The sequence below is a fragment of the Mauremys reevesii genome, linkage group 1 (genome assembly GCF_016161935.1).
Source record: "Mauremys reevesii isolate NIE-2019 linkage group 1, ASM1616193v1, whole genome shotgun sequence".
Taxonomy (NCBI): Eukaryota; Metazoa; Chordata; order Testudines; family Geoemydidae; genus Mauremys; species Mauremys reevesii.
The window spans coordinates 313,655,664-313,727,752 of record NC_052623.1 but is presented as its reverse complement, the minus strand read 5'-3'; the positions used below and the strand labels follow the sequence as shown (position 1 = coordinate 313,727,752).

At 43.0% G+C, this 72,089-nt stretch overlaps 1 protein-coding gene across 1 annotated transcript; it reads right to left on the bottom strand.

The window, feature by feature from the left end:
• Positions 1-24,472: 24,472 nt before the first annotated feature.
• On the bottom strand, positions 24,473-66,714 carry TES (testin LIM domain protein). Its single transcript, XM_039520179.1, has 7 exons — positions 66,360-66,714; positions 48,030-48,115; positions 33,600-33,852; positions 31,950-32,285; positions 28,600-28,815; positions 27,910-28,068; positions 24,473-25,938 (listed from the first exon to the last, which is right to left on the bottom strand). Exons 1-7 carry the CDS (start codon positions 66,384-66,386, stop codon positions 25,747-25,749), a joined length of 1,269 nt encoding a protein of 422 aa, XP_039376113.1. The 5' UTR covers positions 66,387-66,714; the 3' UTR covers positions 24,473-25,746.
• Positions 66,715-72,089: the final 5,375 nt, after the last annotated feature.

The following is a 72,089-nucleotide window of genomic DNA, read 5'->3' as shown; positions in this document are numbered from 1 at the left end:
TTTAGATCACCATTTGAGGTATTCAGTCTTTTAAAAAAAGAAAACTCTTTTTCCTGAGTACCACAGTAAGTGATTAAGTAACTGAGAGACATGATGCATGCAGAGACATTCTTATGCAAGGACATACTGTATACCGCATAGGCTAAATTTGAAAATGCATGCCTAGGTTGCACCTTCAGAGCGCGTTCCAGGTTTCAGATTATGGTTAAGGTCCCATCTACACTAAGTGCTCTGTGTTATAGCCAAGCAAGAAGACAACTGTATTATCTAATGACTTGGTTTTAACTGTAGTGCGGACAGATGCTAGATATGGGTCACTATTTATGCTTTTCTAGCCCACACTTTTCCATCAAGCTACCACGTAAGAAACTGCCTAGGCCTCATCCCATGCTGCACAGAACACAAACCCATAGTCCCTTCTACACCTTTTTCTATCCATCTAGACATTTTAGATCAGTGCGGGCAAACTTTTTGGCCTGAGGGCCACATTGGGTTTCCAAAATTGTAGGGAGGGCCGGTTAGGGAAGGCTGTGCCTCTCCAAACAGCCAGGCATGGCCCAGCCCCCAGCCCCTGTCCAACCCGCCCTGCTTCTTGCCCTCTGACGGCCCCCCCGGGATCGCTGCCCCATCCACTTCTCCCTGTCCCCTGACCATTCCTGGACCCCCACCCCCACCCCAACTGCCCCCTGTTGTCCCATCCAACCCCTCCTCCCATTCCTGACTGCCCCCCTGGGACTCCTGCCCCATCCAACCACCCCTTCTCCCTGACTGCCCACCGCCACCTCATCCAACTGACTTGCTGACTGACTCCCGGGACCCCTGCCTCCATTCAATCCCCCTGTTCCCACCTCTAACCGCCCCGCCCTCTATCCACACTCCTGCCCCCTGACCACCACCCTGAACTCTCTTGCCCTCCATCCACCCCCACACCCCGCTCCCTGCCCCCTTACCATGCTGCCTGGAGCACCAGTGCCTGGCGGCGCTACAGCCATGCTGCCCAGCTGGAGTCAGCCATGCCACTGAGCAGCAGAGAGCACCAGGTCAGGCCAGGGTCTGCAGTTGTGCTGCCTGGCAGGAGCTTGCAGCCCCGCTGCCCAGAGCATTGCGCTGGTGGCTCAGTGAGCTGAGGCTGTGGGGGAGAGGGAACAGCAGGGGAGGGGCTTGGGGCTAGCCTCCCGGGCCAGGAGCTCAGGGGCTGGGCAGGACGGTCCCGCAGGCCGCAGTTTGCCCACCTCTGTTTTAGGTGCTTTATATGGCCCTCATTACCGTAGTATCTGAGCACTCCACACTCTGTAATGTATTTGTCCTCATCGCACCCCAATGAGGTAGGAAAGTATTATCATTTACAGGGGAACTGAGGCACAGAGAGATTTAACCTCCAGCCCTGCAAACACTTACCCATATGTATACGGTCAGGGCCTAAGCACCTTTCCTAAGGTCTTTTTGTAACAGCTGTTCTAAACTACAAAGTTAGGTCAGCTAAACTACATCGCTCAAAAAAGTACAATGTAATTAAGCCAACCTAAGCCTTGATGTAGATGCTGTTACTTCCACTGACCTAGGTATGCCCTCTTGGAGAATTGCATTTACTACAGAGACATAAGAATTCCTCCAGTCACTGTAGTAAGTGTCTGCACTTCTGTAGTGCAGACGTGCTGCTGTAGTGGTTCTAGTGTAGACATACCCTGAAGTCTGTGGCAGAGCCAGGAATTGAACCCAGTTCTTCAGAGTGATGGGAGACTATCTGCCAGGTGCTAGTGGAGCTGTCCCGAAATCCCATTTTTCTTGTGCAGTGCATTGTACATAGTGCTATATCAGGGATTGGCAACCTTTGGCATGTAGCCAGTCGGAAATCTGCTGGTGGGCCGGGACGGTTTGTTTACCTGCAGCTTCCACCGGTTCGGCCAATTACAGCTTCCACTGGCCACGGTTCTCTGTTCCAGGCCAATGAGGGCTACAGGAACCAGCGCGGGATGAGGGATGTGCTGGCCGCCACTTCCTGCAGCCACCATTGGCCTGGAACGGTGAACCATGGCCAGTGGGAGCTGCGATCGGCCGAACCCGCGGACACTATAGGTAAACAAACTGTCCCAGCCTGCCAGTGGATTTCCCTGACAGGCCGCATGCCAAAGGTTGCCGATCCCTATGCTATATCTTAAAACCCATCCAGTAATTGAATCTTGGCAGCTCCCTGGCTAAGTAGTATGATTCATCATGAGCATATTACAGAGCTACTCTGTGTGCTTCACTAACTGCCAGTTAGCACCTGTGACCTCTCTACCTGGGTGGCCACTCTGAACATGTTTCCACAGTTGCAATCCATTGAGCCATTCAAGTTGGAGCTCCCTTGGTGTGCAGAGAAAGAGGGGTTGTTGGCAGGATTGTCCCTAAAACAGCTTCTCAACTTTGAAACTTGCTTTTCCTCACTTACTCCAAAACAGTTCAAATCTGGTGACCATTAAGGCACGCTGCAAAGCCCACCTATTCTCCCTGGCTTTGGGAGAGGGGAGAGAAATCTGATGTTGAGCACTGGCGGGAAGAGGGATTTTTCATTGCCTCTTTTTGGCTGTGCTGTTTTTGTTCAAGTTGGAGAGGAGAGGGTGAAATGGATGGCATTGTACATTAAAATAATATTTGTATTTGCAAATATTGCCAAGGGCACATAGGGCCATGAAGAAATACTGTTATCTTTTGTAGATATTAGAATAAATTAATCAAATGTATTATAGGAGGCTTGTAGTCATTTTGATTTTGTCATTCAGAAGAGTTTTGTATTCTTCCACTTAGGAGAAAACATGGGGCCAGATTCTCAGCTGGTGTAGTTCCACTGAAGTCAATGGCACTATGCCAATTTATAGCAGCTAAGGATCTGACCCATAGGCTATTGGGATTCTACTCATATGCCAAGTAGCTGCTGCAGCTGCAAAGAAGTTCCCAATGATTCTCCCTTCCCAGTATGTGTCAGCTTTACAACCAAACCAAGGCTGCGTGCTTTCACCCATATCTGGCTATGCTATCCCTGAATCACTTTTCTGGAATGCAGCATATGGAAGCTGGTGCTGTCAGAGAAAAGGCCAAGTGCTTCATTAGCAAGGGAAGACTGAACCACACTGGAAAATCTTTTCCCACAATATACACTTGATGGTACTCAGAATCTAAGATAGAAACCAGTTTTAGATCCTACAAATAAAAACCACCTGTATATTATCAGCATTGTTCACCATCAGTGTGGAACATATTCATTTGGGTAGAGAGCCTGCAAACACTCCAGTGATATTCTGAACCCACTTCCTAGGCAAACAGGTAAAGACCCAGATCCTCAAAGGTTAGGCTCCTAACTTCCATTGATTTGAAATCAGTGGAAGTTACAAGCTTTCAGGATTTGAGCTTAGGCCCCAGTCATGCATTGAGCTTTATGTGGGCTGATCCCTGCACCTATGGGTATGTCTACATAGCAATTAGACACCCCTGGCTGGCCCGTGCCAGATGTCTTCAGATCGTGGGGCTTGGGCTGTGGGTCTGTTTAATTGCAGTGTAGACTTCTGAGCTCAGGCTGCAGCCTGGGCTCTAGGACCCTGCAAGTGGGAGGGTCCCAGAGCTTGGGGTGCAGCTCAAGCCCAGAAGTCTACATTGCAATTCAACAGTCCCACACCCCAAGCCCCACAAGCTGAAGTCAGCTGGCATGAGCTAGCCGCAGGTGTCTAATTACAGTGTAGACGTACCCTGTGTGGACTGACCCTCCCCCACAGTCCATGAGGGTCCATAGGCCTGCCCATGCTAAGCCAGTTGCAGAATTGATAGCTTTACTTTTCGTCAACATGAGATGTAGTATCTGAGTGCATACCTCAATCTCAGCTCCCATGATTTTTATGGAACACTTGAAATTTCATTACCAAGCCCTGAAATTAAAATTAATATCAATTTGGTAGTTGATCTCACAAGAATAATTAAGATGTCTAAAGGCAAAAAGTGCTATTAAGATTCCATGTAAGACCTGCAAAGTTGAGTCAGAATGGTCTTCATAGAAAGCACAAGCTAGAAGGTAGCTTTATCACCATCTATGATGTTTCCACGTCAATTAAAAGAAGAGCCGTAACTCATATGTATCTTTAGATGGACAAATAAGATGAAGGGCAATGGTGAATCAACCCCTTTTTCAGAGAACACACCCAAACTGAGCACCAATGGCTTTTGACATGACACGACTATCTTATGTTTAATAGTCTGTTCAACTCAGTTTAGTCTCTTTGGAGTCTCTTTGTGATGTAGCGTTGCTTGCTTTTTCCCCCTTGTAATGTATTTACATTAAATTGTTATTATTAGTGTAAGAAAACCAGTAAAATTTGATAACACAGTAAGTATATGTTCCTTCTAAAAGAAAATAGGGTCTAGATGAACAGAGCTATCCTTTCCTGAATGTAATAAAAGGATTATTTATGTTAGGTTTCTTTTTATCTGAACCAATTTCCACACACTGGTCATTTGTTTGGGTAAAATACTGATCCTGTTTGGAGCAAGAAACTCCATGACACACCTTAGATCTTAAAAAAGAATGGGACATTATTAATGTGTAAATTAGAGTAGTGCCCACAGTCTTGCAGCAGGATTGGGAGTACGTTGGTTTAAGTGCTGTAAAACACGACACTGGCCCTATCTTGAAGGATTTACTGTCCAAGACACAGATCTGGTATAAGTTTTGATCCTGCTGTTAATAGGCAATATCTGCCAATATTTCTGGACTACTCCTTCCCTCCTCTCCAGCCATCCATCAGAGGGGAAGAACATTTATATGCTTATTTGCACAGGAACAAGAATGTGCTTACGGCAATGTAGTGATGCCCCGATTCTAGTAACTAACCAAAGATGTGGGGTTTGATAATGTATGTACCGAGTGTTTATGAAAAATAAAGATTCTATAACTCCTTTTTCTAAACCTTGGTTTCACAGTGGTCCATTTACTTCTATAGTGTATAATCAGGAGTATTACATCTATACTTGTACTTTGATCATATTTCATAAATATCTGTTTTTTTCCCATTCTGCCTACTAAAAAGTATGAAATTTAAGAAGGACTAAAACAAAGTTGCTAAATATGTGAATCCCAATGATTTCTGAAACATAGTTCCACATTGTGAAATAATCATCTCAATTTTTAGTTTACATGAAAATTAAAAAAAAAACCTCTCAAACATGGGGGAATGCAAATCAATAGCTGTCTTCAGACCCATTTACTCAAATGAGGCCTGGTCTACACTAAGAAGGGAGGTCGAACTAGGGTACGCAAATTCAGCTATGTGAATAGCGTAGCTGAATTCGAAGTACCCTAGTTCGATCTACTCACCCGTCCAGACGCAGCGGGGTCGAACTCCGCAGCTCCCCCATCGACTCCGCCACCGCCGTTTGCAGTGGTGAAGTACCGGAGTCGACCGCAGTGCTTCTGGAGTTCGAACTATCGTGTCTAGATCAGACGCGATAGTTCGAACTCCGAGAAGTCGAACTCACCGCGTCAACCCGGAAGGTAAGTGAGGAGTTACTCACCTAAATAATTCCATTGATTTCAATGAGTTCTTCCTCAGTGAGATTCAGAGGGACACAATCTGATCCAGTTATTTGGATTGACCTTCAGTGTATAACTACATTTTTAATATATCGTAACAGCATAGAGAAAAAGGCATAACAAATGAAAAAAAACAACCACCCTCTTCTCTTTTTCTTCTCAGCCTAGCCTGATGGTGCAAGTGTCTCCTGTGGTGTAGCTTCTGCTTGTATCTCTGATCCTCTTTGACTACCTAGTTTAAAAAATCTGAACCCACATGTTTTCTTTCTTACCCCCATTAGTCTACTTAAAAGCTTTAAAGCCCCTAAGCAATTTAAACGCTTTACACCGGTTTTAGGAGCCTAAAATATATCGGTAAGGCCAAACTTTAAACTGTAATCCTCACTCCTTCCTCCTAGAGGTATAAAGGAAGGGCTAATATCGGTATATACATAGTGAATAGGGGTTAGGTCGGTGGTATATCGCTCGGGCGGTATGGGCCACAGATCGGCACCACTGCTGGCACGACAGCAATCTCCGGATGCAGTGGGATGCAGTGGCCAGACAGCCCCGAAGACTTTTGAATTTTTCCTAGGTAGCCAGGAAAAGCTGGAAGTGCCTTGATCATTAGTGGTGGTGGTCAAAATAAAAAAAAAAAAAAAAAAGAGCTCCAGCAAAAGCGATGCGGGCGTGAAGGCTCAGCGGGAGGCATGATCAATCAGTCATTAAAAAAAAAAATCAAATCAATCAAAATCAATCAAAGCCATCTTTTTCAAATGCGAGCAGCTGCGTGGCCAAGGGCGGAAAACTGGCGAGCAATCGAATGGCAAATGAAAGAATGGGGAAAAGAGGACTCATCACTTCCTGGAGTCTCTGAAAGCTGCTTTCAGCAGTTCTCTTCAAATCATTCTTAAAAGCAAAAGCTCCAATGCAAATCAAGGGTCTATGGGGTGGGCTAGGCCCCCCCCCACCCCCCACCCCCCCCCACCCCACCCCACCCCTTTGACATGAAACCTTGAATCTTTACTCAATTACTTTTATGACATGATGATGATGCAGCACTAGAATGCTGCAGATGCTCCATTCATGCTCCCCCGCCATGGGTGGCTGATGGTGCAATCCATGGTGTCATCATCTGATCATCATCATCACATCATCACATCATCAGTGGGGCAGTGCAAAGGCCTGGTAACAGTGCGTAGCATCATCCAGGCATTTCATCCTTTTTTTTGGTAGTTGGTGGTGCTTGATGATGCTGGTATATGTCATCACATCATCATCACATCATCCCATCATCGATCATCAGCCTTCAGCCTTGTCCCCCAAAGACCCTTTCAAATGCCTGAAAGGCCTGATGCTGGGCTCCTCTCTAATGTCCTCTCTCCTCCTCCTCTTACACTTACTAGACTACTGACTGCTGCCTCTCAACTCCTCTCACTTTTTCACATTCTCATATTTCTTTATTACTTCATTCTTTATTGCTTCATCACACAAGTGGGGGGAGGGGAAGGCTGGGAAGAATGGAATGAACAGATGGGAATGGCAGGGAGGGCCCCTTGCAATAGCACCCAGCTCATAATCTATGCTGACACAGAGCATCTGTGCTCTCTGGTTCTCAGCAGTGCTCTCTTCTGGTGATACTTTCTTTTTCTCTTTCAGCAGACTGATTTTCTTTCTGAGGATGATTCTATTTTTTAGATGAGGTCAGGGAGGATTCAATTTTACTTTTTTTTTTCCCTGGCTAGCAGCAGGCAGCTATGACAGCAGCAAGCAGCAAACAACAAAAAAAAATGGAACAGTGCAAGCCATCACCAATTTATGTATGTATATGGGTAGTATATGGTACACAATGATAACCATCTCTGCTATCATGCAAAAAAAAGCAGCATGCATGCAGCTGTGCCTGCTGAATAGCTGTCTGTCTGCATCTAGTACACATACGGTGACAGTCACAAAACACTACACAGGCTCCCATGACCATGCCATGCTATGGCATCCATCCAGCAATCCCAAAAAAAAAAAAATGAAATGCTTTGTCTGCCTGTTTGCTTCCAGCGGAAGGGAGTGACTGATTGACACCACCCCACCACCACCATTGACATTTTTTTTTTCATCAGCACTGGGATCTCAACCCAAAAGGGGGGGGGGGAGGGGCGGGGAACTATGGGATACTACGGGGAGATAGCTACAGTGCAACGCTCAGAAATCAACGCTAGCCTCGACCCCCATGGACACACACCGATTTAATGTGTTTAGTGTGGCCGCGCGCACTCGATTTTATAAAATCTGTTTTACAAAACTGGTTTATGCAAATTCGGAATAGTCCCGTAGTGTAGACGTACCCTTAATCTGTCTCTATCTAATGTTACTTAAGTGCATTCAAAAATATCTAGTTTATATGCTATATTTTGTAAGAAAGCTGCTATAGACTATTTTATTTTATTGTTATTAAATGTATTAATAAATATGTACAATAATGCAGTAAGGGTGAAATTTAACTTTTTTCCAGAATCCATACATTATTCAATGTGTAACCCCCTCTCTCACGGTGCATGCCCTCCTGCATCTCATCCCCACTAGTATCTGTTCTCACAAAAGAAAATAATTAGTAAATATATACACATGATTTTTAGGATTTGTTTTTTATTAAAAATAACTGAAGGATCTACTCTTTGGCAAATACCAAATACATAGTTATCCAAAGTATTTGGTGGCTGCTTTTTAGAAGCCCTTTGCAAACCCCTACCTTCAGCTACAATAGGATCTGGTCTAAAATCCTATTAGGTTATTAATTAATTATATGGAGATGTACCACAATAGACTACACTTCTGGATAAAGGATCCAGCCCTGGAACTGATAGCATGCAGGTGCAGCAGTCTGCCAGAATGCTTTCAACTGCAGGATCGTGGCATAGATGTGTTATTTTTTGTTTATACAGATGTTACTGAAATTCTGTGTAAAATAAATAAGCGAGAGAAGAAAAGCATTAATTCTTTTCTGACAACTTTGGAAACCTGAGCAAGTTATGAAAATATTCCTCTTCTTGCCTTCCTTTACTGTAAAAATAAAAAAGGAAGGGGAAGTTAAGAGATAAGTAGCATTTATTTACTATTGCCATTTACTTTCTGGAACTCTGACTAACTCTTGTACTTTGAAATAGAGAAATGAAGACCTTTAAATTGATATATGTTATCTATAATTATAATAGTAGTTTTAACTGATCATTTTTAATAGTTTAAGTTTAAACTCTAAGTGACATACATGAAAAAAATTGAACCACTTTGTACTCTGCAGAATTTTACAGAAGAATAAAGACTCGGGGTGCAATCCTGCAAGGTGCTAAGCATTCTGGCCCCAATCCAGCAAAGACTTGAGCACACACATAACTTGAAACATGAGAGAAGTTCCATAGATGTCAACAGGACTGCAAGATCAAGCACTAAATCTTGAAAGATGCCTAGCACCTGCAAACCCTATTGAAATGGTTGCTTTTACTAATAGCTTTGACATTTCTAGGCCAAAATTGTATAGCTCTGTGTACTTCTTGTCCATGTCACTTTCCATAGTGATGGGAATTGAAGGAGTAACCCAAGTGCTTGTACCTCTTGGGATTTGACCCTGAACTAATGAATGGCTGAATATTAAACAACCAAATAGTATTTTCAGTTAGGTTTTGATTAAAATCTACAGAGACAAGAACATTTAGAGCAGAGACATAATCTCCACCATTAGTTCACCTGATGTTCACCAGTAGCACTGATGCATATTTGTCTTATGAGCTAGGATAAAGTACAAGTGGGCAAAAATAGATATTTGAACAGTGTGGAGAAGAACACCCACACCCACCCACCCCATTCCACTATTCTGTGAGGGCGCTGTAAGTCCTCCCACCGGATCGGGCGCTAAATAGCACAAAATTATCTGTCACCAGGTATTTTCCATACATTTGATTTTAGCATGTGTCGACTTACAATCACAGTCTCACCCCCAAGGCTTTTTGTTACATAGCAATCTGGATAAGTGTTATGCAAAAAATATGTAGCCCTTTGACCTTATACACATTAGACAGATGATAACATTGTTAACTTGCTCAATTTAATGTCTGGGTTTTGAACATGATTAAAATGGCACAAATGTTATTGTTGTACTACAACAAGCACGCTGCATTTGCGACAAAGCTCTAGGAAATATGACTGATTTATTTAGCTGCCTGGTTTAGTTTTCAAAATGGCATGAAAGAATAAAATGTTATGCTTTTCCAACAATATCATTGTTTTAGGCCAAGAGGAGGACTGAATTAAGCAACACTGCTCTGATTTTTATTATATTGTTTGAGTTGTTACAGATCTAATCAAAACAAAGTGAGGAAAACACTTTGGATTTTGAAGATTATGTTACATGCTAACTTATTTACATCTTATGTAAAACACCGCTTTACAACCTCAGGCTACAGTGCCACAGTAACTGTATATCAGTCAAATAAATGGGGTCTGCCTATAGGGAGAAGTGGGCTGAAGGACAAAAAAAGAAACTGTTTTAGGGTATGTCTATGCTGCAATGTAAGCCCAAGGTTAGTGGAACTTGAGTCAACCAACCCTGGGTTTGAGAGTCTACATTGATTGCTGAGCCTGGTTGAGAATTTTTGACCCTGATCCCCAACCTGGGGCGCCAGTGTCCACATTGCAGTACACAGGCCTGCGTCCAGCCAACCGTATCCCAGACTTCCTAGTGCCCTGCAGAAACGTGGCCACCATAGGTGCCAGCTCCATTGGTGCTCCAGGGCTAGAGCACCCATGGAAAAAAATTAGTGGATGCTTAGCACCTGCCTTCCCCTAGCACCTCCTGCCCGCCGACAGCCCCGCTGATCAACTCCTCCCCCTCTCTCCCTTCTGAATGCTGCAGAACAGCTGTTCAGTGGAGTGCAGGAGGCGCTGGGAGCGAGGGGAAAGAATGGGGATAGGGCGTGCTCGGAGAAGGAGGCAGGGAAGAGGTGGGGCAGGGTTTGGAGGAAGGGATGGAGTTGGGGCAGGCCTGGGGCAGAGGTTGGGGGGGGGTCGATCACCCCCTGGGCAGAGAGGAAGTCAGCACCTATGGTGGCCAGTCTAGATTTTTAAGATTACAAGAAAATTAGACAAAAATTTAAATGAATTTCACTTTCATTTTCTTAACCATTTTGTTTTGTGCAGGTGAATGCAACTTTGTCATTGCCTGACTTTTGAGCACGTCACTTTTTATCACTCTTAATTTAGGTTTGTGTGTGGCATTTCCTAGGTTTTTAAACAAACAACAACAAAATGAAGACAGATTCCATGATGTGCAGTTATTTGCTGGAAAACAGACGATCCCTCTGCCTTATACAATAAGGGTATGTCTACACTACAAAATTAGGTTGTGTTAGTTGATTTTTAGAAATCAATTTTATATAGTCAATTACATATGTCCACACTAAGTGCATTAAGTCAGCGGAGTGAGTCCTCACTACTCTGGCTAGCATTGACTTACGGAGCGGTGCACTGTAAGTAGCTATCCCACAGTTCCCGCTGTCTCCGCCGCCCATTGGAATTCTGGGTTGAGCTCCCAACGCCTGATGGGCAAAAATATTGTCACGGGTGGTTTTGGGAACATGTCATCAGTCGCCCCTCCCTCCGTGAAAGCAACGGCAGACAATTGTTTTGCGCCAGACACCAGGGTGATTAGAAGAGCACAGCAAGGTGCACTGCGCATCAGAGAGGCTTTGAAAATCAGTTTCATGACTGGCCAGTCTATGGTGTGACAGTTGTGCGTGTTTTCCCTTGATGCAAACCTGCCCCCCTTGTTAATTTTAATTCCCTCTAAGCCAATCAACCTCCCCAATTCGAAATAAAGTAACTATTGTTTTGAAACCATGCATTCTTCATTAATTAATTTTTAAAAAATGAGAGAATGGACAAGGTAGCCTAGGTGGGCTGGGGGAGGAGGGAAGGAGAAGGCCACATTGATTTTTAGTGTGGCTACAATAAGCAAACTGTTTGAATGACAGCCTTCTGTTGCTTGGGCCATCCTCTTGAGTGGAGTGGCTGGGTGCCTGGAGCCTCCCCCCCCCACCCGTGTTCTTGGGCATCTGGGTGAGGAGGCTATGGAAGATGGGGAGGAGGGCAGGTGGTTATACAGTGGATGCAGGGGGTGTCTGTGCTTTTGTTGGCTTTTCTGCAGCTCTAACAGATGCTTCATCATGTCCATTTGCTCTCCCAGCAGATGCGTCATCATGTCCATTTGCTCCCCCATTAGCCTCCACATTGCATCATGCCTCCGCTCTTTGTGCTCACTGAATTCTTTCCTGGCCTCTGCCACCTAATGCCTCCATACAATAAGCTGTGCCCTATCAGTGCAGGAGGACTGCATGAGCTCGGAAAACATGTCATCGCGAGTGCATTTTTTCACCTTCTAATCTGCGATAAGGGACAGAGATGATGGGGGAGCGTAGAAACATTCTACGTTCTACGATTCAGGAGGGACTGCATGGTCACCTGTGCCGCTGAGTTTGCCACACTGCCCCAACAGGAAATGAAATTCAAAAGTTTCCGGGCTTTTCCTGTGTTCCTGGCTAGTGCTGTCCAGAGTGGTCACAAGGTCCCAGAGGCCAATACGTCAATTTGTGTCTGCACTACCCCAAATTTGACCCAGCAAAGTTGATTTTAGCGCTACTCTCCTCGTCGGGGAGGAGTACAGAAGTCAATTTTAAGAGCCCTTTAGGTCAGCGGAACGGGGTTGGTTGTGTGGAAACATTCATTTTTAAATCAACCTAACGCGGCTAAATTCGACCTAACCCTGTAGTGTAGACCAGGCCTAACATACGTATAGTCACTGAGGGAAGGGTTCTATTCCTTCGTTATGCACCTTCAAATATTCCATAGGAGGAAGTAGCACACTTTCTCAGACCACTGCATGCATTGTACACAGGGGCGACTCTATGTATTTTGCCACCCCAAGCATGGGAGTCAGGCAGCCTTCGGCGATGCACCTGCCGATGGTCCGCTGGTACCGCAGATTTGGTGGCATGCCTGCAGGAGGTCTCCCAGTCCCAAGCCTTTGGTGTACCTGCTGCCGAATTGCCGCCGAAGCTGCGAGACCAGCGGACCTCTTGCAGGCATGTTGCCAAAGGCGGCCTGACTGCCACCCTCACAGCAACAGGCAAGCGCCCCCTCATGGCTTGCCACCCCAGACACACTCTTAGTGCGCTGGTGCCTGGAGCTGCCCTGACCGTACATATTGTGTATAGTGAAGCAGAGTTTCTTCTCACCCCTCCTCCCTCCATATACACTTTCATGCATTCATTGAAAGAAGGTAGGACCTGGTGGAGGCCTGCTACCTTCCGCATGCAGCATCATTTAGAAAAAGGCTGTGGAATATTGGCACATCTTTAGGTTATTGTAAAACAAATATAGTTGACATGCATGAAGTACATTTTTAACCATTCATAACTCATCTAAATCTTAGTACTGAGTCTTCTCAGAGCACTAAAAAGCACATAGGCAATCTCTGAATTTATAGCATCAAGCCCTGACAGTGAGGCACTAGATCTTTTTTAAAAATCCTCTTTTTAGTGGCAACAGAGTTTCTCTCACTCTTTGCTTGCAAAAACTGCAGAACTTTTTGTTCAAATTCACACCTGTTCTGATAGCAAATTTCATCTAGAAAGATAAAAGCATGAAGAGTTAAAACATATGAAAATGATCCTCTAAAATGAAAACGTTTGGGCAGCTTTAATGATAGGTGTTAGCACATATTCCACCGATATGAAAAAATGAAATACCCAACACTTCATCTTTAAAGCATTTTACAAATGTCAGTTAATTCCAGAAGATTCTGTTAAGTGTTGTCATCCCTATTTTTAAAAATGGGGACACTAAGGCAGAAAGGTTTTCTAAGGTGGGTAGTGGTGAAAGGGGTTAATGACAGAGCCAAAGAGTATCTGGTTCCCAGTCCTGTGCTGACACCGCTAATTCTTTAAGTGACCAATTAGCCTGTTATGCCAACATAAGCACATCTGATATGCCTCAAAGTTTATTGCTGTAGTCTCTTGCAATAAATATGTCTGAGGGTTTTTTTTTGTTTGTTTGTTTTTAAAAGTCCTATCCTCTATATACCTCATGCACTACCACTGAACTTACTTTTTGGTTGATGACCAAACTTAGGTCTTGTCTACACTACAGGGGAAATTCGATCAAAGCCGTGCAATTTGAGTTACATGAATAGCGTAACTCAAATCGATGTAGCTTAGATCTACTTACCGCGAAGTCCACACTATGCGATGTCGACGGGAGACGCTGTTCTATTGACTCCTCCTACTTTTCTCAATCAGTTGAAGTACAGGAGTTGACAGGAGAGCGATCTTGGTCGATTTAGCGGGTCTTCACTAGGCCCACTAAATCAACCACCGATGCATCGATTGCCACTCATTGATCCCCAGGTAAGTGTAGACAAGCCCTTAGTAAAAGCCTTATAAAACTATATGCTACAGCAATGGTTCCCAAACTTTTGCAGTGGCTCATCAACTGCATTTTGTCCTTTTTTGCAATGTACCTCTACCACCACTGCCACCTCTACCACCACTGCCACCTCCTCTTCACCCTGCCAAGGGGGCACCAACAACCTGCAGCAGCATGCTCTGCCCCAGCACCACAACCCTAATCCTGTGTGTGTGTGAGTGAGTGAGTGTGTGTGAGAGAGAGAGAGAGAGAGAGAACTTACCCCACACTCACCCTGCAGAGGCAGCTTCTACCTCTCAGGACTGGGCCTAGCTCCCCACTCCAGGAGTTGCCACCTGGACATGACAAAGGGGAGGCCAGGCCAAATGTGAGCAAGGGGCATTACAACCTAGCACACAGGGTCACAGTGCTACTCAGGTTTGGCCTGGCTGCCCCTCCATCACCCCATGCACAGGTCACAACTCCTGGACCAGGAAGCCAGGCCTAGCCCTGCAGGACAGGAGCCGCCACTGTGGGTTGAGTGTGGGGTGGGCTTGCTCTCCAACCCCCACCCCCTCAGGGTCCTGCCCTCTACCCTGGGCTGTTGACCCAACTAGAGTCTGGTCAGGACCCTCTGTTTGGGAAACACTGCTCTACAAGGATTTTTTCCTCCTCCCTCCACTATAAGCAGAATCCAGTTAAAAAAGTAATTCCACCAACACACTCACAATGTGATTACTATAGAAACCCTCCTTGCTGAGTGGTAATAAATCACCAGCTGTTTAGGATACCAGTTTTGGAAAGGTTTGCATGTGGCGTGACCCTGTACCACTCTGGAACACAGTGTACATTCCAAGTTTGTTCAAGTGCACATTTCATAATCGTGCATGAAGACAAGTTTAAACTGCTTACATTAAGAGCAGAACTGAGCTTCGGGCAGTGAATTCTACAACTATCAGAACGAAATAAGCTTTCCTTCTTTCTCCTTCCCCAGACTCCACTTGGTTCCTCAGAATTGCTGGCCTATTTACAGATTTTAAGAGAACCTCTGTGTCGCTAGAATGTTTACACCACGGAGCATTTCAAATGCAGTCCGAGCTACACAATTAAGGCCCACCCCAAAGACAAGAGTTGTACTGTATTATTGAAGAATGTACTGGTTCTACGCTCTACTACCATACAAGGCAGCTCTGCATTCCTGCTGGTAACCTTTCATTACCTCTTAAGTTTCCAGATCACTGCCAAACTTGTTGAGCTCCATGGAATGATTACAAGGCTTTATAAATATAAACCTCAGATTCTGTTTTGCGGTTCTGTATGGGAATGCCAAAATGAAGGTAACAACATATAAAAGAGGACTGGTGCCCTATTTAATAATAGTAACAATCCTTCGTACTTCTACAATGTTGTATAGTTCTAAAAAGCTTTACAGGTTTTAGTGAATCAAGCCTCAAATCATTACAATGAGGTGATGTATTTATTATGCCCATTTTACACAGGGCTATACTGAGGAACAGAGAGTTTAAGGGATTTAGCATAGGAAGTGAAGGGGGGCATGGGATTAGATGTCAGGAGTTCTGGTTCCCAGTCACACTGCTTAGTCTAGTGTTCTCAACCTTTCCAGATTACTGTACCCCTTGCAGAAGTCTGATCTATCTTGCATACCCCAAGTTTCACCTTACTTAAAAACTACTTGCTTGCAAAATTAGACATAAAAATACAAAAAAAAGTGTCATTACGCACTATTACTGACTGCTTGCTTTCTAATTTTGTCTGTATGAAATTTTAGTTTGTACTGACTTTGCTAGTGCTTTTTATGTAGCCTGTTGTAAAACTAGGCAAATATCTAGAAGAGTTGATGTACCCCCTGGAAGACGTCTGCATAGCGCCAAGGGTATGTGGACCCCTAGTTGAGAACTACTCGCTTACTCTACTAAAACCATGCTGCCACCTCATTCCTTAGCTCTTAAAAAAACTACTCCACTGTAATGATCCAAAGGCTTCCGTTTCCAGTAATGCTACTGTAGTATTCTGGAAGATTGAATTGGAATAGGCTAGGATTTTCATTTTGTTTTTAAATAAGGGATTTAAGATATGAATACTGGGATCTAGAACTAAAGTTTCCTGTAAGGTGCGTGCCTGTGTAGGAGGCTCGCGAGGGGCACACACTTAACTCCCCCACCCCTAGGCATGGCGAGGAGACATGCCTCTCCCTCCGAGCCCTAGAGCTGCAGCAGCAGGGGGAGAAGCATTTCTACCCCAGCCCAGTGCTGCTGTGGGGAGAGAGGGCCGGTGGGAGTCCTCTCCCTACAGCAGCCCTGGGGCAGCCTGCACCCCGAACCCCTCACCTCCAGCCCCACCCGAGAACCTTCACCCCCAGCCAGAGCCTTTATCCCTTTGGACCCCAACCCTCTGCCCCGGCCCTGAGCCCCCTCCCACACTCCAAACCCCTTGGTCCCACTCCCGCCACACATCACCTCCATATTGGTGCACATAACAAAATTCATTCCACACCTAGATGGGAAAAAATAGAGGGAAAAAATAGAGGGAACATTGTCTAGAAAGTATTCCCCAAATCATTAGCAAACTAAAGCCATGAAACAGCTTTAGGTTTACAAAAGTCTTCTGAAAACTAAATATAAAATAGAAAGCAAATTTTCTATTTCATCACTTTCTTGGAATGCAGGGAGATGCAGATTTCTATCCTACACACAGTGTTGCTGGCTTTTTATTTTGGAAGGCTATTTAAATATTTTCTAAGAACTGATTAACAGTTTATTGATTTCCTGGTTACTTGTCATCATGCCTGATTTTTGTCCATTATGTTCTTTTTAAACTTACTTTAAAATTTGTTCAAAACACTTCACTACATGCTTCATTTGGAACTTTGAAGAGGCATGTTTTTATTTGTGTCTATATATACTGGGTGAAATGCTGGCCCCATGGGAAACAATAGCTAAATCCCCATTGACAGCAGTGGAGCCAGAATTTCCCACAGTCTGACTAGAGATGATGGACCGTATGCTTTTTATTTATTTATTTACTTAAAACGGCAGTTTTTCATATCAACATTTGAGAAAAACAATTTTTGAAGCTTTGTTTTTTGTCCTCTTTTATGTTGAAGCAGGATTTTTTAAGTTTGTTTTTTTTAACAAAATCCCATTATGTGACTGACCAAAAGTTATACAGTAGTACAATTTAAAAAAAAAAAGTTCAGAAGGGGTGAATTCAAAACCAATTTTTAAAATTTTGCTACTGCAGCTTTTGACTGGTCAGTTTAATCACGATAAGATTTATTTTAAAAATTAAAAAATAATCTTTCAAAAACTTATCTGTTAAAAATATCTTTTCCACAAAAAATTGATAAAAGTTTTCAGAAACCTTTCAGTAAACAGGAAATAATTTCCTCTTGAAAATTAGTGAAACAAAAATTATTTTGAAGTTTTTCATGATCCCCTCCCGCTCACCATTTTTAACTGTGTTTAACTGTGACCATCTTTAAAGTGTTTGTCTTTATAAACTCAAATGATGTTAGGATAACAAATGTTGGAAAGTTATAGGCAAGATATCATACATGTGAAGATGACCTAATTACAGCAGAGACTATCTCACAGCAAATAGCAGAGAGGTGGAAGTGTGTACCACTATTATTATTTGTAGTGTTGTTGGAGCCAGGTTTGTCCTAGGACATGAGAGAGACAAGGTAGGTGAGGTAATATTTTTTACTGGCCCATCTTCTGTTCGTAGAAGGTACAATCTTTCAAGCTACAGAGAGCTCTTCCTCGGTCTAGGGAAGGAAGCAAGAGCTTTGTGTAGCTCAATAACTTGTACCTTTCATCAACAGAAATTGGTCCAGTAAAATATACCACACCTACCTCATCTCTTTCATTATTATTAGTCAGGGATCAGAGCCCCAGTGTGCTAGATATTTTACACATACCATGCTAAAAGACAAACACTTGCATGGATTAATTATAGGGGAAATGAACCATTTTTTGGTGGGAGGGCAGTCAAACAGCCTATGAAATTTTGTGGTTTTAGGTAAGTCTGGCGTTGCAGATTACTGGGAGGTACATAGCTAGCTAGAAGATGGATTAATGACATTTGCATTGCATAAGTATTCACACAATGCTCACCAAAGGCTTCGTTCGGAGACACCCATAACTCCAACTAACATCAATGGGAGTTGTGGGTGTGCCGCACACATCAGCAACAGGTTTTAAATTTCCAGTCTTTTTCCAGCATGTACTGAGCACAATGTGGGAAAGAGTCTCTGTGGGTGGGCCAAAGTCTAGGATAGGGTCATTGGTGGAAGGGTTATTGTCTTTTGCAGAATGCCTGGAAGTCACCAAACTCAGGCTATTTCAGACCAAGATGTGAGCAAGTTCTAGAGAGTCAAGCAGCCCTTACAAAAAACACTTTGCCTGTAGACCTTCTTTGTAATGAGTGGGATCCAACTTGAGCACTTCTGCCTGTGGGTTGGAGGCTTACTTAAGGAAGAGAGAAAGATGTAATGTGTCTGAGTAAGAGGGAGCCAGTTTCCTTTTGGTAATATGTATCCAGATGATTAACAACAGAAATCAGGGCTTTGGCATTCCAAGTCTGTGAAGCCTTTTTTATAACAAAAGATGCTGTTAGGTTATCTGCTCCACCATTAAAAAAAATGTTTTCATTATCAGTAAATTTTCACATTAGGTTATTAATAAGGGTATCAAAAAGGACATAAACCCAGAGTGAATAATTAAAATGTAGAGCCAAACTCCCCATATCACATAATAAACAATACCTAGCTCTGATATAGTACAATTCATCCATGCAGCTCAAAGCTCTTTTCAAAGGAGGTAAGCATCATTATCTCTTTAAGGATGGGGAAACTGAGACACAGGACAGTGAAGTGGTTTGCTCAAGCTCAGTCTGAGTCCCAGCTTAGTGCTCTATCCCCTAGATAAAACTGTCTCCCTTAAATCGATGCATTTTGCATTTCAATGTAGATATGGCTGAGTGGTCATCTTCAGTCAAGTAAATGGTTATGCAAGTGTGTTTACAAATAAATAGTGTCATTTAAATGCTGCTAATATAAAGTAGCCCTTACTCACCTGGCAAGCAGCCCTGGATCCTGGGAGCCCTGGAGTCCTTGACTGAGGCAGTCTGCATGATGGGCTGCCCTGGAGCCAAGGGCGGCTCTAGGCACCAGCAAAGCAAGCACCTGCTTGGGGCAGCCCATTTGCAGGGGCGGCATGGGAGCTGAGAACCAACAGGGGGCTCTGGGAGCTGTAGTTCCTTGGTCAGCTCCCGGCCTACAGAGCCAGCCCTGGAGCAGGGAAAGAACTACATTTCCCAGCATTCCCTTGGCCACTACCAACTGGAAAGGAAGGAGGGGGACCTCATGCGGCAGTGCGCTGTGAGTGCTGTGAATGGTAGGGAGACCATATTTTAACATTCAAAAAACAGGACACTCCATGGGGAGGGAAGCCCCACCCTGCCACCATCCACTCCCTCTGACTGCCCCCCCACAGAAACCCCAACCCATCCAACCCCCCCCCTGCTCCCTGTCCCCTGATCACCCCCTCCCGGGACCCCTGCCCCTAACTGCCCCCCAGGACCCCACCCCCTATCTAAGCACCGCTGGTCCTTGTCCTCTGATTGCCCCCTCCAGGGACCCCTGCCCCTAACTTCCCCTCCAGGGACCCCACCCCTATCTAAGCCTCCCTTCTCCTTGTCCCCAACTGCCCCCTCCTGAGACCCTCCCCAACTTCCCCTAGGCTCCCACCCCTACCTGTCCCCTGGGACTCCCAGGCCTATCCAACCGCTGCCTGTCCCCTGACTGCCCCCAAAATCCTGACCCATCTAACCCCCTTCTCCCTGCCGCTGACTGCCCCCAACCTCCACCCCATCCAACCCCGCCTCCCTGTCCCTTGACTGCCCCCTGGACCCCTACCCCTTCTCCAACCCCCAAGCCCCCTTTCTGTGCCACTCAGACCAGCATGTCTGGCTCCGCGCAGCACCAGACACGCTGCTGCATACATGCTGCCGTGCTCCCCTGCGGAGCCCACAGCCCCGCCACCCCGCCCCACACACACACCCAGCACCTGCCTTTCAGATTTGAACACCTCAAAATTCAGGAGTGCTCAAGCTCAGTTTGGGCAGCTGTTACTTCATTTCTCCCAAATCAAATATACTGATCCACTGTAACTTGCTGTAGAAAAAGTAGGATAAAATTGAGCAAGAAATGCTTCCCAGTGGTTATTAGGACTGGCATTGCTATTTTCAACAGCCATTGCCTTTTTGTTTGTTTGTTTAAAAGGAAGACAGTGATATTGCATTGGCAAATTCCCCATAGAAAGAAAGAGTGGAACAAAAGAATAATAAAGGCACCTCAACTTTTCCTCATTTATGGAGGACAGTCTGATAATATGCATCCAGATATCCTCCAATCACACAAGCTGAAAATTGTTCCACTTTACTGCAGCTCTGTAGCCATATGGGAACCAATCCTGTCTGTGTTTTGTGCACATCCAAAATTCCTGCTGAATGACCCGCCCTGGGAGCCAGTTACCAGTGACCCAGGGCTGTGGCGGAAGGAGGGTGCAGGTAGGTCGGGGGGAGAGCCCAGGGCTGGGGCGGCAGAGGGAGGGCACTGATGGGGGGGAAGGGGGAAGCCCAGCGCTGGGGCAGCAGGGAGGTGCGGGGGGAGCCCAGGGCTGGGACGGGGGGCAGACAAATTTTTTTTTGCTTGGGGCGGCAACAAACCTAGAGCCGGCCCTGCCTGGAGCAATAGACCCTGGAAGTTTGTATTTGCTGTGTAATTGTAGAACACCATAGAAATTTACAGTGCCGTGGTCCATAATAACGTTAAAAGAAAAATTAAACTTTTGTTGTTTCATCTAGCATAACTAGCGAGCATGATTTGTATTTTAGCTTAATGTTTAATTTTCCTTTGAGTGAAAAGGAAGTGTATACATCAAGCTTCATTAGATGCTCACACACACGGAATACAAGGCACACCGCAACAAAGCCCAGCCTCAAGGCAAAACTGAACACTATCTGGCTTTATGCTTAGTAAATAAGTCCTCCTAGTTGGTTCATTTTTTAATCAGTGCACGGGGGGAAAGAAAAAGAAAAAAAAATCCTGACTCAGGAGCCCACTCCTACCATTGCAGCTATACTATTACAGGACGACTGAGCAAAGTACTCTGTGAAATCTGCTGTAATATTACCAGGCTCCTTTTTCAAAGTGCAAAGAGTGAAGATGGTGCAGTACTGTGCATCTGATGCCTTCTCTAGGACAAGTTTGCAATGCTAAAAAGCCTATCAATGATTTATAGTTTCATTGGCCATTCTTCCTTATTGAAAAGGGGGAAAGTTGAAGAATGAAGTTTGTTTTCTTGTGCCATGACTAATGAATGCTTTTCACTCCTCTTTCCTTGCTGGCAAACTTTACATAATTTTTTTTTTTCCATTTGCTGTGTCCACGTGGGACCACTGTGGGGGCACATGAACTTTATTTACTGTCACACAAATTAAGTAGAGTCAGAATCACAAGGCCTAGAGGTATTAGTAGCTTTGCCTGTACATTAAGGAGACCTGCAGAGGGGAAGTAAGAGAAATTCAAGCCAGTAAGAGAATAAGCAGATGCCAATTCAGTGCTTTAAAAAAAAAAAAAAATCACTTCACCTAAACAGCTTACAAAGGAAGATGGCAGCACCAGTGCTCCTGAGCAAGGGCAAGAAAACATGAAATCTGAGCAGTTTCTCCCATAGCGTACAGCTGGAACACAGTCATGCATATAGTACAAGTTAGTTACAAGAGCTAGCAATTTCTTCGCAGTATAGAGAAGTTGTCCATTCATGACCCACTATATACACCAAGGGTCCCAGCTGTGCAACCCTTGTGCCATCAGTAAGCACCCATTCACATGAGTATTCCTGTTGAAGCCACTGGGGCTACTCACGTAATTACTTATGACTGTGGGGTGAGGATGGCAAAAACAAGGCCAGAGTAATGTGGCATTGTTAACCAGTAAACCAGATGGCTTCATTACTTAAAATAGTTATTTGATAGCATGTGGCTTAACCTAGCCTTGGATGTATTTTATTGGGTTGCTATCTCAAACCCATTGCTCTGAGGGCCCCACCACTATCATCACAGTGGAGAAGTCTGTATGGAGTCCTCATTGGTGCCACACCAGCATGACTCAAGCTGGGGTAGTGTCAGCAAGGACATTCATAGGTCTTCCAGGACAGATCCTAGGTTGCCTGAAAACGTTGGCTCGAGAAAGAAAGAGGCCCACCCTGGCCCCCCCAACCCAGCAGATGTCTCTCTACAGGTGACTCCTGCCACTGCCTTGGATTCTTATATAGGTTTTTGCACCACACTCATGGCTGTAGTCTGAGCGCCTTCATTACTGCATTAAACACTGTGACTACACATCCGTCATGTTTGTTCTCTCTCATCCTTCCCCTCCCAAGGGAGAAGCATGTGCAACGAAGTCTTGTTTTGGCAGTGGTTTGTTTTTTAAAATGCATTAGATAGATATAAACACATAGCACCAGGTATAACAGAGAAGGTAAGGTCAAAAAACTGTGCCTTGCATTTGGAGCAGAAAGTGGCAAGGTTTGAGATGCCCTTAGGTTCTCGGGGAGTTAGTTCCAGTCTCAGACCACTCCCAAGAAGGTTCTAGCTCCTGCACAGACAAACTTGGCTCTTATGGTTGAGAGTTCCACTGTGGCTGAGTGAAGCTGTTGACCATGGTCTTCGTCCCAGAGCTTTAGACAGTGTTTTCAGTATCCTAGACCCAGGAGTCTAGACAGAGTGCCTTGAAGATAAGAACCAAGACCTTGAACTTGATTTGAAAAGTCTATCGGAAGCCAGTGCAAAGTGTGGGGGGGACAGGTGTGATGTGCTCATGGTAGCCTGTGCTGTGAGAGGATGAACTGCAATATTTTCTACTAGTTGGAGTTTCCTAAGTGCTGGAAGTTTCATGCCCAGGTATATCGAATTGCTGTAGTCCAGCTGAGAGGCAACGAAGGCACAAACATCTAGTCCAGGTCTAGCTAGAGAAGACAGCCAGGCTGCTGTGCTTGAGAAAGTGAGCTCGTTACAACAAAACACTGGGCTTCAGCTTGACAAGTTTCATTAACAACTGTCAATCAGTCACTCATTGAGAAAATGAATGTGCATTGCCTCAGTTTGGCAGTTTTGTCTAACCCTCCCCCACCCAGTGTCATCTATAAACCTCAAGGTGTGAAACTATCACTTAATCATCACTACAACCAGCTCCTCTGGTATATCTGAATGTTGTCATTGCCCTGGGAACAGCAAAATCACATGACAGTTGAAGGACAGAAAGTGAACATCTTGGCCAATTAAAGAATCATTTAGGGAGATCACATACTATTACTAGAATGGAATTTGGTCAGACATCATGGCAGATTCACCCAACACTTGCAAAAAAGCAGCAGTTACATCTTTAAAAGCGATTGGGACCTTGTTTTATTCTCATCCAACAGATGGTGCCTCCACCAGCATGACAGGTCTTTGGTTCAGTACTAATTCCAAGAGTTGTTCATGGGAATCACCCTCACCACTTCCTATGGCACATTTGTTTTCCTTGGATGTCTCATCTAGCTAGTGACAAAGCCTGAACCTGTTTAGCTTGCAAGATCATAGTCCATGGTGGTACAAGTTCAGAGACATGCACTTTAGGTATGTCCTCTTGGGCTGTTAGGATGTCTCAAGCCCAAGGAGAAGGTTGTACAATTTTCCAAAATAAAGGGTCCAGGGAACCTATGTTTGTGGTCCTGCTAGACCAGTGTTTCTCAAACTTTTGTGCTGGTGACCACTTTCACAGAGCAAGTCTCTGAGTGCAACCCTCCCTTATAAATTAAAAACACTTTTATATATTTAACACCATTATAAATGCTGGAGCAAATCAGGGTTTGGGGTGGCAGCTCACGACCCCCCATGTAATAACCTCACGACCCCCTGCGGGGTTCCAACCCCCAGTTTGAGAACCCCTGTGCTAGACTAATACTAAATTGGTTATTGTTCATGTAATTCCAACTGTGGTATTTTGAAGCACACTCACAGGCTCTCAAAGCACTTTACAAAGGCCTCAATGCTTTTGTGCTGTTCTAGCATATCATTCTCACTCAGCAGATAAGCTGAGAGAAATCACAGTTCTCAGGGCTCCCAGTCCTGTGCCTTAAACACAAGACCTTTGATACAAAATTGGAACTAGTGGTATTTGAACAAAGTTGTATACATTCATATCAAGATCATGATCAATACATGGTTTGAACAGACCTTTCCCTTCCGTATTCTAAAGCGCATAAAAAGACAACAGGAACAAGTATTGTCTTCAGAACAGTGTGAAGCTTAGAATTGTTACCCAAAGACTATTTTTTTGTTCTTGACATTAACTCCCCCTGCTGCAGTAAAGGCATAATTACAGCAATTAAGAGTGGAATAAAAATTATGCAACTTAAGTTGAGCAAAGCTTTTTTATTTGTGAGCATTAAGGTACATACATGACATGTAATTCTTAAAGAGATGAATTAGAAAATTTGCATAGTTCTTTACAAGACCAACATCTCTTTCATTCATGTTTGGCACCTGTATTACACAGATTAAGACATTTCAGCATAGAACTTATTCTTAGAAAGTAAACAAATGTAAATTTCAGCCCCCCACCCCCATCAGATCTCTCCCCAAAATAATCACAATATTTAATTCATTTTGAGTTCTAGAGTAAGTAAAGTTAGTATGCAGCTGTAAAGTTTTTGTTCAAATACTGAAAGGGTCTTGTGAGAAAACTATCCATTTGTTTCTGCTGCTGCTAAGAATTTACAACATATGCCACTAACCTCTGGATAAAAATTCAGATCACTCAAAATGTAAAGTCCTTCACCTTTCGTAGAATGTCAGATTCTCAGAATAAAATAGGTGTTATTCTGTGCCATGCCCCTTGATAAACTGTACAAGTTAGGAAAAGGGCATTCACAAATACTGGAAAAGCCAGTTTAAAATTCTTTATAGAAGAGGAGAAAGGATATGCTCAAAAATCAGACTGGCCTAATCTTGTTCAACTAGAAGAATGAATCCTCACTCATATATTCCAGCTTGACAACAGTTTTCTTTAGTTTTCATGTACACCTACTAAAAAGTTAAGTTGTTTTCAGGGAGAGTAAATTAAGAAGATTAGGTGATAGATTGCATTCCGCTTTTATTGAGTTGTTCTATAAATCTGGGTGCATTTTTGTTAGACAAAATGTGTGGCTTTAGCAAAGTGCTTGATGAAAGCAGGAATGCTTTTAAAACCGTTAAAATTAATGTACTGCCCTAACTGGAGTGAGAAACCTGTATGAATCACTCACATAAAGCGCCACACCCAGGAAATATGCTCTGTTAGTTCTAAGCTTGTTTTCTATCCTACATTTTACAAGAGAAGGATAAAGGAAAGTCTTCTTGGTGAAGACAGCTCTTAAGGTATGTAGCTCACATCATATTCTACATATCTGGGATATGAAAGAGTTAGTATTAAGTGCTCAAAAGCAATACCATAAAGAATAGAGAAATATGAAACTTTCACAAAGTATTACTCATAGTTAAAGAAAGCAAGTTACAGAGCAAGTTTCTTGGTTATTCATTCAGAGTCTTTGGGAATATGCCAATTTTTAAATGCTCAGCTATTGCATTTTACAGTAGAAATGCAATGACTTTGAAACATGGGGATACTTAGTTTCATGTACATATTCCCCCTCTTAAGACATCATTTTTTTCTTACATTCTACTGAGCAGAAGACCATTCCTTCTATCGGCATGAATTTCTGGCCAATTAGACTCTTGCTACAACAGGAACACAGGAAGCACTCTGTTGTGGCATGCCAGTTGAAGTTGTTGTAGGTTACACGCTGAACTTCTGGATCGATAGCATTATGGCAGCCTTGGCAGACCTGATGAGTGAAAACAGCAATCAAATCGTAAACACAGTCTCTCTCCAATTTGAGGAAAAGATAGAACTCATGGAAGGCAATAGGAATTACTGGCTGTGAATGACATAAAAGGGAATAAATACTATAAGAACTCTTCTAGGCCAAAAGGAAGCTTTAAAGCCTAACTCGGCTATCAGATGGTTTCAAGTAGTCAGCGTACATGTTTAAAAATAAGCGAACGAGCAAGCATTAGTGTTTAAAAATTTTAAAAAAAAATTCGAAGAATCCATTGCAACAGAGCCTAAACTTAAACATTTATATAGCAGTGGTGACTTAAGGGGCCAACCAGGACAAGTCCTCATTGTGCTATATGTTGTACACAGCACCATATTAAATGCCACCTCCAGGGTCATTGTCATTATTGGAACAGCTTGCCACTGACAACACAGCACAGAGACCTGATGAATTGCATAGCCAGTGTAGGGGAAGTTACCTCGCACCATCACTGACCTCTGCAATTACTTGCATTTTTTACCCACTGATTTCTGTAACACAATCCAGTATGGTCAGTAGCTCCTGTTTTAACAGATATGGCAACATCCTGCAGTTTTCTGGACAAACCTTATTGAATTAAGTTTAAGTATCTTAGGAATTCATTGTATTACAAATGCAAATGTGTTTGTATTATTGTGGGATTGTACGTAAGGTCCGTGGGGGTAGACCTGACTAATGTAAACCCTGGAAAGTGTTAGGAGCATCAGAGGACTGTTTGAAACAATGTACCCTCTCCAGTTATACAAAAGCTCAACCTTTGGCAACCCCGCCCTGAGGGGGCCTTTGTCAGCTGATCACCTATTACACGAGGACTTAGATTCATGAACATTCTTGGTCAGAGCAAAAAGGTGTTATGAACTTGTGACCACAGAACATCCCTTGTATGGCATTTAAGGACGGTTCATCTGCTAGACTCCTTGTTGGAATTGGAGTGAATGCTGGTAAGCTTATTAGCATGTGTGTAGGTTCTTTCACCTTAAGAATAAATGTGCTTGCTTAGAAAGGGCGGTGCAGTAACTTAACTGTGGGCTATTATGCTGTTCATAGCCTCAGAGGAGAAGGCAAAGCAGGGCTGCCTAGGAAATCTGACCTGCTGGGGAACTCACTTCCTACTTCATGATGATCTGCACTATTACTTTATGTGTAATCAGTAATACTTGAAAGGTAATGATGACATCTGAGATTGAAAAAACCACTGATGGTGTGGTGATGAAACTGACAGTGTGAAAGTGTGAAAATGGTAGTAGCCATGGTTTATGTTAGCAAAATGACTTAATGTCTCCTATATCTTAAAACCATCCTGCTAGCCTACTAAGTTTCACAAGTCATCATTATTGTATACAGAGTTGTTGTAGTGGTGTTGGTCCCAGGATATTAGAGAGACAAGGTGGTGGTGGTAATATCTTTTACTGGACCAACTTCTGTTGGTGAAAGAGACAAGCTTCTGAGCTTACAAAGAGCTCTTCTTCAGATCTGAGAAATGTACTCAGAGTGTCAAAGCTAAATACATTTCCCAGATCTGAAGAAGAGCTCTTTGTAAGCTTGAAAGCTTTTGTCCCTCACCAAAAGAAGCTGGTCCATTAAAAGATATATTACCTCACCCACAAAATCATCACTAGCCCATTTTCAAATCTTTCAGTGTCTAGGAAGTCTTGACTCAAGTTTACATACTAAATGCTCTGTAAGTTGTCTAAAAGAATGCAATCTGTTAACCTAATAAACTGCTTCTATATATACACAAATTAGAAAATTATTTCAGTATCAAGTGAAAATAGAAGACAACTGATGGACTTTGACCCAACCTGAAACAATTCATACCTTAGATCGTATGGATGAGAATGTGATTGTACATTCTGTACATCAGAAGTTATTGTACCATCAGAAGTTATTGTAGTCATTCTCATTTCTTACAAATCAAGATAACTTCAAGTATCTTACCACAGCATGGTTCTTCACGTAGCATGGTTTGCAGACAGGCTTGTCATTTACCATGACATAGATTTCCCCAGCCAAGACGCAGTCACAATCAAAGCAGCAAAAGTGTTTCAGGTGCCAGTTTTGACCCTCTGCCTGGGTATATTCATTGCTGAATATCAGCTATGGGGGAAAAACACCACAAATGTATGATCTGAACAGTATTTCTGTCTAGGAAACTTTATACCACTAACAAGGCATGTTGCCAGTTTTCCAAAAATTGGTCATTTGAATCCACTGTTTCTGAATCCAGATTGTTCCTGCACATTTAAGTGTCTGTTCCATGCACATTTAAAATTACATTTGCTTGGCTTTGTTTCAGAGACCCTCTATTGACTCTGTTAATGCAGTAGATTCCAATGGCATTAATCAGTCTGCTCTCTGCATTTTGCACTAAGATATTTGTATAATTTAGCAAGGCACTCCACCTAGCGTCCTTAGCAAGAAAGACTTAAACAAGACCAAGCTAACTGCATTGTATTCCATACATATGTCATCTCTCATTTAACTTATGATTAAAATGTATCATTCATCCCTTTGTATAGGACTGTTTTGTTAATATTCAATTATTTTCAGAAGGAAAGACTGGTTTGCAGTAAAAAAAACCTATATTCTAAATATGAACACGGGAAGGGGACTGGGGGCTTTCCCTACCTCATCACATCCAGCACATCGGGGTTTCTCACTGTCACAGTAGTGTCTTCCACAATATAGGTTTCCATTCTTCCAGAAGTAGATCATGTCCACCAGAAGTTCACTACAGGTGCAGCAGACAAAGCAAGCGGGGTGCCACAGTTTGTCATATCCAGCACGCTCAGCATAAACGGCTGGATCGCCTTCTTTCATGTTTAATTTGCAGCGGTAGCAGGACTACAATGAAGCCATCCAAATTAAGTTAGATATAAAATGAGGATATATAAAAAATATATCTATAAAAAAATCCCACAAATTTGTATTTCAGTAAGTCCTAACTTCCCAGCCTAAAATTAAGGAGGTGGAGTTACTCCCAAGGTCAAGGTTAGAAAGTTTGATCCCAGGTCAAACAATAGGTTTAATTAAGCAATAATACAAGAAGAAAAGCTAATTCACTGGATGGTGGTTTTTGCAATGTGTATATTTATCCACTAGAACTGGACTGAGACCACCAGAAAATTTCACATGGCTCATGCAACAGTATGAAAGTAAATTAGTACATATTACTATAGGAGTTCGGAGAGCTGTGTCATACAGGAGGTTAGACTAAATGGTAACAGTGGTCCCTTCTGGCCTTGGAATCTATGCAGAATCAAGAACAGCACCCAAAAAGCGAGTGACCATTATCCCATTAGCTAATCTAGTATTCTATGGACCAACTTTTTGTGAGAATGAGGAATAACTAGTGAAACCAACAGTTGCTGGAGTAAAATTGGATCACATGAAATAAGAATAAGGCCATGTACTTTTAAGGATTGAGAAGAGATTATAAAATAGTGGCTGTATCTGCCAAACATAGAAGGCACATATTGTTCTGATTTCAGAAATCTGTGTGTTAAGCCTACACTCCTGTGCTGCTGAGCCACTCATGGCTGTTCTCCAATTATCTATCTTTGGGCAGGGGGAAGGAAGAGAAAAGTATAAACACAATCATACTACAAATAGGTGCCAAGAAGTCTAGGCATATTGTTTTACTAATATTTATATTCTCTACTGAAGTGGTTTTGTCCGCCAGTTGGACATTAGAGATGGTGTATGCTATACCGTTTATTTATCACTTACGCGCTTGTCTGTACTGATTGGTTTTGTTTCACGGGGTGCCTCTTTTCCTCCCTCCAATAGCTATACTGTGAATATGAAACTCTCCACTGACTAGCTGCTGCAATCCTCTAGTCTGATTGGCTCCTTTCATTTTTCCCCCAAAACTGAAGTCAATAAAATATTCTACTCTGCTTTTCACTCCTTTCAAATAAAATATCTCCAGGAAGCGTACATGAAAGGGAGAGTCCAAACAACAAAATGGGGCAATGAAACTGCTGAAGAGGAAAGCACTAGAAGTAATAAATATTCTTTTGGCTCATATCCTTACTTCAGGCCTGCTTCTGCTCCCATAGGAAAACTTCCCACTGGCTCCAATTAGTTTCAATTTGAGCCAGAGTAGGATCTCCATGTACTCCATCTCCCCAACAACCCACTAGCCCTTGTGGGACAAAGAGGGGCATTGTTCACACAAGATTTTTTCCTGCACCAAACAGATAAAGTTTGATTCACTGAATCCTGACTATCTAATCTCCCTGCTCTATGAGGCTTCTTATTTATAGCAAAACAAAAAGTTCATTTTAATGAAAATATGTATTTGAGTGTGCCCTGATACAGGTAAAGATTAGGTTTTATCAAGGTATTGGGAGAGTCCCAACCACCCCCACTTAAATTCAGTTTGGAAACACAAATATATATGGGTCACAATGTCACTATCTGACCCCTTCTTACCAGGGCAGACCATGCTACACTGAGGTGCTTTAGCTTACACACTCCTAGGAGATTTAAATGGGAGAGAACGGCCAGCAGGCCATTTTCTGTAAATGCTCCTCCACAGGGGGTTTTGAGCTATGTTTCCCTCGAGCCAATGTAATCCAGAGCAGTTTATCATTAGGGTGTGTTGCAAGGTATCACACTTTGCACAAGGGGGTGCTTCTAAGAAAATATTAGAGAGTTTATTTTGTAACACGAAAGATATTGCTGCTGCAGTATCACAAGAAGGTGGTTCTGACTGCATGACGTATCTTGTTGTATTATAGCTTAATTTCACCAGGGCCTGTCAAGAGGTGAGTTGCTACACATGGGCACGTTATTTTTAACATGCAGTAATAGCAACCATTATTGCAATGGCAGTCTTGTTATTTATTTCAAAAAGTAGTTACCAATATCTAGTTTGCTGCAGCAGTTGAATAAGGATTGCAGAGATGGTCAGATAGAGTTCCTTAACTGCATCAGTTCACACTTAGTTTAAAAGCTTTGAATACACTAGACAAAATGCTACAGAATCTAGTCCTATGTAGGAATAACTCTTATGATACACTTACAGAGAATGAACTCTAAAGCAGGTGAATAATATGAGTTCTTGTAATTTCACTATCTGCTCTTTGAATTCCAATAGCAATGGTAGGAGGGGCAATAAGTAAATGGTAAAGTCCTAAATTCTGGTAACAAGTCACCTGTGGTTCAGTCTAACCCTCACTTAAACTGCACTTCTTTATACACAGGTATCAGAGATATACACAGCAGGAGTTTGCAATCTCTAATCCTAACAAAGCAAGTATGGTTAAAACATACTTGTATAAGAATATAAAAACACAAGGGTAGTATTTATTTGCTTCATTTTTGTGGAACTGTCAACTAAGATATTTTATTCAGATCCTTGCCGAGACGATAAAAATTTACTACCAATACTGGGAATTAATGTCTTCCCTTCAACACTGCATAGAACTGAAGACCATACTAGAGAAAGAAAATGTAGTTCTCAACATGAAAATCTGACTAGTCAAAATATCAATTAATTATACAGTCTGACTGGTGAGGAAACTTACTTTATTAGGGATATATAATATTTTGGTCTTTTAGTTCTAGGTAAAAATCAGCAAGTTAAGTTACCTCAGAAAATCTTCACTTCCCAGCAAGGGGGGGGGGGGAAAGAGAGAGAGAACACAGACTACTAAGAACATTCCTTTCCCTTAGGAGATTAGTTTATAGCATAAAGAAAGAATACTATTCTCATCCATGATCACCTCATTATGAACCACACTGTTATATTATTTATGAGAATAAGGTATAATAGTCTACGTAGTTAGGAAGCTTAGAGGTATTTGTGGTATACTTTATTTAATACTGCCAAGAGTCATGCATTTCAATTAAAGGATATTTCAAATACCTCCAACGTACAAGCTCAGTAGGCTAAAATAGTAGTTTCAATGGTATCTGACAGAAGTCTACCTGTAGCCTTTGCTATTACCTGCTGTTATCTTTATACTTACATACTGGGATCCTTTTTGACCTGATGACTTGTCCTCCATTGCTCCTACAGCTGCTGAGGTGCTTCTGTCACCATTATTTGCAGTATTCTTGTCAGTGGCTTTAGCTTCCACCTCACTAGGGAACTTGACATCTCCCACACCAAGTGCCTCATTCTTGTATTTCTTCACAAACTGTTCCATCTGCTTCACCTCATTAGGAGATAACTCATGGCATTTTGAAGGATCCTGATCATGAGCAGGCAGCTGCTTAGCCAACTGTTTCTTCCTGTACTGAGCACCTTCTGAGCCAGCCACAGGCTGTTTCTCCTTTGGAAGCATCTGCATATACTGTCTAGCCTAAACCAGGAAGAATTAGATATCAGATACCACTTCAGTTATGGAATCTAGCTTTTTAAACACGTGGCTAAAACCAGCAACAGTCTAACCACTAGCAAAATCTTCTATATAAACATTAAGCTCCCAAATTTTAGTAGATCAAGATGAATGCAGTAGATTACCTGATTTCTGCCCAACATGAAAGACATGCTTGATTCCAAGCCTATTACTACATTAAAAAAAAATAGTATTTACTCCTGTAAGTAGTCTCCAACAATGTTTAATATTTATATAGCACTCTGAAAACATTGTCAACATGTATGTAAAGTAGCTAAGTATTTTACAGATGGAGAAACTGAACCAAAAAGCATTAGGCAGCTTGCTCAGGGCACAGAACTGGTTACAAATAACTGTAGCAAAAGAGGAAGATAGTTTCAGGAAAGCAAGTACAAAACTAAAAATACAATCTGTAAATGAATGTTAAGTACTGAAGGGTTTAGCATATGTAATTTTAAGCAAGTCACTGAAAAAAGATACTGCATCCTATCATAGTTAGAAGCAGGCCATAAAGAGAGAATCTCCAGCTACGGATCAGATTGCACTCCAGTACATAAAGTCAACAATTCAAGTTAAAAAGTAAAATAAAAATCCTCAAAAGGCTATCCAAGTGTCTCATCTGGTTGAGCTGCTAACAAACTGAAGGGAGCTTTTCTTTTAGATATCAACATTGAGCTCGTTCTTACCATATACAGTAACAAACGTGCAGCATTGAGTGTTTCCCTTTACTTTAAACAATGACATAAATTATATATATTTTTTTAAAACAGTACATCCCATTTCTTTCAGTCCTTCTAGCAAGGACAGATTTGGAGATTTGTTAATTCTTTTAAGTGCCATTACTAAAGGCATATGCCTAATTCAATGTTCAATCCTAACGATTAGACAAGAACATGGCCTCTTCCCCACCACTTCCAAAGTAAAAACCTCACAGATGGACAGTGTGCAGTAAATTATAACATACTGAGATCTGTATGAAGACATAGGTGGGGCAGGCTGAATACCAGCACACTTATTTGAGAGGTGGAGGGGGAAAGAGGAAGAGAGAATCAGGTTTTGAAGCAACTGAGAATTTTAAGATCTATAAAACAAGGATCAGAGATACAATCAAATAAAAAACAAGGACTTGATCCTATACAAGATCCATAAATGTTGACCCTTAGTGTGGATTCCCACTGCCTTCCCCTCAACCACCAAAATAGAAAAACAAAAATACTACAAACCCACACCCAGGGAAAATGTTATCACTAAGCAGAAAATAAGTTCTGCATTTCTTACCAGTGTCTGATTCTGAACAGGAGGAGCCCATTCATATGTCACAGTATTGATGGATATATTCTTCTTGGCAGACACCGGATTAGTTAGTATCATTACATTGCGTTTATACATAGGAATTCCATCAGTTTTCAGCTTTGCAATAAGGGTCGTGTATTTTGTATCTTCAAAGAGCTTCCCCACTTTTCGATCTTCCTCGTTGCTTGTGAGGACATCATGTTCTTCCTGGCCACATTTGCAGTTTCGACATATTTTTCTATAAATTTGGAGGAATATAGGCAGTTAGCACCCTAACTGCAGGCCGCATCTCACATTAGTTACATGCATCAAAATGAACCACTAAAAAAGCATATTTACTGCCTTCCAAAAGTGTACATCTACACCTATAATTTAGTGTTTTTAAAATAGGAATAGAACAAAAACTGGGTGACCCTTCTGAAATTAAAGAGGTTTTTCATCATTCCTGTAGTAATCTTCTTTGCCCTTAAAAGACCCAATCTTTATAAACCTCAAGTGGTAATTTCTTTACCAGTTTCCACACTTCCCTTTTATTGCACATGCCCACAGTGGTTTGTTATTATAGAGTTACTAATAAGTGCTTAAAAACAAGGTCAGATATTGCAATATTCGCTCAAGAGGACAAATGCAAATCTATATCTGAAGTAGCTACCACAAGAACAGAACATAAGAATCGCCATACTGGATTAGACCAGTGGTCCATCTAGCCCAGCATCCTGTCTTCTGACAGTGGCCAGTGCCAGATGCTTCAGAGGGAATGAACAAAACGGGGAAATTTATTGAGTGATCCCTCCCATCATCCAGTCGTAGCTTCTGGCAGTCAGAGATTTAGGGACGCCCACAGCATGGGGTCTTGTCCCTGACCATCTTGGCTAATAGCCATTGATAGACCTATCCTCCATGAACTTATCTAGATCTCTTTTTGTACCCTGTTCAAAGAACTGTGGCCTTTACAACATCCCCTAGCTGTGTGCTGTGTGAAGTACTTCATTATATTTGTTTTAAACCTGCTGTCTATTAATTTCATTGGATGATCCCTGGTTCTTATGTTATGTGAAAGGGTACATAACACTTCCTTATTCATTCTCCATACCATTCATGATTTTATAGACCAGTTCCCAAAGCCTCTCCTCATAAATCATGTGCCTCAGTCCCTTAAACATTTTTGTTGCCCTCCACTGGACTCTCTCCAATTTGTGCACATCCTTTCTGTAGTGGAGAGCCCAAAACTGGATGCAATACTCCAGATGTGGCCTCACCAGTGTCAAAGAGAGGAATAATCCTCTTCCCTCGATCTGCTGGCAGTGCTACTAATGAGGCCCAATACTCCATTGGCCTTCTTGACAACAATGGCACACTGTTGACTCATATCCAGCTTCTCTTCCAGATTGGATATGAATAGCAAATTCTCACTCTAAATGGTGATTCAAGCAAGCTACAGAGATTCTTAAGGGGCCAGCTGCACTTGCTTACAGTTTAAAAACCCCAGGTGTTCCTTTCACAGGCTAAAAATCCCTTTAGGACCTCTCCTCCCCCTAGTTCAGTCTTTGTTCCTCAGGTGTTTCCAGGAGTCTCTTTGGGCAGGGAGTCAGTAAAGAACCACGCTGATGTCACTCCCCTGCCTTAAATAGCTTTTGCATATGGCAAGAACTCTGCCTCAAAGCTTGGTTCCCATGCCAGTCAGTGGAAAAACACTGGTATTCCAAGATGGAATCCATGGTTACATGTCCCTGTAGTGCCACAGCAGCCATTGCTCGGAGGCATTTGTAGCATCCTCAGGAAGACCCCCAGGTGGGAAATAAACTCCTTCTAAGGCAGTGGGTCTCAAACTTTTTTTTACTGGCGACCCCTTTCACATTGCAAGCCTCTGAGTGTGACCCCCCTTATAAATTAAAAACCACTTTTATATATTTAACACCATTATAAATGCTGGAGGCAAGCAAAGTTTGGGGCTGACAGTACTTGAGCTGCGGTGCCAGTGCTGATGGGGGATTCGGCACTGTGGCTGGTGCCGAGGTGCCTAGGGGGCACTCAGGCTGATCCTATGGACTCTGCTAAGGGAAAATCTTCTGGCTGGCATGTACGAGGCACGCACACACCTGGCTGGAATGGACATGAACAATCACTCAAAGAAGAAGTGTTCCTTCTCAGGAGGAAGCTGCGTTGAAGATGATGAAAGGAACATGTCTGAGCATGCAGGATCTTCAGGTTGGTAAACTTTTTTATTTCATACTTCGTAAGGACTGTCTGTCTTCCTTCTGGACTATTCCTGAATTCTCATGTTTGAGCAAAACATAGTTGTTACTCTATGGTACTATCATTCTAGATGCAGTTGTGATAAAATATAAATAGCTGAAATAGGCAAATCTTCCTTTTACAATTTCACCTTTAAAGTAGTACTGAGTGTCAGTGAATGCAATGAGTAATACTAAATTAGCAGTATGGTAATAACTAAGTAACTGCATTGACTTATTTTGTTTAGGAGAATCCATCCTCAACATGCAGGATTCTGAAGACTATCCACCTTCAAGATCACCATCATTTTCTATAGTTTCAGAGTTATCTGCCAATGATGGTATTTCAGTCACATGTATGTCACATAGCCACAGTATATCACCTGTAGCAAAAAGAAAAACAATCTCCATCATCCACAAACCATAGATAAGTTTGTGATAAGAACCAGCAGATTACAAAAAAGAGGTAATTGATGAAAAACTTGCCCGCTTTGTTTATGCAACAAACTCTCCTTTCTGTATGATTGAGAACCCACACTTCATTAACATGGTTCAGTCATTAAGACCCGGATACAGTCCACCCAACAGAGCAGATGTTGCAGGCAAATTCCTGGATAGTGTGTATGAAAGAGAAATTGAGCAGTGTGCAAAAGGTCTAGAGGGTGAAATTGCTAACCTGAGTCTTGAGGGTGGAGCAATGTCTACAATGATCCTGTTGTATATGCTTGTGTGACAACAGAAGGGAATATCTTCCTTACAGAAACAATTGATACATCAGGAAATGCACACACAGCAGAATACTTACAAGTAGCAGCAGTAAAAGCTATAGCAAACTGCGAAAAAAACTCAAATGTTTAGTGCGCAGCTTGGTCACAGACAAAGCTGCAAATGTATCCAAGATGAGAAGAAATTTAGAAGAGAGTGAAGAGAGTCCCAAGCTAATAACATACGGTTGCACCTAGCCAAAGACTTCAGTGCTCCAGAAATACAGTAACTCCTTGCTTAACATTGTAGCTATGTTCCTGAAAAATATATATATTCATTCCCTGAGCCCTCAAGGGTTAACACATTGTTGTAGAGTGTGAGGCTACATTAACAAGGCAGCATGAATGGAGGGAGGGGAGACAGCATGGCAGAGAGAGACAGAGACACACACCGTGTGAGAGAGAGAGAGAGAGGGAGGGAGACTCGCACTGCCCCTTTAAGTACGCTGACCCCACTCTAAGTACATTGCCTTTTTGAGTAGACCAGAAGATTGAGATAGCAGCTGCTGCCAGCAGGGCTCCCTCCATCCGGAGCCCTGTCATGTCCCGCCCCCTGATCTTTGGAGATGAGGGTACAGGAGTGGTGTGCAAGAGTGGGGGGAGCAGAACACCCTGACCATAGGCGGCAGGTTTGTATAATTTTTGGTGGGGCCCAAAATGGTGGTGCCCCCCCCGCTCCCGCCCTGTAAGCCGATATAAAATGAAGCTACAACGTGTCAGTGCCACAAGATTACAAGGGTCAATTAAAAGTGGAAAGTCAGAAGCAGCACTTGCCTACTTCAATATACAGTATTATATTTTGTTGCATCTGTTGTGATGAAGTGGGAATGTTCTTAATATTTTCTCTGAATACTGTGTGGGTGCCTCAGTTTCCCCTGCAAGATGCCAACTGAAGGTGTTGGGGACAAAGAGATCAGGTGGCCTCCTTGTCCAGAAGAGACACACAGGCCAGAGGAGGGAGTGTCAGTTTGGAGCTGGCTGGGGAAATTGGGAGAGACCCAGAACTTGGTTCTGGGCTCCCCACCCCCCAAGATGGACCTGACAGAGGGGTTCTGTTTTCTGTACCAACAAGCTCTGTTTAAACTGTGTTCCCGTCATCTAATAAACCTTCTGTTTTACTGTCTGGCTGAGAGTCACATCTGACTGCAGAGTTGGGGTGCAGCGACCTCTGGTTGCCCCAGGACCAGCCTGGGCAGACTCACTTTGGAAAGTGCATGACGTGGAAGGGCATGCTGAATGCTCCGAGGTCAGACCCAGGAAGGTGTAAGCTTCTTGCCCTGGAGACAGTATGCTCCGAGAGAGGAGGCTCCCCCAGAGTCCTGACTGGCTTTGTATGGAGATGTTCCAAAGCATCACAGCATTCCCTTCCACACCGTGCACTTCCCAGAAGTCCGCACAGGCACTGACACTCCCTCCTCCGGCCTTTGTCTCTTTTCCAGGCATTAGGAGGCCACCTGATCTCTCTGTTCTCCAACACCTTCAGTTGGCACCTTGCAGGGGAAACTGATTTGGGAGAAATGAAGTAAAAGCTGCCCAAACCGAGCTTGAGCACTCCTGAATTTTGAGGTGTTCAAATCTGGAAGGCAGGTGCTGGGGGTGGGAGAGGGCTGTGGGATCCATGGGGGAGCATGGCAGCAACTGTCTGGAGCTGCATGGAGCCAGATACGCTGGTCTGAGTGGCACAGTAAGCGGTTTGGGGGTTGGAGAAGAGGTAGGGAGTTCCGGGGGGCAGTCAAGGGACAAGGAGCAGGGGGAGTTGGATGGGGCAGAGGTTCAAAGGGGCAGTCAGGGGACAGGCAGCAATTGGATAGGCATGGGAGTCTAAGAGGTTTATCAGGGGACAGGTAGGGGTGCGGTCCTGGGGAAGTTGGGTGGGGTCTCAGGCGGGGCAGTTGGGGACAAGGAGAAGGGAGGCTTAGATAGGGGCTGAGGTCCCAAGGGGCAGTTAGGGGCAGGGGTCTCGGGAGGGGGTAATCGGGGAACAAGGACCAGTGGGGCTTAGATAGGGGGTGGAGGTTCTGGGGGGCAGTTGGGGCAGGGGTCTGGGGAGGGGGCAATCAGCGGACAGAGGCTGGGATTCAAAGGGTTCTGGGCTGCCTGCAACCGCGGGGAGCCCAGAGCCTTTTAAATCCCAGCCGGGGCCGGGAATCAGGGGAGCCCAGAACCCTTTAAATCTCAGCAGCCGCTGGAATTTAAAGGGCTCTGGGCTGCCTGCAACCGCGGGGAGCCCAGAGCCTTTTAAATCCCAGCCGCGGCCGGGAGCCAGAGAGCTCTGGGCTGCCCCACAGCGGGAGCTCAGAGCCTTTAAATCCCCGCCGCGGCGGGGTTTCAGTGGGCTCGGCGCTGCCCGCTGCGGGGGGGAGCCCAGAGCCCTTTAAATCCCAGCCACGGCTTAGATTTAAAAGGCTCTGGGCTCCCCACCGCGGCCGGGAATCAGAGGGCTCTGGCGGGGAGCCCAGCGCCCTTTAAATCCCAGCCCCGGCTGGGAGTCAGAGGACTCTGGGCTGCCTGCAACCGCAGGGAGCCCAGAGCCTTTTAAATCCCAGCCACGGCTGGGATTTAAAGGGCCCTGGGCTGCCTGCAACCGCGGGGAGCGCAGAGCCCTTTAAATCCCAGCCGCGGCTGGGAATCAGAGGGCTCTGGGCTCCCCGCCGCGGCAGACAGCCCAGAGCTCTCTGATTCCCTGCCGCGGCTGGGATTTAAAAGGCTCTGGGCTGCCGGCAGCGCACCGCAGGGGAGAAACCTAGCTCCAAATATTGCTGGAGCAGAGCTCCTGTCTGTGAATATTCCTGGGGCTAAAGCCCCAGGAGCCCATATAAGTCGGCGCCCATGACCCTGACATTAGCACCCCTCTTCCCCCGCCTCTTGCACAGCAAGCAGGAAGCTCCCAAGAGCAGCTCCAAGGTAGGGGGCAGGAGCAGGGCAGCATGGGGGAGGGACAGCTGAACTGCCCGGCAATTGATAGCTTGCTGGGCGGCTGCTGCACAGGGAACTTAGGGGAATGGGGAGCTGATGGGGGGCTGCCGGTTCACCCTGGTTCCAAGCCCCCACTAGCTAGCTCCAATGGGCTGCTCTTTCTGCAAGCAGTGGACAAAGCAGGAAGCTGCCAAACAATGTTATAAAGGAGCATTGCACAACTTTAAACGAGCATGTTCTCTAATTGATCAGCAATGTAACAACAAAATAAGGTCAACTGGGACGACTAAGTGAGGAGTTGCTGTAAAGGCTAATGTTGTTGAAATTGCAAAATACTTACAACCACTTTGCAACAGCTACTCTGAAAAAAGTGGGAGGAATCAAGCTAACTCTCCCACAAGACATGCGATGGAACTCAGTAGTGGACTGTTTTGAGCCATATATCAAGAACAGGCCTAGTCTGATGACAGTTTGTGAACAAAATCATGAAAAAAATAGATGGCACTGTCAGAGCCAAAGTTCTCAACATTGGGCTTAAGAGAAATACTGAACATATGCTGAGTACCCTGAGCTTATTTCTGTAGCTTTGAACAAAATGCAGGGAAATAGCGATTTTATTGCTGATGCTGCTGACATTTGGAAAGAACTGAATGAGATCTTATAAAGAAATAGGCAATGACAGAATTAAATTACAAGCATTAAAAAACGAATGGGACAAGCACTATCTCCAGCTCATTTTCTTGCAAATATTCTCAATACTTGGTACCAGGGTCAAACCTTAACTACTGAAGAGGAGTTGGCTATGACATGGACATCCAGCAATCATCCCTCCATAATGCCAACTATAATACACTTCAGAGCTAAGAGTGAACCATTCAAGAAATATAATGTTTGCTGATTATGTTTTAAAGAAAAAAAGTCACACCACTGAACTGGCGGAAGTCACTTAAGGACTTGGATTCAGAGACTGTTGAAGTGATAATCTCACTTTTAACAGCAGTAGCATCTTCTGCTAGTTCAGAAAGAATAATTTTCTTCCTCTGGACTAATTTATTCCAAATTGAGAAATTGTTTGGGACCTGAAAAAGCAGGAAAGCTTGTTTTTCTTTTCTAGATACAAACAGGAAAATGAAGGTGAAGATGACTGAGTTAGCTGCAGAAGCCAATATCTTAAGTTTCTCATGTTGACTTGGTTGACATAGTCACTTTGAAATATGAAAGAAAAAAAATTCAACTATATTAGTTAAACAAAAACAAACCTGATATTAAAAACTTTAATGTTTAACTAAATTAAAAAATTCATATGCTTGTTTTGTTAAATATTATAAGTTTGCTGTTGAAGAAAGAAATCCAGAATACACAATATTGTTGTTTTAGTTAAACAAAATAATTTAAATGTCTGTCTGGTGATATTCTCCCCCTAATACAGTATGGCAAGAAAATCCTCCAAATATTAATCATTAACCTGTTGAAGTGGAAATATTTATGAAGTCATTGGGAGGTGAACTATCTGCTCAAATTACCTTTGGTAAGTGAAATAAGCAAACATTCATTCATTTTCTGATATAGCTGTAAAATGAATCTGAAAAGATTTCAAAATAAATCACGTAAAATGTATAGTGTGTACCTTCTAAAAATGAAACCTACATCTATCTCTGAGTTGCGAAGAATATGTATTAAGGTTATAACAACCAACAAGAATGCACATTTAGGTAGAAATCCATAATTAAAATAGAGTCTTCCTTACCAGTGATTTAAATCATGATTTAAAAATCAATATGATTAAAATCAAATCCACCCTATTGCAGAGCCATTGGCCATTATTTTTGAAAACTCGTGGTGAGTGGGGGAGGTCCTGGATGACTGGAAAAAGGCAAATACAGTGCCCATCTTTTAAAAAAAGGGAAGAAGGAGAATCTGGGGAACTATAGACCAGTCAGCCTCACTTCAGTCCCTGGAAAAATCACAGCGCAGGTCCTCAAGGAATCCATTTTCAAGCACTTGGAGGAGAGGAAGGTGATCAGGAACAGTGACCATGGGTTCACCAAGAGCGAGTCATCCCTGACTAACCTGATTGCCTTCTATGATGAGATAACTGGCTCTGTGTATATGCGGAAAGCAGTGGATGTGATATACCTTGGCTTTAGGAAAGCTTTTCACATGGTCTCCCACAGTATTCTTGCCAGCGAGTTAAAGAAGTATGGATTAGATGAAAAGACTATAAGGTGGATAGAAAGCTGGCTAGATCGTCGGGCTCAACGGGTAGTGACAATGGCTCGATGTTTAGTTGGCAGCTGGTATCAAGCAGAGCGTCCCAGGGGTTGGTCCTGGGGCTAGTTTTGTTCAACATCTTCATTAATGATCTGGATGATAGGATGGATTGCACCCTTAGCAAGTTCGTGGATGACACTAAGCTTGGGGGAGAGGTAGATACGCTGGAGGGTAGGGATAGGGTCCAGAGTGACCTAGACAAATTGGAGGATTGGGCCAAAAAAAAAAAAAAAAATCTCATGAGGTTCAAGAAGGACAAGTGCAGAGTCCTGCACTTAGGACAGAAGAATCCCATGCACCGCTACAAGCTGGGGCCCGACTAAGTGGCAGTTCTGCAGAAGAAAACCTGGGGATTATAGTGGACAAGAAGCTGGATATGAGTCAACAGTCTGCCCTCGTTGCCAAGGAGGCTAATGGCATATTGGGCTGCATTAGTGGGAGCACTGCCAGGAGATCAAGGGAAGTGATTATTCCCCTCTATTCGACACTGGTGAGGCCACACCTGGAGCACTGCCTTCAGTTTTGGGCCCCCGCACTACAGAAACGGTGTGGACAAACTGGAAAGAGTCCAGCGGAGGGCAACAAAAATGGGGGGTGGGACACATGACTTACGAGGAGAGGCTGAAGGAAATGGGCTTGTTTAGTCTGCAGAAGAGAAGAGTGAGAGGGGATGTGACAGCAGCCTTCAACTACCTGAAGGGGGGTTCCAAAGAGGATGGAGCTAGGCTGTTCTCAGTGGTGGCAGATGACAGAACAAGGCGCAATGGTCTCAAGTTGCAGTGGGGGAGGCATAGGTTGGATATTAGGAAAAATTATTTCAGTAGGAGGGTGGTGAAGCACTGGAGTGGGTTACCTAGGGAAGTGGTGCTTGACAAAGCCCTGGCTGGGATGATTTAGTTGGGGTTGGTCCTGCTTTGAGCAGGGGGTTAGACTAAATGACCTCCTGAGATCTCTTCCAACCCTATGATTCTAATCCTTGAGCTGGCAGTAGCACTTACAGTGTGTATGTTTGGGAGTGGAGGCATGAGGAATGGAAATCAGCTTCTTTTTTATACTTCCCACCAGATCTACATGTTGCGGAAAGTGTTTCCTCTCCCTTCTACTCTCAGGGGATAGAGGATGGGTTTATTAGCTCAAAACAAAGTGAAAAGTTCATGAAGGACAGGTTCAGTGCCTCTGCCAGCACCTTCCCCCTGCCTGGATGTGTGTGTTAGGATAAGGTGGAGGGGAAGGGGGGGGATTGAAGAAGTTGAAACAGCCAACCTTTTAATACAACTCTGGGCCACATCCTGGTCTTTACCACATCCACTTTGTGCTGGCTCCTGGCACAGAGCAAACATGAAGCTGGCAGATTCAGCTGCCCAAGAAGAGTTCCATAGCATGCCCTCTCCTTCCCCTCACTAGCATAGGGTTGGTTTAACAGCCCTAAATCTCAGGGTCCTGGCCCTCAGTATAAAGGGAATACAAGTACTCCAAACCTCTTCCCCCTATAGGCATAGAATTTGGGGGGGGGGGTAGCAAAATCCTTTTCATAAAGGAGGGAAACAATACGGCATTATGTTGGGGAAACACCACAAACAGGATTCATAACACAAACCATGAGAAAAAGACCCATCCCCAAGTAAGTTTGGCAGTATCTTTTTCCCCTTAGGGTCTTAAATCCAGCAACACAAAAAAAAATCACCCAAAGTCCCAAAAGTCCAACACCCCAAAAGTCTCTTGAGTCCAGCAACCCATGAGTAAGCTTGAGTGCAAGGTTAGACTGTAAACAAGGGTGTGACAGGCTGTGTGCTAGAGATAGTGTTTTCAGGCTAGTTGAGATAAACGTGAACACCCTGAACAGATAAGCTTGAATTGTAGAGAAGGCAAGGACATAAGCAATTATCACACAATCTGCCCAGTGTCCAAACCAGTTAGATTCAAGAATAGATGTTCTGAGCTAGGAAAAATCTATCTAAATGGTGCAGTGTGACAGGTGATTTGGTATTATGGTATCACCTTGTATGCAAACCCCATGTCTGGGCCCGGCCAATGTGGGCACAGAGCTGTTACATGCCTAATTAAAGTAACCTGAGTGACGAACAGAGTTTTGGGATCCCAGAAAACAAGATGAAATGTTATCCTAGAACTGGATGAGGTGTTCTGGGTAAGCCGAGTGGAAAAGGTCTCGAAGGAAATCCTAAAGTTCCCCTTCTACTGGTATAGCCCGTTGGAGCCAGTGCAATTTAAAACATCCTCAGGGCAGCTGCAAGATGTGCCTAAGGATCTGCCTTTTGGCCCCAGAATGAGAGAAGATATGGTGGTTTAAGCCACATTCCATATTTCCCACCCTAGGCTGTACCAGGTGCTGAAGGGTTAGATGACCTGGAGGAAACTACTAGTCCCAAATAGCTTTTTTGCGAACTTGACAGGCTATTAGCATCTTTTGGTATTCACAGGGCATTGTGAATTCTCAGACTGCATTTCAAAAGGCAAGTCAGAACATTCTCTGCTGCTTGTAATAGGTTATGTTGCATGACTCCAGTCTAACACTCCCATCTAGTGGGAAAGTATGTAATCATACTGTAAGGGCTAGTCTACACTGGCAAGCCGCAGCAACGCCTTAATGTGGCTTGTGTGGTCGTGGCAGAGCACTGGGAGAGCGGGATCCCTAAAACATAAAATAGACAAACCTGCAGACCCCCAACCAGAGCAACACATGGGGGTGGGGCACGTGGGGCCACATGCCCTCCTCCCCCCGATTTCTGCCTTCCATTTGGCCCTGTTCCCTGAAGTGCTGATGTAGCAGGACAGAGCAGTGGTGTGTCTCCTTGGCTAGTTGCTGCCTGCTTGTGGAGTCAATGGCTGTGAGGCAACCCCTTCTGACAGCAGGGAAAGATCTTTCTACTGCAGTCATTTTTAAAATTTTGGTTGCACCCCTCCCCAACCCAGACAGGCTGGGTGGCCTGCTAGGGTGAGTTGGGGGTGGAGATGGCGCTTCCTCCCCAAGTCCCACCACCCATGGCTGGAGCCCAAGTCCTGGCAGACCTCATGCCCCACATCCCTGTGGTTGAGCAGTGCTGTAGAAGAGAATTCCCAGTTTATAGAAGTCTGCATTTCAACACAATTTCCTTGTCTTCCAGGAGTGGCAAAACCCTGCAGGAATGAGTCTAGCATCAATTCATACCGTACTTTAATTTGAACAGTAGATTCCATGCTGCCTTACTTTAACAGTTTTTAAGTCTTTATTTTAACTAGGGTTTTTAATAGTTATCTCTTAAAAAGAAAAACCCTGATGGTGATAGTGGTTCAGAAATGCCAAAACAAAAACAAAAAAAACAAAACAATTAGCCTGGTAACGCTAAACTGTTCAGAGAAAAATAAGTGTTGTAGACAATTTTGAAGTCTTACGACTACAGTATTAATACCCCACTGAGAAGTGGGTGCATCTCTGCCACAAAGAGTATTGTTGTAGACTATTTGCAGGCACCACTACATTGACTTACACTTAGTTATTATAACCTTGAAGCCTAGACAGATGTTTTTAAAAAGCTTAGACTTTCAAATAGTTCTGTAGCAATTCAAAAATAACCTCTAGTTACATGGCTTCACAATCATACCATACACGAGGCCCTATTTATGACATAGATCCTTTCACCTCTGTCTCCCAAGCCATCCTGTGCTCTGGATAGAAAGAGGCTTATAGTTTCCAAACCTGGTCTGTTCCACACAAGGGAAATGGCCTGCCACCAGCTAGCCATACAACTCTCAGTCTTGTTCTCCAGAAAGCCTATGGGGTTTTTCCACACAAACATAAGGAGAATCCCCAGCAGCTCTTTGAAGCGTGTTATATTGTTTTTAGGCCTGACACTACAGCAGGGGTTTCCAAACTATGGTCGTACCATCAGCAGTTGGGGTGGCTGCAATCCCTAGTATGTGGATGATACCATTTTGCTCTTCACAACGTGACCTCTTATGTATGGTGCATGCAAGATCATGATAATGGAGGATACCATTTTGCTCCTCAAAATGGCATCCTCCACACAGCGTGACCTTGCAAATACCACACATACAAGGTCACGTTGTGCAGAAGATGCCATTTTGTAGAGCAATATGGCACCCTCTATGTGGCATGACCTCACAGTATTGGGCATCCAAGGTCATGCTATGTGGAGGATGCCATTATGCTCTTCAAAAATGGCATCCTCCACACTGTCTGGGGTCCTGGGAGGAATTCATTAAAATAGGGTCACACAGCAAAAAGTTTGGGAACCCTTGCACAAGAAACCAAGGGAAGCCAATTAAAACTGAAACACTGCAGAGCAGATTCAATTCCATCCAGTAGAGGGTAGTGCTACACTGGTATCATGCCGAATGTATTCAGACAGTAGAGCAGACAGAGGTTAAAAACATCCAAGCAGAATAAAACAGAGTGGTTGGGTTTAGAGATCTCATTTAAGCCTCCCAACCTTAACAGCAACTCAGACTGCAATCCTCACCACTCCTGTTGCCCACAGTCTCTTGTCTCAGTGAAAAGATAACTAGTAGATTCAAGGTTAACATAAATGAAAAGCTGATCGGGTTAAGGTTTTGTCCATTTGTTATTACAGCCTATTTAAAATATGAGCATTTTTATTTCAAACTAGTATGATCAACTGAATGGATTTTCAGGTGCGTTTCCTCCTCCTGACTGATGAGCTGCTGCAACACTTACCCAGACTTCTGCATTTCCTTTAGCAGCAAAACTCGGACCTTTTTTTTCCCTTCAGTACCCATTTATACAACATGATTCACTTTACAGACTACTTGCTTCACTTTCAAGAGAGGAAGGATGGGTTAGTAGTTAGGGGCAATACACTGAAATAGTTATGCAGGTAAAAGCCCTAGTTTGGATCCAGAAACCAGCAGACTGAGTTTAATCTCTGCTGCAGCAGAATGTCTAAACAGAGAGTGAATGTGTCCTAGACCTTGTCTACCCTAGAGATCCACCCAGTGATATAGTTATACAGTATAAAAGCTATGCTAGCATAAGCACTTATTTCAGTTCAAGAAGTAGACTAAACTATATTGATGCAAGACCGGTATTCTGCATCCAAACTAGGGCTTTTACCAGTGTAACTATTTCAGTTAAGAAAAATCCACATTCCTAACCGACAATGTTATACTAGTAAAATGTAAGTGTTGTCAGGCTTTAGTAGAACCCAGACTCTGGTTTCTGGGCGCAGGTGGTGGAAATGACAATATGGGAGAAGTGGAAGTTTTTTTTGCTGAGCAGGAGAACTACAGAATACTAATGCTATACAAAGCCTCGTAAAGCACCAACGAGCCACTATCTGTTTATTACACAGAAGATAAAGGCAATAGCCAAATCTTGGATTCAGGAACAGCATACCATCAAAGTTCAAGCAATATTTCAAATAAATTACTTGAACATGGCAAAAGTTAAGTTAGCAATTGTATAATACTCCACAAACATTAACTCAATTTCAACGTAAATTAAAATAATTTTAACTACAGCTGATCTCAGACAAATGCTTATGTATTTTGTTGGAAGCAGGGGAACAACACATTTTGTTATCAAAACAAAAGTTTGGTTTTTTTTCCATTTCTCTCATTGTATAAGATAGAGGAATGGAGTTCCTATTTATGGCCTTGATTCAGCAGGATTCTTAAGCATGAACCTAACTTTTAAACACAAAAGTAATCCCATAGTCCCCGTTGAAGACCACTCACATGCCTGAAGCTAGGCACTAGAGCAGAGTGAATTCTTTCAGACAAAATTCCTTTCTTCCGTAGTTCAAAAATTCAGGTCAAGCAAAACATTTCATGAGTTTGTGCTGAATTTACCAAAAATTGTTCCAACTGCCTCCTGAAACATTTTTAGACATTTTTTAAAAAAAAGTTTTGATTTTTCCATTCAAAAAGGCTTTCATTTCGAAATTTACTTCAAATTTTTTATAAAGCTAAAAAAAAAACACACCCCACAATTATTTGGTTTTAAAGAACAGCCAGCAAGAAAAATAAAAATAAAAAGCTATTATTTGTACAGCTCTACAAGGCGCAGCTCAGGTACCTGCCAAATTGTGGCCCTCATCCAGTAAACACTTGAGCATATGCTTTAACAATAAAGCATTTGAGCAGTTGCACTGAAGACAACAGCATTACTGTACTTATACCCCAGAAGTTAAGTATGTGCATGAGCGTTTGTAGGATTAAGCCTTATATTTTATCCAAGTCACACTTGTACTCACCTCCAGAAGTGTAGTTCAAATCCTTCACATTTATCCTTGCATTTTAAGCATGGGGCACCAAATCCTTGTTCATGACCTAAGCCCATCTGTTTAAAAATAAAGTGAAAGCTTTTATGAAACTTAAAATTGTTTTTTAAAAGAGAGATTATATTTTGTATCTCAGTTTCCATTATTTTTCCCTTATATTTTATGATCAAAATCTTAAGTGTCAAAGAAAAGAAGTTTGAATAGTCAAATGACAACTTATGGAGGATGACATTTTAGTCATTGAACCAAGAACAGAGCCATAAAGGCTATTCCGTCTAGTTTTGAAAGGTAAATACAGAAAACATTTAAACTGTACATATGTTCAAATGAAGGATATAAACTACAGTCAAGAACTCCCTCAAGACATTTATATGCATTAACTTCAGTCAGAGGTCAGGAATAAAAGAATACAAACATCATGAGGATAATGCAGGATATTGCTTAGATGTTATTAGCCACTGAATAGCTAAAAGTGTGGCATATCCCATCCTCAATAGTGTTGTAATCAGTGTAGCATATTCTGTTCTCAGTCATTACCACTGGCCCACCTCTCTCTGACACAACAGAAACAGAATATATATCTAGAGAAGAGCAATGAGAGTAAACGGTAGGAGAATGCTTTCATATATGGAGAGAATAGAAGTGGCTTGTATTTAATTTGGAATGCAGAAGAACAGAAGAGAGTATAATAAGTGGTATGATAAAGGCCAACAATTTAGTGAATAGCAAATATCACTCATACAGCAAAATAGCAGTGAAATTAGAAGGTTGAATAATTTTTCAGCTATCAAAAAAAGTTAAAGGGTGTATTAGGGTAATTCATGGAATCACCAACATAGATTACTGCTAAGGAGTTTAAGATTCCAAAAAAGGACTAGACACTTGAAAGAACAGAATTTTTATTTACACTAGCTAGAACGACAATGACCATCAATCCTTATGGTCATACAGTGCAAAAAAAATGCTCCTTCCCCGCCCACTAGAATGCATGTGTACACACACCATTCTTCAGATTGCCAGCAGCATATTTGATACAGGAAGAAAGGAAGCAGTGGTGTCAAATACCACTATATCAGATTAGACTAAATTATTGGTTAACTGTAACATGGTAATTCTTATGCCTCAAATAATGAAGCAAAGCAAATCAAATCTTTTTATAGTTTAGTCCAGGGTTTCTCAAACTTCATTGCACTGTGACCCCCTTCTGACAACAAAAATAACTACATGACCCCAGGATTGGTGGGGACCGAAGCTTGAGCCCAGCTGCCCTAGGTGATTGGGCCAAAGCCCAAGCCCCAATGTCCTGGGCAGGGGGGCCAAAGCTGAAGCCCAAGGGCTTCAGCCCCAGGAAGGGGGCCTGTAACCTGAGCCCCACCACCCAAGGCTGAAGCCCTTGAGCTTTGAAGCCCTGGGCAGTGGGGTTCTGGCTCCAGCTTTGGTCCTGGGTGGCTGGGCTCAGATTTTGGCTTTGGACCCAGCAAGTATGGTCACGGCCCACAGTTTGACAACTGCCGGTTTAGTCAATGGTTCAAATTAATTACTCAGCAGCTTATGTTGCAGTGTGCCATCTTAGACAGAGCTAGTCGTTCTTACTGCAGTATTTGTGATATGAGTAACATATCTGGAATTAAGAAATCTGCACTTATGTCAGACTGATGAACAAGCCTTCCAAGAGGGAGCTAAATAAACTAATGTCACAGGAAATGCCATTTCTGGCAGTTGAAAGATTAATCAAATGTCTATTAGTGCCACCTTATTACCCTTGAACTCTTCTGATCTGTGTTCTTTTCCCATGCAGCCATAGTGGGAGAGGACAAAATGTGTCATCTCCCATTCGCTTCTGCCCCTTAACTTAACATTCTGAAGCTATTTCCCCTACTTCTCTTCCCAAAAGCCTAGCATTTCAAAAGGTGCATCCTTTAGATCATGACTGCACCTTCATCACCTTGAAGATTCAAGGTGATGGATCCTAGTTTGCACTGTCAGTTACCTCTCACTGGATGTGCTAACCTGAACCCAGCTCAGCAAATGTTTAGAAGATGATGGATTTAGAGACAAGGCTTCTCTCAACCGTATTCTACTCTATTAAATAGAAGTGTGACAATTAACATCAAGTCACTTGGCTAAAACAGGTCCCAGCAGGGGGCCTTCCAACTGGGGTTCAGGGATAAGACATGCTGATGGGAAACTCACTGATCATTTAATTGGCAAATCCTAGCCCATCTGATGGGGAGGTAAGGTGACTTGCTTAAGTTTAAACGGATTTCGCAAGCCAACCTGAGGGCAGGGAGAGGTTTGGAAATACATGGCTTTGGACTACTGAAGTTCTCCAAAAGCAAGAGGATTTAAAAGCCACTTAAAATAAACTGTGAAGAGTTTCATGAATACTTGATAATCTCCCTCCCAATTCTTCTCAGTCCTAACTCAAATTGCCTGCAGAGAATGCAATCTAATGCTAAGCAAGATCACTTTCCCTGTATGCTACAATAGGCAAAATTTATTCTTGCTTTAAAACAGAATGCCAATAAACCTTATTTACCTTCGTATTAGAAGCTTTTAGAGGATATCTAGTATTACTTACTTGCATGTCATTTTTCTTTACATAGTACACTGAAAAAAAGCCTTAATATTGCAGGCAAGAGCAACAGATGTATCTGAAAAAATATGTGAGAAAGATTTTCTTATTGAAGACTGCCCGGTCTGGAAGGAAAAGAATTTAGGATTTAAGAAAAGGTCACTTACATCATCCCTGTTTCCTGCACAGCTCAATGACCCAATAAATGAACAAACCATTCTTTATAGAGCCATGATTATCTCCATTTTATCTTGACCAGCTAATCATGATTATCTGTGGTTAATTTATTTTAGTGCTAGTTTAACATGTCCAACCAAACAGAACCCAACAAGCATGATTGCACAAACCACCACATCGACTATCAGCCATCATAGATGAAAGACACAAAGTCAATGAAGGAAAAACCCAGTTTTAAAACAAGGATCAAGAGCAGTGGTGGGCAACCTGTGGCCGGCCAGAGTAATCTGCTGGCGGGCCAGACAGTTGTTTACATGTGCACGGCCGCCTGCAGCTCCCAGTGGCCTCAGTTCACCGTTCCTGGCCAATGGGAGCTGCGGGAAGCGGCAGCCAGCACATCCCTGCGTCCCGCGCTGCTTCCCACAGCTCCCATTGGCCAGGAACTGCGAACCGCAGCCACTGGGAGCTGCGGGTGCCTGTGCAAATGTAAACAAACTGTCTGGCGACCCGCCAGCAGATTACCCTGATGGCGTGGGCAGCAGGTTGCCCACCACTGATCAAGAGAGCCATTTAACTTAAACACCCAAAGTCCACCTCATTGCTGGGTGCCTACAATATTTCACAAAACCTCTGCTGCATTCTGCACTTGTTTTATGCAAAATAAGATTATGTTTGACAAAACCTATCAAAGAATAGAATCAGAAGTTTGGTTGATAAAGGAAACTGTGTGGATTTAATATGCCAGACTTTTGTAAGGCATTTGATTTAGTACTGCATAACATTCTGAATAAAAATTAGCACTATGCATTATTAATAGAGCATATGTTAAATGGATAACAAAGTGGCTAATGGTTCCCAATTGATGTCTACTTTTTGAGATCCATCTAATCAGGGTGTTTCTAGTAGGGTAACACAATCACTGGGGATACAATCTGCAGATGACACAGATTGGTGGAATGGTAAATAATTATTAGAACAGGGTAGTCATACAAAGCGACCTGGATCGCTTGGTCAGACTGGCCCATTGAAACAGAATATGTTTTTTAAAAACACAGTTATATGAAAGTTAAATATTTAGGAACAAAGAATGAAGGTCATACCTACACAATGGGGGACTGCATTCTGGAAAGCAGTGACTCTGAAAAGGATTTAGGGGTTATAGTGAACACGCAACACAATAGGAACTCCCAGTGCATGGCTGTGGCAACAAAGGCTAATAAGATCTTTGGATATATAACCTGGGGAGTAGAGAGGAAATTTTATGGATAAATGGATAAAAATATGGAAAGAGTTAGATAGGGACAGCCTAGGGTCCTCATGAACTAGTTACTTTAGAGAATTTGAGTTGTTTGATACTTAACCCCATCTCCATTTCCACCCCCCGGCCAAAAAAAAAAAAAGAAAAAAAAAAGAAGAAGTCCGACAGTTCTGTAAAGAGGTTAAGCCTATAAATTCATATAGATTCACAGGTTCCAAGGCCAGAAGGAACTATTATGATCATCTACTCTTACCTCCTGTATAACACCGGCCATAAAATTTTCTCAAAATAATTCCTAGAGCAGATCCTTTAGAAAACATCCAATCTTGATTTTAAAATTGTCAGTGAGTAGCAAGTTGTTCCAATGGTTAATCGCTCTCGATGTTAAAAACGTGTGCCTTATTTCCAGTCTGAATTGGTCTAGCTACAACTTCCATTCATGTTCAGAAATGCACTAGTCTCTGCCCCACTATATGGTCATACGCAGTGTCTTTGTTGACAGTAGAACTACTCCTTCCACCTCCCAAAATAGTTATTTAGCATCCATAAACAAAATTGTTGCAGAGTTTTGTTCTTCATGTGTACTCTGCACTTGCCAGCATGTGTCAAGTAATATATTCAAAGAATATTTAGTAGATGCGTCTTTCGCTTCAGCAGTAAGGAGTGACTATATACACAGAACTGCAGTCAATATTCATTAGCTGACTACAACAGACCACATTCGGTGCATTCAAACACTCCCCAAATTGGAAAGTGAAGCTAATGAAATGCATTGCATTTTCTCCATTCCTCTTCTCAAAATGGCATGCTATTCTGAACCTTCTGAATAGCACTTTGTGTTGGACCTGTGGCGCCGTTACTCTATGCCAGACTAGCCTGTCAGCATATCCAAAAATATAACGAAGTGGACTGAATATACGCACAAGTAGAGAATGAGAGTTTGAAAAGAGGATGGAATCAATTTCTCCATAAATGGAATTATGGAAGAAACTGGATAGATTGGCAGCATTTCATTTGACCTGAGGAAGGTTTCTTCACATCAACTGCTGTTAAAGAAAATTTTTTTTTAAGAAAGCTATCCAAAAAATCTGATATTTCAAACAAGATTGCTGATTTAGGGACAGGTTGAGTATGGAAGATAGTATAAATATAATGAACATCTGCTTCATGCTCCTTTCATGACTCATGGGCACAGTGTTTTAAATGGTTACAGCTAAGCAAGTGCTACCAAAAGTAGAGAAGTTGCTAAGGAAGTGTTGAGAAAGTAGATAAAGTAGATAAGGAAGTGTTGTTTACTACTTCTCATAAGCACAAGAACTAGGGGTCACCAAATGAAATTAATAAGCAGCAGGTTTAAAACAAATAAAAGGAAGTATTTCTTCACACAACGCAATGTTCTTAAAAGACTACTCTACTCCATTCCAAGCTGAACCAACTGTCACAGCTGACCATTTCTATATTTCAGAACTTTTAGCAAAAGCTTGCTGCTACTCTATAACCCCAGTGGCTGTATGTAAGCATTTAATAGTTTGTTCATATGTGAGATTCAGGGCTGCTATAATATATATCTACTATTAACCTGGATTATCAGGGATTTATAACTAGACCGCAAATATTTGACTGAGGCTGAAATTTGGCATGAAAGAGTTCCCGACCGCCTTTTTATCAGATATGATTTTAAATCAGGCTGACAGCATTTTTAAGAGATTTTAGCACTTACAAAAGGGCCACTACACTGGAAATCAAGAACTTTTGTTTTTAAAAACAAAGTTAAGAGTATGGACAGTGGACGCTTCCCCACATTGTTTCCCCAGTGCCTCAGTGTTTAAGTAGGTAGTCTCACCGTAAAAGGTAAAAGAGCAGTTTAGTCTGTGACCATTCAATCTGTAGCCTATAAACCAAAGTCACTAATGAAAGGAACAAGTTAGAGTGCAGAACATGCTGACATTTCTGGATTCAGATACATTGTAACGCACCTGCCTTGGTGATAATCTATTTCAGGTCTTAGCATGTTACCATCAAGTATCACTTTCAGTTGCCATTGCTGTTTGTGATTATTCCTACCCAGCACAATATGGACGACCAATGCAGCATAGTGCTAGTGCTAGAAACAAAGAAGTCGTTTGTAACCACTATATTAGTTTTGTTTTTGTTTTTTATGTTTATGAAAAATACAAGCCCAAAGAGTTATCACTTCTAAAGTTAGGTACAAAAGAGATAGAAGTCACCTTAGAAGAAAACAGATCGTCCAGTGGTACCTCATTTGAGGAGATGTAGTCAAGATACCTGAAATTTAACTGAAATTTTCTATTACAAATAAAAAGTTGAGAAGAGATATTCCACCAGAATGGTAGCACAAGCTATTTGGAAGTCTTTTTAAAGATGAGCATAGTCAGAGTCACACCTTCTTCCCAACATAGTACCACACCTAGGGGTTAGCGCTCAGAATTCTGACCTTTCCTTTGTTTTCCTTTATGCTTAACTGAAGAGAAAGAGCTAGGGGAAGGAGGTAAAGGACGGAAGAGACTTAACTTAAAATGTCATTTCTAGAGAATTTCTACTGCAAGGCTTCCTTTCTCACTTTTAAGTGCCTCTCTTCCTTTAAAAGCCTCCTCTTATACTGGAGCCACTGAGGCCTATTTGATTTGGCTGCCATCATGAATCACAGAAACTAAACTAAACTAGCTCCATGAAAATTTCAACCTCCAGAATCTCCAGAAACAAAGGGAACCTAAATACTTCCATTGTTTTCAGATCTCTTCAGAATTTCACAAGTTGTCCAAAGTTCTCAACCCAATGAAAACAGAGGTTTTTCCTCAACTGTTAAAGCATCCACACAAGGGGAAGTGTCACATTAGGGTACACAATAGTTCATGTTGGCAGAATCTTCAATATGCTGTATTCTTGGATATATTATTTTGCTCTTGAGAGAGAAGAATCATCCACATTATTCAAGTCGTCAAAGCAAACACGAGGGAACATACTTTAAGTTCATTCTTTTATACAGGCGTCCCTGGGAGCTTTCTAGAAAACTAGAAGTTCTTCTGCTTCAAGCATCAACTTTTCATCCATATGGATGTGGAAGAGTCAGGAGAAAAAGAAAAAAACAAATAAACCAAACAAAACTTTCCACAGTGCCCCACCACACTTTAGAAAAAGTCACACAAAACAAATCACCAACAGACCCTCATTTAGTTTAGGGAATGTCTAAAATAAGTGTAAAGACATGGACAAGAGGACAAATCCACACAAGAGATTCAGCTGCTGGGAGTACCATATTGATGCTATTTTGATCGGGTGATTACATTTACCCTCATTGTTGGATTGGCTTTTACAGTAGATAAACTTAATGAAATGGAATTTGAAATAAAATCAAGCAACAGATAAGAGTTGTGTTAGATTTCCCATTTCATTTCTTAAGATTGCAAGTTATAACTACAATTTATGGGTAACCCACCAATAGAAAGAGTTAATGTCTTGATGTAGACCTTTCCTATGTAGGTGTAGGCTTCTGAGACAACGCCGATGGGCTTGGCTACACTGGAGAGTTGCAGCGCTGGAAAGCCTCCACCAGTGCTGCAACTTAGTAACTGTCCACACCTGCAAGGCACATCCAGCGCTGCAACTCCCTGGCTGTGCACCTGGTCTGCTTGGGGTATAACGATTGCAGCGCTGGTGCTACAGCACTGCTCGTCAAGTGTGGCCACACACCAGCGCTGTTATTGGCCTCCAGGGTATTAGGAGATATCCCAGAATGCTTTTAACTAAAATTACTCTCTTGTTTTGTTATGATGCCTCTCTTTGTTTTGTTGTGAACTCGGGGCTCCGGGAGCTGCTTATCTAAAAAACAAACAGCTCCTGTTTGCTGTGATCAATCTGTAACTGACTGTGAACAATCAATTGAGATAACCCACTACCTTGCTGTGAATGAGGCAGGCAGGGGGATGAATGTTTGCTTGAGGAGAGAAACTGCGGGGGCAGGGGGGGGAAAAGGGAGTCTGTTGGAGCAGCTGCTGATCTGGTCTGCAGGCTGTTTGCAGTTAAGAGTAAATGAGGGGGCAGGGAGCTGATACACAGTGTTGGCTCCAAAAATCCACTCTTTCTCTCTCTCTCCACCGCTCCCTGTCACACTCCACCCCACCCCCCTCTTTTGAAAAGCACTTGAATGCTGGGATAGCTGCCCATAATGCATCACTCCCAACAGCGCTGCAAATGTGGCCACACTGCAGTGCTGGTAGCTGTGAGTGTGGCCACACACCAGCGCTTTCCCTACACAGCTGTATGAAGACAGCTGTAACTCCCAGCGCTGCACACCTGCAAGTGTAGCCAAGCCCTATTTAGTGGCAGGTATATGGTCTGTGACAGATTCAGACCAGAAGAATATAAGAGTGCTGGAAGACAGGTATATCAGCCTTCAGAATGAGCAGGCCCTTATTCCCTGGATAGCCAAAGGCTACTCCAGGTCAATTAAGACACCTGATGCCAATTAACCAGTTAAGGCTGTTAGGCTAATGGAGACAGCTGGAACCAATCAAGGTCTCTTATACATTTAAAAGCTCTCCTTCCAGTGCTCTCCAGGAGGCTGAGGTAGCATTGCTGAATCCTGAGGTAAGGGTGAAGCTAGGAAAAGGGGACCATGGGGGAAGTGGCCCAGGGAATCAAAGTGGTGTCAGTGGTGAAGGGAAAGCCACCAACAGCTACCACCATTAGGGTCCCTGGGCTAGAACCTGGAGTAAAGGGTGGGCCTGGGTCCCCCTCCCCATACTCTGCAGAGATCTCCTGGAGAAGGGAAGCATGACTTGGTCCAGGCAGGAGGCTGAACTGTGCCTACTGAGCTCTATGGAGCAACAGAGACACTGGGGTATTCCCCCTTCCCATCTCCCATACTGGCTAGTGATGAAAGTAACTCAGTAGTGACTCTTGCTGCTACACTGAGAAAGGGAGGTCATGCTGGGGCCTTTTTGAATTTCTAAGGCCACTGAAGCCACCCAGAAGCATAGGACTCACCAACACAGGCTTGGGACTTTGTCACAATGTGTAACGAGGAGCATCTTATTTCACCCTTCCCTCCTTCCCCCTGTACATGCCACAGTTTTATGATTGTAATCTGTCTTAAAATAGGATGATCATTTTACAGAGGTATATTAAAAAATACCAAAAATTTGCCTAGGATTTAGATTAGGTCCAGTTCAGCTCAATATCCTCATCAACTCTACACTGATAACTCCTTAGCTGGAGTAGTGTGTCCAGTTCTTGGTACCACATTTCAGGAAAAATGTGGAAAAACTAGAAAAAGTCCAGAAGGGAGCAACAAAATTGATCAAAGGTCTAGAAAACATGACATATGAGGAAATACTGAAAAAACTGGGTTGTGTTTCTTCTGGAGAAGAGAAGACTGAGGGGTAGACATAACAGTTTAAGTGCAAAGAAGAGAGAGAAATTATTCTCCTTAACCTCCGAGGATAGGACAATAAGCAAGGGGTTTAAAATGCAGCAAGGGAGGTTTAGGTCAGATATTAGGAAAAACTTTCTGTCAGGATGGTTAAGTGTTGGAACATATTGCCTAGAGAAATTGTGGAATCTCCATCATTGGAGGTTTTTAAGAACAGGTTAGACAAACACCTGTCAGGAATGGCCTAGTTATTATGTAGTCCTGCCTTGAGTGCACGGGACTTGACTAGATGACCTACTGAGGTCCCTTTCCAGTCACACTTTTATGATTTAAGAGCATTTGTGGAAAAAATCCATTTAACAATATTAAGAGATGCCCAAAAATGTTTGTATCTAATAAGAACATTAGTGAGGATGATCATACCAGCACAGACAACAGTATAAATCATGGAGCTGGCTGCAGCAGAAAAAAAGATTAGTACACAAGTAGTGAAATAACTCACTTGTTACAACATTCTCTAGCTAAAAATTCTATGTAAGAGTCAGAATGTAAACATTAAGGCATTGGTACACTGCCTGGTGATAAAGCTTAAGGCTATTAAGGAGACTTACTTCTTAAAATTGTCAAAGAATGATAGTTGTGTTTATTCAACTTGTACAAGTATTTGCTGGCTACATACACATCCAGCTGTCAGATGTGGGAATTATAACCATGGTCATAACACAATACAAAGCCATCGTCCATCTTTCAATTAGATTCTAGTGATTTTTCTCTCGGAGTACTCATCTTTGAGAGGGTGGGGAGGGGGCATAGGAAAAAACTAACTAGCCACATACACACAAAGCAGCACAGCCAACAGTTTGTTTATTTCCACTTTAGTAGCTTGCATCCTGTACAACAATCATCTATGCAATCAATTGAAAATGGACAATTGTGTCAGGAGAGACTTTTTAAATACAATCCTAAAGGAGGGGTGCTTGATTTAGTGTATTTAGTAAAGAAAATAAATATTTTTCCTTCAAGTTCCTCTCATGCTTTGTTCAGTTTCAGTATAAAAAACAACATTATGAATCTGACAGATCTGTTCTTTATTACAAAGGAGGATGTTAACCATTATTCTCTTAACAAATCTCAGCACCAAACATTATTAGCGATTTTGTTGTTTGGGCCTCGTTACTTTTGCTTGTAAGGAAAGAACTGCGCATTATCTTTTCCAAACACACTTGGAGGTAATCGTCTTTTAGCATCTTAGCCTAAGCATAGGACAACTTTTTCACTTCAGAAGTGATTTGCTGATTGGCAGAACACACACTCCAGACAGCCAGTCAGGATGCACCATGTGAGCATTTCCTTATTTTTATTTTCTTCAAATGAAGAAAAGAAATTGCTCTAAGATCAATTTCCAAAAAATGGAATTAGAGTCATCGTCCTCTTCCACCTCCTTTCAGTTTAGTTTTTTTTTCCTTGCAGGCAAAATTGTTAATTTGCACTGAAAAGTTAAATGGATTGGGGGGGGCAGGAGGGAAGGAACACTACACTGACAGTGACTGGGATGAGCTTTCTGTTGTAACTGGTTTCTATGGCAGTAGTAACCAAACAGAACTGTCACAAACAGGAAGTGTATTTCAAGAGCAATTACTGAACCATGCCCTAAAAAACACAAAGTAAACTGCTCCCATGTGTACTTTAAGTGTCAAGTTAGTGTTGAGCTTTTTCTCAAATACCTTTACTAATGATTTCCAACGTTGTTTCTCCATTTGCATTCAGTTTTACAACTTTTGGGGGGGTGGGGAAGCAGACATTCCACATTTAAGAGCAGTGCTTTGATCTTTTTCTAACATAACTATGTAGACATTTTTACAAAGCAAGTACTGTACCACGGAAGATGTACAGAATAATAGTACTCTGACAGCTTTTCCTTTCCTCTGGAAAGCCATGCTTACAGCATTATCACATTGTTTGTAATGCAGGATGGACTATGACCTACTGACTCATTTTACAAAGTTCACCAATGTAACAGACAGGAAAAGCCAATTCAGACTTAGGCTATGGCTACACTGAGGCTTTTAGTGACACAGCTGTGCTGCTACAGCCGTGCCACTAAAAGGCGTGCAATGTAGCTGCTGTTTGTCGGCAGAAGAACTCTCTTCTGCCGTGCGACAAACTACCTCCTCCTCCCTCGAGCAGCAGCAACTTTGTTGGCAGAGAAAGTGCCAGTGTAGACGACAGCCTTAGAACAAAGCTCTTAACAGGGAGTTAAATGAAGAAAACTGAACAGTTACACTTATGTTCCCATAGTAAAGTTAAAGTTTAGAACAAGACAAACTACTATTTCTATCAAATACAATATATGCCTAATGTCCTCAAATATTCAGCGTACTGTATTTCTTTTAGGTTACTTCTATTGTATAATCTTCCAGTCCCCTCTCTAGATACAAGGCATTTTCATTATCCCTAGTTTAATTCAATATTTTTTTTTAAAAACCTTTATTAAAAAGTAATGTTGTGGGGAGTAGAGTGGAAAGATGAAATTTTTATATATTTAGAAACAGTGAAATTAAGAAGTTAAAAAGAAGAGAACCGAGTTTACTTATAACAGTAGTTGGAATATTGTCAGTGTTGCAATTTCAGGGCAGTTTTAGGGGACTCAATCTCATGAGTACACAGGTAGCTAGCTCAGGAACTCCTCTTAGCTGGGAAGCAGAGGCTTCCCTCCCCCAACACAGTGCAGGGAGGAGTTAATGGAGGTAACAGCCCAAGGGAAGTCCCTTCCCCTGAAGCCTGGAGAGCAGCTGCTGGAGAAGACAAGGGACTGGGGAGGAGAGAGAGCAGAGACCTGCATTTTTGTATGTTCACATTCAGCCTGTGGTTTACAGGTTGAAAGTTCAGCTTGCAATTGTCACAAAACACACAATGGGAGTAGTTCAGAAACTAGGATACAGGCTAAAAAACCCCTACCATGTTTATTCTTTAAATTATTTCATGGTTTTTAGGGCAAATCTCTTGAATTCTGGGATGCTGATTCAATCTTTGAGCTCATGGCTTAGTAATATCACAATAACACACAAACAAGATTCAGTTAGTGATTGCCAAATGAGTTAAAGACAGCTGAAGAATTTTACAGTGCTCAGAGGGAGCTGAAATGAGTACTACAGAGCAGGCAGATTCATTACTAAGTTTAGATGAAAAAGCCAGAGCCCAATCCCAAATTGCTTGTGCCCTATATTCTCCACTGCAGTTCTCAAAGAGGATTTTAAAATAACCTGAACTACAGAACTGTTTTAAGAGAAGGGTGTGGATCGAGAGCACAGCTTCCTGCTACTTCGTATCCTCCATCTCACAGCTCTTGGTTTGGAGGGGAAGTAGAGCCTCTGGGCTTGTGTATATTAGGCTATGCCTGGGTGTGATCGTCCCCACTTCAAAGATCTACCCACATTACTGCATCCTCACCATTTGTGCACTTGCCTGAGTGTGTCTGGGGAACATCCCATGGTTCTTTGTTCTGAGATGCACTAGGAACTTTCCCAGTCAATTGTGAGAACACTTGCCTATCCTTGGGGGCGGGGGAGATGGGAAGAGAGAAACTGTGGGAAGTGCATAGCATTCAGGTGTTTTTTTTTGGCCTGTATCCTCTCTCTGGAAAGTGAGCAGGTACCAGCCCAACTTAGGGCTTGGCTACACTTGCGAGTTGCAGCGCTGGTGGAGGCTTTCCAGCGCTGCAATTAGTAAGTGGCCACACCTGCAGGGCACTTCCAGCACTGCAACTCCCTGGCTGCAGCGCTGGCCGTACACCTCACTCAGCATGGGGAATAAGGATTGCAGCGCTGGTCATCAAGTGTGGCCACACACCAGCGCTGTTATTGGCCTCCAGGGTATAAGGGTGTATCCCAGAATGCTTTTAACTAAATTACTCCCTTTGTTTTGTTATGCAGCCCCTCTTTGTTTTGTTGTGAACCTCTGGAGCTCCGTTGCTACCAGAGCTGCTCTACCGGAGCTGCTTATCAGCTCCTGTTTGCTGTGATCAATCTGTGAACAATCAAATGAGATCCTCCTCCCTGCGTGATTCACAGGGGTTGAGTGTTTGCATTTTGCTTGACCAGCAGCGAGAAAAGGAGTCATTCACAGGGGTTGAGTGTTTGCTTTGCTTGAGAGAATCGGGGGGAGGGGGCAGAGGGGGGAAAGAGTATGTTGGATGCAGGCTGTTTGCAGTTAACAGTAAGGGGGTGGGAAAATTTTCTGATTTTGCACAGTGTCAGTTCCAAAAATCCACTCTCTTCCCTCCCCCCCCCCCGGTCCCTGTCACACTGCCCCACACCCCCCTCTTTTGAAAAGCACGTTGCTGCCACTTGAATGCTGGGATAGCTGCCCATAATTCATCACTCCCAACAGCGCTGCAAATGGTGCAAATGTGGCCACACTGCAGCGCTGGTAGCTGTGAGTGTGGCCACACACCAGCGCTGGCCCTGAACAGCTGGACGACCAGCGCTGCAGATTTGTAAGTGTAGCCATACCCTTAAAGTGGAGCCAAGGCTCTAACCCATGGCCCCCACTCAGCCAGCTAGCTTGGACTTAAAGCACCTCCAAACCTGGATAGATGATACAGGGGTTAAGGCTAAAATCTGGGTAAGAGCCCTGGTTAATTGTCCAGCATAGATATTCTCTTAAAGCTGTGCCAGTGTACCTATTGTTAAAATGGATCTAGTTACATCAAAGCAAATCCCTAAAATAGTGTATTGGAACCAGTTTAAAAAAAATAAAACCCACACTTGAACCAATTTGGCAATTCAGTGAGCATTTGCTTTATTATTTTAGTTTAAATTAAAGGCAATGAAATTTCATAAAAATGGCCATACGGCGTCAGACCAATGGTCCATCTAGCCCACTATCTTGTCTGCCGACAGTGGCCAATGCCAGGTGCTTCACAGGAAATGAACAGAACAGATAATCAAGTGATCCATCCCCTATTGCCCATTCCCAGCTTCCGGCAAACAGAGGCTATGGACACTTCAGAGCATGATTTTGTATCCCTGTCCATCTTGCCTAATAGCCATTGACAGACAGGAAAAACAGTGTGTGAGAGTAGGGAGGAAGAATAAGCGCTGATTTTGTTCTTTAGAGCTTGAGACGAGCCCTAGAAGCTTCATCACGTGATGTATTTAGTAGCAGAGTAAACAAGATACTCAATATATTGTAGAAAAACCAATACTGAATTGTCAAGGGATATCTCTTTTCCATTTCTAGCATCTATCAACACTATTTTTTTTTGTTTTTTTGGAGTTTTCATGCCACACTCTGCTCAGTCCACTGTCCCTTGTTCTTTTTAGAACCAAACTCTTTCAGGACAATGAGCTACTGTTGTGCACAACTACACAGTAGATTTAGGGCACCAGATACAACCACATCCATTTCTAACTTCTGACTAAACACCAGGCCAAGTTTCTCCCTGAGAAAATGAGAATATGTTCTTCAGTCTGAACATAGTGATTACTCAATTACCTTAACTCTGGGGTGGCAAACCTGACTGGCATTGTTGATGTTAGTTTTGATTGTTTTTGACAGACAGTTGGAGAAAAGTGCTAAGAAAATAAAGTGAAAAGGGGCTTGGAGAAAAATTGGAGAAAATAAAACAGGGTTCAATACAAAGTAGAGACGGCCTTAGGAAGAAAGGAGACAGCAGGGATTCATTTGTTGTGTAATGTGGAAATTCAGGGCTGTGGCCTTTTGTAAATTCATGGCAATATAAAACAATTTTAATCAAAACACTATTCTCCCCCCTCCTCCATTAGGGAAAGAAAAGCAGTTGCACAATGAGGGCTGGTGATTTACTACTAAACACAGGATCACGCAATAAAGCTTTCAGTTCATCTTGTTGATCTGTCAGGGGGCCACTTTCTTTTGAGAAATGTAAATGTATTCATCTGTTTTTTAAAAATTGAGGTGAGGTGATAAACAGAACGATGGAGAGTTTATTAATGTATACATTTGGGAGGGTTGTGAGGAGTCTTCCATATCCCTGACTTCATATGGTTAATTTATGAAAATGCAGCTATGCTGCTTTTTTTTTTTATTGTGTCAACTTCAAAGTTTGTAGATCTCATATCTGCAGAAGAGTCTTTGGTGAAAGACTAGCTTGGGAGTCAGAGAGAAAAGTGAAAGTTGGGTAAAAACAAGACAGAACAAACAGAAAAGCCCTGCATGTAATATTGTCTTTCACTATTTCCATTACCTATTGTATGATTTAGAGCCGGTGCTCACCCATGACAATTTTGCTCAAACCAATACCAAACTATTAAGCAGAAGTAGGTGTTATCAGGTTCCATCGGTTTTCATAACTGATCTAAAGTATGAAAACATAGGTATGAAATTTTTAGATTTACTCTTCCCCCAGCTCATCTTACACAAAGGTGAAGTAATATTTCAGAAAGAATGGGGACCCTGAAGTTGTCAAACATCTAAATATTGTACAGGGGCTTAGAGTACATTTCATAACTGCATTCAAAAAGTTTGGGATTTTTTTTTTTTTTTTTACTAATTAAGGTTCCATCATACAAGAGACTGTGAAGGCACATCTCTGCCACACTGTATAGCTCCATTAAAATCAATGGATCTCTGTGGCTGCACCCACCCACAGTCAACTGCAGGATGGGAACCTAAGTAATGTTGTATGCAGATTCCTTATGAAAAGCCTGATTTTTATAGATTACATCTCAACCTTACACTGAGTTAGTGTGTGGTGAAGAGTTAGGCAAATTGGTTATATTTGACTAGGAGTCAGAAATGAGTTGTTAACCCACAGTCTCATGACACCCCTGTCATTTTGGTAAGTTTCTCTCTAATAGACCAATATTTCTTAAATCTCTTATAAACATTTCCACTTATTTCTAAATAAAGGAACATTTTGGATGTCTGCAGGTTTGGATAAAAAAAGAGCAATAAAATCATTTATAAATCCCTGTACCTAGCCAAATACAGTACAGCAAAAATGTCAAACAGTCACACTTGAACACAACCTTTGTTCCTCAAGACAAGTTTTGACATAACTATTTAAGATGCTTCCAGGTTTATCACACATGCATTTGTCACTAGAGCAGGGTTCTCAAACTTCATTGCACCACAATCCCCTTTAGACAACAAAAATTATTACATGACCCCAGGAGGAGGGGCCAAAGCCTGAGCTGCAGCACCGTGAGCTGGAGGGCCAAAGCAGAAGGCCAAAGGCTTCAGCCCCAGGCAGCTGGCCTGTAACCTGAGCCCCACCACCCAGGGCTTCAACCTCAGGCAGTGGGGTTCGGACTTCAGCTTTGGGCCCCAGGACGTCTAAGCCAGCCCTGGCAACCCCATTAAAATGGGTCCTGACCCACTCTGGGGTCCCAACCTACAGTTTGAAAACCACTGAAGTAGATAAAATGAAATGGCAAGGTTCCTTTTTAAATATGACAGTTTTAAATTGAGAGCACACTAGAAAAAAAATCAATGACTCCTCAAAAATCTATATAAGGCATCCTTGTTACAGAATTCCACATACACCTCAACCCTGATATAACGCTGTTCTCGGGAGCCAAAAAATCTTACTGTGTTATAGGTGAAACCACGATATATCAAACTTGCTTTGATCTGCTGGTGTGCAGCCCCGCCCCCCGGGACCGCTGCTTCACTGAGTTATATCAGAATTCGTGTTATAGCAGAGTAGAGGTGTATATGATATTCCATCTGCCTTTCCAAAATTCATTACTTAAGAAATTTGCATTAAACTAAAACTTTGACTTTCCATCTGCTTCTCTTACTTATCTCCAAATCAAATAATTGTGATGTCCCAAAGAAAAGTTTGATATCACATAGCAAAGAACCTGTTTTCCATGTTAATAAAACAAGGTCATCAATGGACAAGACATACAGAAAATGAAATCCATAACTGACTCAAAATGGAATATTCTCCCCAAAATGAGTCAATTGGTCTTTAGAGTATCCTTAAACTATACTGACTGAATTAGCTAAAGATTTAATTGAAGATGCCCTTCATACATGGCATTTACATGAACACAGATTAGCATGTCAGGTATTTTTATTTTTTCAGGGTTCAATTGTTGTAATATGGCACTAACACTCTTGGTTTTTCCTATCAGATAAAAATTTTTTATGGGCTGCAGGATCATAGGCCTGCAGTCTGGAGAGCAATTTTCTGTATTTAAACAATTGCCACTGCAGGTGGAGAAAAACCTTCTTTGGTTTGGCGGCTGGGGAAGGACAGTGGGTGATGGCAGTAAGTAGGTTAGTAAACTAGTCATTCAGTGCCTCTCATTTTGTACGAGTTTAATCTGGTCACATTAAACAACCCTTCCTATAACCTTCTACTTTAAGAAATGGAAACAAGTTACCAACTTCCTCCAAGCCACCACTTTCACACATCCCGGCCACTACCCACATTTAAGAATCTTTTAAGGCTAACAGCAAAGCTAGCAAACCTGAGCGAGAACAAGGGAGGGGGCAGGCATCATGCTCCGTGGCTTTGGAGATCTTCACCTCGTATTCTAATCGGAGCCAACTCAAAGAACCCCAATTAACTGGCACAACTCTCACTCCCTTAAGAAGACAGCTACAGTTTAAGGGAAAAGTCAACATCATTCAAGCAGATCCTGCCCAACGTAAGATTTTGGTGGCGGGGGTCCCACTCCGTTAGCTATGACTGAAACAGGAGATAGATAAGCTCACTACACAGGAGTATCCATCCCCTCCCGATCAGACACTGCAGACAGGACAGCGGCTGCAATGGATAGGAGGGAGGGAGGCAGAGGAGAGCAGCCAGGGCTGCTGCTATACAGGAAAAGAACAATGAGGAGCTGGGGCGTTGTCCGCCCCAGGAGCGCCCGGGGCAGGTAAGCCAGCAGCACACCCCGCCCTTACCTTTTTCACTTTGCTCTCCAAGTCCATTGTGTCTCTCCGCGCTAGGAGCAAGGCTGCGCGAGCGAGGGTGCAGCGGCAGGCGCTCACCGGGGCACGCGGATGTGGGTAGGGCTGCGCTAGCCCCACGCCCGCTTGCACCCAGCCCGAGCAGCTCTCGCACTCCAACTTCCGCCGCCCTGCGGCCGCCGCTGCCGCCGAGGGCGTGGCAAGGGAACAAAGGCCGCTCCCCAGCCAATCCCGGTGTAGCGGGCCGCTGGCCTGCGAGCCAATCAGAGTCTCACACCGGGCTCCTGCTCGCTTGCCGGCTGAGCAGCAGCCCGGGGCTTGCAAAAGGCCCAACTCGGTGGGTGTGGCGCCTCCCCGGTTCAGCGCTGGGCAGCCGCAGAACGAGGCAGCTCTCTGCGTGCGCGGAGCCTGGTGCCGGTCTGGGAGGAGCTGCGAAGTTGGATGGGGGCAGAGGGGTCTGTGTGTTGGGCTTTTGAATCATTCACAGACTGAGTCAGCTGATAAGGTCATGGAGAAGGTATTTGCTGGCACAAGTCTCCAGCTTTGGGCAAATCCCCCTGGAAGTTTTGGTTCCTCCCAAAGAAGGGGAAATGGCCTGACATTTAGTGATGTATTTTGGCAGGAGACAGGATCAGTGCCGCCTCTCTAAAACTGACCTCACATGTTCGATAACTTCCCAGGCTCTGTTTTCTGGGGTTTGTCTTGTCCTTTGATAAATGTATTTCCTCTCCCTTCAGCTCTACTGCCTTCGGACAGCTTGCCCCACTCTAAGGAATTTCACCAATTAATCACTGCGGTCCAAGGATGACAAATCAGCTCAACCGAATGTCAAGATGACACAAGCTATGTTTAAAGAAAATGTCAGCGGGTTAGATTTTTGGCTCTGTCTATGCTACAGTTTGGGCCATCTGGCTAATTGCAGGCGGCTTGCCTGGGGCATCACTTTTTGCTCTTTTGTGGTTTGTTTATTGTATTATTTGTTATAATTTGTATTCTAGTAGTGCCTAGAGGCAATTAGCAAATTGGGGAGTTAGGCACTGAGGGATTTAGAGCCAGATTTTTCAAGGTATGTAGGTGCATAAAACTCAATTGGCATTCGGCACCCACACACCCGGGCACTTCTAAAAATTCCATTAACAATGGGATTTACGAAAGTACTTAGGGGTGGAATCCACAAAAGGAATTAGGCATTGAAACACTTGCCTAATTTGTAGGCACCTACAAAATCACAAGAAGAGCCCTGTGATCCACAAAGAAGAGTTAGACACCTAGACTCTCTATAGAATGGGGAGAGATAAAATGTGATCTACAAAAGAGCATGCCTGAACTGACTAATGGGAGCTGCTGATGTGTTAAGCCTTGCCACTTTCTCAGAAATAGGCACTTAAATCCTGGCTGCAGGGAGGTGCCTAGCTCTGCTAGTGATCCACATCTGGGACCTGTCTCTGTGCATAGGTGCCTATGTAGTTTCTTGTGGGAAAGAGTTATGTGCCTGCCTTGCACCACACAAAGGTAGAGGTGGTGCCCACCTTATAGCCTTTTTTTATCCCAGTGGCTAGAGCACTCATCTGGGAGGTGGAAAACCCAGGTTCAATTCCCCCAACCCTGCCAGAGAAGAAAGGATTTGGACAGGGGTGTCCCACGTCTCAGGAGACTTCTCTAACCACTGAGCTCTTTGATAGATGCTCCCTCAGTCTCTCCTGGTGAAGAGAGAAATAAAAAGTGATTGGCACAGGGGAGACTCAACACATGGTCTCATAGTACCTGGGACCACTGGAGTACAGAGTCGTTCCCACTCTTTCTCTCTGTGGTCCACTGACCATTTAAGGATTTATCCACAGTGGAAGAGCTTCAACTTGATCTATTGAGAGAGCCCTGCATCAGACTATCCCAGAGCTCAGTTGTTAGAGCACTCTCCTGAGAGTGGAAAGAAGCACTCTATATCCATTCACTGAGGTGATATATTGTTGAATTGGAGTGTTTTCATGGAAGATTAGATCCTGGTTCCTGTGATGACAGCCAGCACTGCAACAGATGGAACTTTGGGGGGAAATCCTATTTTATTAGATGGGAAAGGTAACTGTTAATAAGTGTAGGGCCTAGTTCACGTTTTATTACTTTGTTTTGTAATGTAACCATTTGTTTCCCTCACTGTCACTTGTTTCTAGTGGAGTCTCTATTCTGTCTTAGATAAACCTTCTTTTGTTTCATTACAAGTGTTGTGTGTTATACAGGAGCGGTGATTTAAGGTAAAACTGGGGTACACGGCTCCTTTAGTGGAAGAAGATCTGGGATTTCTGTGAGTAGCTATTGTCAGGAGCTAGATATTACAGGGGAATGCTTCAGCGGACTCGGGGACTGAGCGTCACTTCTTGTTAACCTGCAAGGCAAAACCAGGGATTACATAGCATGGAGGGGAGGGAGGCGGTGCATGGGTGACAGAGGCTGGTGGTGTTAGGGAGCTAAGAGCCAATTACCACAAGCCAGGGGGTAACAAGGTGATTCACAGTCCCAGGCAGGGCTGGATTAAACTTTGGTGGACCCCGGTGTCCGGACCATGACCCTGTCCCCTACTCAGCCTCTTCCCTCCGAGGCCTCCTCAGTCGCTCGAACAGTGGGGAGGGGAGAGGAGTGAGCAGCAGGTGGGGTCTCAGGGGGAAGAGGCTGAGCGTGGGTGGAGCAGGGCCCCTTCTGTGCCATGGTGCCATTGGCACCCTTGTAAACCTGGTACTGCTCCTAGGTACCCTGAGAATCATCACAGTCGCCCACATCCCTGGTGACTTGTCTAACCACTGGGCTAAAAGTTTTAGGGTGGGTTCCATCTCCTTTGGGTAGCTTTTAAATGGGGCCTGACACCTGTAGGTGCCCTCTGAGCATGCCTGCCAGATGAAGCCCCATGGGCAAGTTAGGTGGCCAAATGCCTATGTTCCCTGGTCCCTCACTGGGACTTAGGTTGGAGATAGGAGTCTGGATGCCTAGAGTGAGGTAGCAATGCGCATGCCCAGGGGCAGAAACTTAAGTGCCTAAAGAAGTTTTACTTTGAAAAACTTGGGCACTAAGTAAGTTTTGGTGCCTACAGGGTTTGGTGGGAGTTTCATGTGTTGTAGTGGGGAACGCAGGTGCCTACATAGCTTTGTGGATTCCACCCTAGCTGCCTAAATCCCAGACTTAGGCACCTAATTTTTAGGTGCCTAGAAAATCAGCCAGATTCACAAAGCCTGAGTCTGGCACCTGGGCAGTAGTTTACACAATCCCATGGGTGCCTATGGGGGATTCCAGTGAGGGTGTGTCCTAAATTACGGATTACACATCTCTCAAAGAGTTCAGTGCCTAAGTGTGGGCTGCAGGGAGGTGACTCCTTTTTCTTTGGGTTATCTGCTCTATGGTACCTCTATGGATAATTAATGAAAGAAGAAAAATCATGTATGCATGCCTCTGTAGCCTGGTGGTTTGTGCACTCAGTGGGGAAGTAGATGATCCAGGTTTGAGTTCCCCTGCTCCAATGACTTTTTAAAGCTTCAACAGGAGAGATTGAGGGAGCCATCCCCATCAGAATAGCCCAATGGTGAGGGCACTCACCTGAGAGGTGACAAATCCCTGTTCAAACTCCTTTTTCCCCCCTCAAGCAGAGGTGATTTGAACTGGGGGTTTCCCTAATGACTGGGCTAAAAGTTCTGAGAGAAGTTCTCCTCCTCCAGCTGTTTTGTGTAAGCTTGTCCACAGGGGCTCGATTCAGTAGGCAAGCTCTGAGCATGCTTATTGGATTGGGCCCTGAGAATCTTTCCATTTAATAAAATGGGTTTTGGATAAGGCTCTTGGCGTGGAAGCAGCTGTTCTATTTATTTAGATCTGAAGCAATATATTCCACCTTTCCTGATTGTTTAAAGTAAAACATTTTTGTGTGTCATAGTTACTCTCTGAACTCTTGAAATTTGTAAATAAAGTGGATATAAACTAGGAAGATGTGTCAATTGTTCCTGTTTACAAAGAGGGTGGAGGGAATCAGACTGACTTGTCAAGAAATTAATATTTCAACTTCTAAGAGGCAGTGTTGCAAATCAGCCTAAGGGCTTCATCTTGCACTCTTTAAAGTTAGTTTAAATTTAGTTGCTCTGTATATTTTAAACATTGTACCAACTTTTCCAAACACTAGCTAGGCCAATCACTACTAGAGTAGAACCTGTGAAAAGAAATGGTGTACTATATATGTTATACTGCCAAATTCTACTTTGTTATATCAGTGCAAATCTGGAGCAAATGAAGTTAATGGATCGAACCAATGGATTTATCTCCATATTTACACCAGTACAACTGAAAACAGAACTTGGAGTCATGGTGTCTTGTTGTGCTTCTTTGTGTCTCAGTGATTTTTGTGTAGTTGCTACCAACAAAAATGGTGTGATTCAAAATATTAGTATTCTTCTTCTTAGCAGTTGGTATGCATCTTTGAAAATGTAGATTGTGGTCTGAAACTAAGTTAGGTACAGACATAAACATTTGAGAGTCAGGCCTTTGCCTTTCATCCTAAAGTACTCAAATGAGTAAGTCCCATATACATTTTCTCTTCTCATATTTTCCTGTAATCTTGGGAGTGGGATGGGACATGACTACATATACACAGTTAAACTGCCCTATATGGCATTTACCAGTAATTTGGCAGATTATTTTTTTATTTCACTGATTTAAGCATCTCATATTCTCTCACACACAAACTATTCTTAAATAATTGTCAGATGCAAAGTGTTCTGTTTTCTCCTAGAGAAGCCAGATATGTCTTACTTCTAATGTGTTGGATTTTTTTTAATTTTACTACTGCTATTGTTTGCTGAGACATTATTACAGGGAAAGGAAGATTAATATAGGATCCTTTGGATCTTGGCCACATCACAGCAGCTGTTGAAGGCTCAGTCCTGCTTCTATTGAAGTAATGACAAAATTCCAATTGAATTCTATTCTGGAATTCTAGTAGCAAGCAGCATGGCACAATGCTAATTATGCCAGCTGCTCCTAGTAGGGGATCTATAGAGTAGATGCAACCTTGGTCTATGGTGGCTTTTTAGGTCATGTCATGATGAGAAATGAGAGAAAAGGCAATGTGGAAGGCACCAGCTGGCAGTTGTGATGCTGATATAACCTGCATTTGTATCATGTTCCACAGTGAGGCTGATGGTGGTGTGTGTTTTTTGAGGAGGGCAGGATGGCTAGATACCAAAGTAATGAGTGTATTATAAGTAACAATCCAGAAGCATTAGGTAGGTTAGACAGATGCATTTATAAATACAACCCTAAGTCTGACGTAGGATGATGTCATAATGGTTATTCATAAAGTTTAAAATTCTCTTCTTGTGAAGCTGATATTTAATAAACAGTTCTTTTATTTAAACATTTAAAGTGGCTGTGTCACTTTAACTTGCAGCTGAATTCCTCTGGTTGTGCTGTTTACTCAAAGCTTTATATGTTATAGAAAATGATGGTGTTGTGCTTTTAAAATTTTTTTCTTAAGTATAATCTGAAGTGTAGCATAAATACAGATGTCTGTTTTGCCTCAACATGGATTAATGCACTAATTTAGTTTTCAGAAAACAATTCAGCCCTAAAAAGGGATGACATTTGTCTTTTTGTATTTATTTAAATATAACTACTGGTGTAATGGCTTGAGGAGAGATCAATTACTGAGAAAATGGAGCTGCTTCTTTAGTCCACTTATTAGTGCTCTAGCTTTTA

Bases quoted from the DNA above. Each gene is read 5' to 3' on its own strand.
- TES (XM_039520179.1), bottom strand. From the start codon at position 66,386: ATGGACTTGGAGAGCAAAGTGAAAAAG. The intron at 48,116-66,359 runs GTAAGGGCGGGG...ATTTTTAAACAG, and splicing joins TGGAGAGCAAAGTGAAAAAG to ATGGGCTTAGGTCATGAACA. The intron at 32,286-33,599 runs GTAAGAAATGCA...TTCCTGGTTTAG, and splicing joins CTGTTCAGAATCAGACACTG to GCTAGACAGTATATGCAGAT.